General features: G+C 42.7%; 1 protein-coding gene across 1 annotated transcript; it reads left to right on the top strand.

The window, feature by feature from the left end:
• Positions 1 to 24,269: 24,269 nt before the first annotated feature.
• fam20ca (FAM20C golgi associated secretory pathway kinase a) lies at positions 24,270 to 58,920 on the top strand. The gene is made up of 10 exons (XM_079178184.1): positions 24,270 to 24,999; positions 25,656 to 25,843; positions 28,698 to 28,776; positions 52,609 to 52,701; positions 54,534 to 54,649; positions 55,713 to 55,893; positions 56,029 to 56,138; positions 56,280 to 56,361; positions 56,625 to 56,684; positions 57,770 to 58,920. The coding sequence occupies exons 1-10, from the start codon at positions 24,449 to 24,451 to the stop codon at positions 58,026 to 58,028; spliced, it is 1,719 nt and encodes a 572-aa protein (XP_079034310.1). The 5' UTR covers positions 24,270 to 24,448; the 3' UTR covers positions 58,029 to 58,920.
• Positions 58,921 to 72,089: the final 13,169 nt, after the last annotated feature.

Here is a 72,089-nt window from a genome sequence, read left to right as displayed (position 1 = left end):
TGGAGGGCAGTGGAGATGGCATCTTCTGTGGATCTAGTGGCTCTGTATGTGACATGGTGAGGGTCCGGGCTGGCTGGGATGTTCTTGGTATGCTGGAGAACCGGCTTCTCAAAGCACTTCATCAGAAATCGAGTAAGTGCCAAAGGGCCGTATTATTTTAGACTGGACACTGCAGAAGTTTTAAGGAACAGGATAGGATGGTGCTGTCTTGAAGCAGGTGGGAACTCTCTCCTGTGACAGTGATATGTTGAAAACGTCAGTGATGACATCAGTCAGCTGGTTGGCACACGACCACCAGGGATGTTATCAGGCCCAGCAGCTTTTCTCATATTCACTCTCAGTTTTTCCTCGAATCCGCTGTTGATACTGACAGTGGCCCGTCCTCTGGAGGCGGGGCAGGCTTGACAGCTGACTCTTTGTCGCTTTACCGCACATTGAGAATCTTCAACCCTTACAAGTAATCTAAAACGTTTTCACGAATCCTCCCTGGACTACATGGGAGAATTACCCCGACATCTCTGAATAGTTTTGAATTGGTTGGGATCACCTTGAATAACAAATACATTTTACATATATGGCATGTCTTTTCAATATCGCCGTCGTTTCTCTTTTAACTCGCTCTGCTCCACTCTTAATTAAAACACCAGCTCAACATATGTTGTCAGAGCAACACATCACCTGTCGACTTACGATGACGTTAGATTCAGGCGGATACGTTGGACTGTTGTACGACCAGGATGGAATCTGAGCGGCTTCTCCTGGTTCTGGGGTTTTGGAGTCCAGCCAGCGACTTGTGTCATCAGATGAGCAGACACACGTATTTTCAAGACAGGATTGCTTTATCTCATTTTCACCAACTGATCAATTCTTGTACTGTTGCATCCATCAGTCAGTTACATTTTCAGTAAGTCTTTTTCACTATATGACAAATTCCATAACTGCATTTACCCGAGCTTCCCCTGAGCCGGTGTTGTTGTTTTATAGTCTGAAGGGCTACATTCAAATATGAACGCCTCCCAGGGAGTGTTTAGGCTGTCAGAGAAACCACCATGCTGGGCTGCGGCGCCAACGGAGATGCTGAGGTGGCCAAATATAGCCCCCTCCACAGGAGGTCCATCCTTTCCAGCTTCTCATAATGCTCCTTCAAATGCACGGACGTGCATCCCATTTGAATTGTCTTCTGAAACCTTTCAGGGAAATGTTAATATTCCATGAGGTTATAAAATGAATATTCATGCAATATATTTGTCATCATGATTAACTGAAATAAGATACTTTTATGTGAAAGAAACCGAAGATGTTTTGCCTACGTGAATTTTAGCAGTTCTGTTTTCTTGTGTTTTTGGTTTTAAGGCACTTTTATGTTTAAATAAACAGCTATGCTGCCATGGTAAGATATCATCAACCTCATAACCTGTAACCTTTCCTCTCACCTTACTTCAATAGGCATCGAATTGCTTGTACGTGAGATAAATGTGTCTTTAAATAGGTTAATATCTGCATAACAAATTGCCAATATGCTCCTCTGTTTGTACTGAGATGGAGTAGAGGCCTCCTCTGTTCCCTCCCATGCCTGGTGACTTATCTCTCTCTTTACCTGCAAGAGAAGGAGAAGTGGCAAGTGCGGATAGTCTGACACATCTGATTTGTCAAGCCATTACCCTGGTTATGTGCTACGGTGGCTTCGCCAAGCAACGCTACTCAATGAAATAAATACGCATTAGCCCCCGTCTGCATCAGCCCACAACATTTCTCTCACCGTTCATGGCATTCTTGAAGCGTGTGCAAATTTCTCTCTGTCAAAAAGGCACGAAGGGGGGAAAGCTCAGCTCAAAAACTGGAGAAGGATGAAGTTGGTGTGGGTCGGTGGGGAGGACGCGCCAAACACTTGCGCTGTGATAAAGGCATTAGTGTCTTCAATAGGGTGGAAACAATATGTGCATGCGTGGAAGGTGTGAAGCCCGTGGATGAGAGAGCAGGAAACACAGGGCTGAATCAGTCACAGAGAAGCCGAGTGTCAGAGAGGCAACAAATGAACCGTGACTCAATCTTATTTTGGTGACTCATCTAAAGTCAATACAGCATGTATAAAACAATATAGCAATACTAGATTTGTGACATTCTCTACTGACGCCCCTCAAAGCGTTTCTTTTTTCTTTCTGATCGTGACGCGAGTTACTGTACCATGTAAACTTTGAGCTCCATGTTCAGCCAAACAAAAAAAATGGCACGAATAGAACTGTGGTGTCTGTCCTCCGTGTGGCCGACGACTGTGAAACCACAGCTTTGCTTTGGTCACAGGGTGGTGACACATGTTAAGGGGCTTCGTGCCGCTGTGTGCATGAGGGCGAAATTTGTCTCGTTGGTCATATTATATTTTTATTACGTTTTCTTTTATATACTTACGACACTAAACTAAAAAGTTCAGTTTGTACATAAATGAATTTTGTGCACAGTACAGTATGTCATGAATCAGTATATTTTGTGTGCATGTGACTTTAATTTGTGTCAGCCTGTATGCATGCATGTGTGCGGACATACCTCTTGCACGCGCGAGTGTATGTTTGGACTTTTACAGGGGCCTAATTAGAGCCTTGAGTATCCGGGGTTGTGTGGGTGGCAGGTTGGTGCTGTTTGTGTCGGCTTGTGTGACGTGCAGTCACAAGTCTGTGTTGACTTGATGTGTGTTTGAGGTCAAGCTGTGGAATTCAGACGTGTGGGTGTGTGTGGTAAAAAAGTGGATTTCCCCCTCTATGGTTATAGCCAAACTGGGTTGCTCAGAAACCACTGTGACTGTTGTTGGACGCTGGCCACTGTAGAGGGAAAGAAAAAGACAAGGCTCTTACAGTACATGAACAAGTCACTCTTTCCTTTATTTCCTGTGTAGGTTGCATGGAAGAAAAGATGCAATCTTCAGAACTTCATTACACTTAAAGGCAACATTGTTTCCACATTATATTTTTAGGAATAATTTGTCATGTGGAAGAAACTATTTTTGGTGCTGAGTGACAAGAAGCTTGTGTTTCAGCTTATGAATTCAAGAGCAAGACAAAGTTTTTTAAGTTTGGAGGTCAGGTTGTCGCTTCCACTCAATGACAATCAAACGGAGAGATTGTGATGAACCACCTGACTGATTGCTGGCATTTCAAACCCACACTCTGTAACTCTCCCTGGGCGGCTGTCACAGCTGGCCCTGAGCCTGCTGAACACGGAGGCCTAAATGTCACAGCGCCTTTTTCTCCACAGAGGTGAGACAGCAGGGCACCCTAAGTGCTGATGTACCCACTCAAAACATCCAACACATAACGCTCTCAAAGAAGAGAGCGGACGGTGAAATTATATGAATTAAAGCATTTAAAATGTGAAACTTTGAAAGTGGCATCCTCTATATAATCTGTATTTCTGCATTTGACATATTTCCATGTCGGTATGTGACGCCTAAAATGTAAAGCAATGTTGCTAATATAATTGCTTTCTTTAAAAAACTACAGAAAATGTATGAAAGAACAAAACCGACGAAACTCCTCATGCATAGTTTAGAACTTGCTTTATCTGTAGCTGACTCTGTCTCTGTCTCTATCTGTTGCTACCAGACAAGAACATGTTATCAGCAGAGAACCAAAGCAGCATTTTACACAGTATCACATATATTATTTACAGTCTTGCGTGAAGCTCTGCTGACACTGTGAACTCCAAAAGCCCTTTAGATGGACACAGTCATTTTCGTGTACTCTGTGAAAACAATGACAGAGAAATTGATTTGGATAGGATCACAGGTGTATTTGCGAGAGATACTCAAATGTGTTGAACAAGGGCTGGGCAATAATGGAAAACTCATAGTACAGACTGTGAAGACTACAGAATAGATCGAGGAAATTAGGGGGTTTAATGGAGACGAAGCTCAGTGTGGGGGTGTGGAAAAAGAGAGTGAGTGAGCACATGAGCCAGATAGAGTAAATAGAAAGCAGCCCAGAGAGAGGAGACAGAACGAGTGGTGGAAGAGAGCAGATGGTGGGGTAATAATGCTCTGCTCTCATTACTTCCCCTTCCGTGACATTATTGTTTGGGAAATGGATATTACAGCGGACATAATAGCCTTTATCGTCAATTTTCCCCTGTATAATTCCCTTGGTTCTGCTCCTTCAAAGGCAGATGAAATGCTTACTGGATGAGGAGAGAGTCAGCACTGAGGAGAAGAAAACCTACTCCACTGGCATGGACAGCATGTCGTTTATTTCAGCCAGCCTTAGTGCAATGCATACAAAATCAATAGAGCGGTCTGAAAATCCATGAGGGGTAAAACGCTTCCAATAAGATCCCATCTGGCCGTATTCTTTACCAGCCTGTTCGGTGCCATAAATATAAATCTTGCAGTGCTCCAGAAGCCATCAGTCACAGGAGTGTTTTTTTTTTTCATTTAAGAGCGAGAGAAGCCATGTCTTTACGCTGGATCACAGAACTTTGTCTTAGCTGAATCATGGATATCGACAAGCAATGTAATGTATCTTTGCACATGCACATGGATAATTGCTGGTTGAAGCGTAGCGACCACTTAAGGCGTTCCTCGTTGAAAATGGTCAAAACAATACATCTGACAATTGACAATCGGCTAAATTCTGTGCATGGCTCTGCAAAGACAACCAGAATTCCATCTCCCTAAACAGTCCAATGAATATCTATAATCCAACTGCAATGAGTATTTTGAAGGAGAATGATAGGCTTGGCAAATTCTTTCATCAGCAGATTGGTACAACCAGAACAGCGCTGCGGGCCTAATTGGAATAATTTAACTGCTGACTTTGAAGTGTAAAATACGTGTGCTAGAGAGGAGGTGCCTGAAAGGTCAGTGCTAAAGGCGGTACACGTCGCTGCTTTGAGCCGTAGAATGGCATGTAGAGATGGTGTCATTATCTGGATTTCTCTTTGATTACCAATGCAGGTTGTGGTAGTCCTGTGCATTTTGACTACACATATTCACATGAAACTATTTGTGCTGGCTTTGTTGAGATTGTTTTTATAAAAACAACCCACGTCAGGATTTAAACTGTTGCTATCAGATGTTCTGCTGTCCTGCCCACGGCCTTGGTCGGGTAATGTTACCTTTTATTGACTCGTAAATCTAATTGTATCCGTACTGTGTTATGGAAATCAAATGAACACTTTGTCTGACCTCTACAACTATGAACTGAGACCTGTGGATGCAAAACAAGATTTTGCAGGCGCACACTTAGATGTGCAAATGTGTTCTGAGAAATGTAAATGTATACCCAAGGCGCCAATCCATTTGTGATCTTCACCGTGCCCAGATATGGCTGCCGTGTTGTTGTGGGTGAGTCCTCTCGATGGATCTTCTTTGCGAAACATACAGTAACAGGACGGCATGGAGAGATCAAAGCATGTTGGTGCCGTCGCCTGCTAGTGGGTCGCATTTAAGCCGCCATATTTGCAGATCTTACATGCTAAAAGTGAACGGGGAAATTAAAGCTGAGCTGATTCTGGATATAGTTTCTGAATTATATCTCCCCGTTTACAATAAATGTTGCACAACACAGTCATAACATATACAAATCATAACATACACTCTATCCGATGTTTTGTATGGATTACAAGTAAGTAAAGATATTCTCTCCTTACTTCAGTATATGCATTATGAACAAAATGTCATTGAATATACTGTACATCAAAATGATATACTGCACCAGGACTATTACCGTTTCTATGACTACTGGTCAATCTAATAAATGAATTCCAACTGATGAATAGAAGTTGCAGCTACAGTTTCATTCAATAAATAAAAGCTGTACAGTGATGGATGACAACCTGTGCTTTGAGCTATTATAACCCTTCTTTATTGTTGCCAGCTTGGCAACTTTGTTCTACCAATTTTTTGAAGAGATTCGTGGTACAAGCTGAACTAAACTCTTCATTCCTGGGAGATGTAGCACTCTGTCCACTGATGCATCCAATCAATTCATGTGAACAACAAGGACAGTTGTTTTCAATCACAAACGTTCAGGTATTAGTTGTTATAGCGATCACAATACAAGCTAGTATGTGCAATAGCTGCTTTATTACCATACAGAAAGATTTCCCTTGCATGACACAAAAAGTTCAACTAAGATTATAAGTTCCAAGGTTTAAAAGAAATGTCACAGAACCGAAGCAAAAATACAAACAAACGACCCAAACAAATTCACAAACGCTGTAGATACTATATGTGTATGATTACTTGTACGAGTCTGAATGGAATTGCACTGTCAATAGCAATGGCCCAGAGTTGAGTAGATGCATATAACCTGATGCAGAAGGCTGTCACAAATCGCCATGTGTGCTTTCAAAAAGCCAATTCCACCCCGTCCTTCAGAAGGCATTGAAATGCTGGACACACTGCCTCGGAGATTCTCACAGCGTGCTGTTGCTGCTGCGAATCTGCAATGCCGTTGCACAAGAAGGCTGAATGCCGTTTGTCACAGACCCATTCTCACCAGTTCTGACTCATTAGACTTATTTGCCCCGAATATTTGTTCAGTTAGCTTTTGTACATCAGTAATCCATCTGTTGCCTGATGACACAGCTGGAGGAGAAATGAAAAGGGTTTCATGTTTCATAATGTTCGCAATAGTTACAAAGATTTGAAGGTCTTTGTTGTCCGCTATTTCACAAGCCGTACAGTCTGTGTTCCTGCAGGAGGCTGCCATGAACGGCTGTGTAGTCATGGAGAGTGTTGACATCACCGGCGATGTTTCAGCGGAGGTTATGTTTTTATTTGAGTTCGCTGATTAGGATGACGTATAGGGAAAGCTGTACTGGGGGAAATACAGCAGGGGTTCTGACTCACAGACTCAAAGTGTCTGGACTAAAAATGCATTTTATAGGTGATGATGTTCATGTTGTTTGTGAAACAAAATGTTCCCAAGAGTATGACTCGTGTGTTGCTAACCGTTGCAAAGCAGCAATGAGGTTTCTTGTGCAGACTAGAACAAGAAAGATTCTGAACTGTGACTACTGGTGGATATAAATTAAATTTAAAGTTATCAGTGCAGGTCTCAAACCCCCGAAGTTTACACTGTGACTGATTTAAGTAATACTTTGAGTCTCGTAATTTGAAAAAAGGAAACACTTCTCATTAATCGCATGACTAAAAATGAAGTCGGAATCTGACTTCCTGCCCTTCATCACCTGTTTATTGTCCTTGGTGGGAATAAATTAACATTACTTGGCATTACATTAGTCAGCTGATGATGAATACTCATTACAAACTCCCTCTGAATACATCTAGGTTTGGCTTACTCAAGGCTTTCCTGGTATATTGGGTCCCCTTTGCAACATTTAGTTTTTACTGAACAAATCTGATATTTTAAAGCTGATTAAGTTTGATTTTACACTGCCGACACCCCTCACATAATCTGGTTTTAAGGCAAAACTTGTGGTTTGTTGAAGTTGTTTATGATGCACTTCAACAACACTTTCCCTCGAGATGTTTATTTTTCATCGTGTTGGGATTCAAAAGTTTATCTTTTCATAAAGATTCTCCATTGCTCCAGAACTTTGAACCTTTGTAGTACCGTTGTTGTTTGCAGAAGAAAAATAATGCGTAAATATATCTGCTTTCTATTCATACAAAGTTCTCCACAGTAGCCTTGAGGTGTTGTGAGAACTTCACATGGGGATAATACAAAGCGATGATTGGAATCAGAATAGCTTTTCACCTCAACACTAAAATATATCAAGCGAACCTGCGTGAGAAGCAAACTCATCATAAAGACGAAATGTAGAACTCTTGGTCAATTCCGTATAAAATGCTTATGAGATGCAGAGGCAGTGAATCCAGTTGTCAATGTTTCACAGCAGCAGAGATAAAAAAAAAAAAAAATTAATATCTTCCATTTACAATGTGGTAAAAAATATTGGCTGCGCTGACATCTGATTTAAAATGGGTATAAAAGATAAAAGGTATGTCTCGGTCTTAGCTTCAGAAAACACACAGACAGACATACTGTAAAGCTAAGACAGAGCTAGACAGGCAGCACACACAAACACTCACAAAATCCCACCATCCAGCCCGATCACGCTGTCTGTCTGGCTCCTTGGATGGGAGCTGATTTATCTCTCTGACATTTGCAATGACTTTTAGCGGGAAATGTTTTCTGACGTTTAATAGCTGACAAATATTAGCGGATGCCACCGAAATTAGCTCATCTCAAAATATTTACCTTTCAGGGAATATGTCTGTATTCAATTGGCAGCCGGCTTTTATGCATTATCTGCTTTAAGACACAGTTTGTCTTCCCAGAGCGGCGACACAGAAGTGATGAGCTCCACTTTCAAATAATATCGTGAGTTTGTTTTGAAAGTTATGAAGGTAACGCTGGATTGCCTGGAATAACTTTTCGAGCTTTTGAAACTGGAAGAAAATAGAGAACTGAAGAGCAATTTCAGCAATTTTGTCCACTCCACCAACCCTTGAAGCCATATTTGTGTCAGTATTTTCACATGAGGTCACAAATCTCTGGCATCAATCGACATCGCTACACCAATTTTTGTTCTTTGTTCCTTTTCCGTTTCCCTTCCCTTCAGTTTCATCAGCCAACCCGTCAGTCATGTATCTGTTCAATAATTCAGAACTATACTTTTCTTTCTTCATCTGATAGAGAGACGTTTATTAATGCTGTGGAAACTGCAAAGAAGCGAGACTGGGCCGTGAAATTGGAGTGCCAGGCAGGCATTGACCTGGCTAGGTATGTACATATTAATATGCTCATTATCTGCAGTGTGGAGGGACACATAGTCTGTGGGACACCAGTGACATTCAAGAGGACACAATACAAAGGCACATGTGTTTGCACCGGGAAATATGTAGTGAGTGAATGCACAAGGGTCTTCGTCTTCAGCCAAACACACACACACACACACACACACACACACACAACCAAGTCCACTCTCATACACCCATGCTCATCTTCACAATTTGTTCCCGTTAATTCCCACAACAGAAGGTTCAGGACGGCATTATTAATCATGTGCAGCTTCCAACAAAAAAAAGACAGCCAAACAACCCCCAAGAAACAAACTGTAACTTGTTTACGCAGAAAATTAATTCTCCGTCATGCACATCTTGTTTAAGAATTAAAGAAATTAGCCTGAGGTAAAGACGTATCCATGGTGCGTGTTCGACCTTGTTCTCTGGCTGTACAGGGTCTATATTAGACTAAAGACAAAATGAATGTGCGGCAGCACCAAAGGATAGAAATTGTTTGGAGGACAGAGCGGAGGGTTTACGGGGTATACGGCAGAATAAAAACAAGCAAAACAATCGAACAAAATATCTGTTTTATTAATCATCTCGCATTTCTTAAAAACGCTTTTTTGGACTGCTTGTGTTGAGCCTTGAGGGTTATTAATATAGATTTGTTTTTTAGAGTAGCACATCAGACATATAATTGCAGCCTGTGGTAATGTATTAATCAATTCATTTCTTTTGGTTTCTGTAGTTCAACTTCTGTTATCAGCTGCTGCTTCATCAAAGTTAATGATTGACTTAAAGGGTAACTTTGGAATTTTTTTAACCTAGACTCTACCCTGCCATGGTTTTTTGTGTCTATGAGACTAAGGGGGACAACAATTTTTTTATTTGGTTCAGTATTGAGGGATAACGCTGCAGAAGGGAGCTGCTAAACGGTATGACCGTAGTTGGCAAATTCCTGTTAGTTTTTGCCATTGACAGGCGCAGATTGTTATTATAAGTGTCTGACTCGTTCATGGAAAGGACCCTGTACAGATAAATAATCCTACCTTTTGCTTGATCCAATCTGTTCGTAATTGTGTCATGTGACTCCACATGTGACTCCAACAAAACGTGACTGAGAGTTGGAGTGAGGAGTGCCGGGTGTCAGAGTTTGTTGTGTTGGAGTCAGTTGGAGTACAGGAAGCGTAGCTTTGTGTTGTCTAATAGATTTTCAGTGTCATGGCTGAATATAAAGCTGATATCGAAAATGTGGATTTGAAGATTTTAGAACGCGACAACTCTGAGCGAGACACAATAACAAACAGACTAGATCCAGCGAAAGGTAGAAAATATATATTTTTCTGAAGTAATGTTGTCAGATACTTATAATAACAGTCAGAGACTGTCAGTAGCAAAAACAAGCAGTTTTAATGGATTCTAGTGGCGGCCGTCTGCAACGTTGTCCCTCAATATTGGACCGTTATCAAAAATTGTAGTCCCTGTTAGTCACTTGGACTCTTTCTTTGAAAATGTGAGACAAAGTATCTCTTACTCCTCCCAACATGTTTCACCCCATTTCACACACACACATACACACACACACACACACACACACACGTGCGGTCTCACTACCGCACCTGTGCGAGAAAGATACTATTTTGGCGAGAACCTTTTTTTTTCGCGCGGGAAAACTCCGCCCACACTTAGCAGGAGAGGGGAGAAACATACGAAAGGGTTGCTTGGGAGTCCTACCAACATTACACTCTGCAGATACATGCAACACAGTAGCTTACTGGAGGACAACATGAGCAACAGAAACAAAAGGATGACAGCCCTGGAGGCTCTGGAGCACATCCTTGATCACAACAGTGAAATAGAGGAGGATGTGTCTGAACATGAAGACCATCTTGAGGTCAATTCAGATTACAATGTTACTGATTATGAACTATCAGATGAGGAAACTGATATATCTGTTCCTCCAAGCGAGACATTTGTGTCAAAAAATTGTGAAATACAGTGTTCATCCTCACCCAACACACGTATACCGAAAATATTATAAAGACAGTGGCAACATGTATCAGCACAAAGCACACCGTGACGACATGTCACTCGTGTGCTGTGTAGACACACACACACATACACACACACAGACACACACACACACCTCGTTCATTGTGTTCATATCTTGTTAATTTTTGTAAATGTCTGTTCCTTAACACTATAAGTAAACATGAGTACAGTTTAATTTCAATACAAATCCTCATGACTCATTTGGCTTGATTTTGAGTGAGCGGGTCAATATGACCCTGAACAGCAGAGGTGTCTCATCTCCATTTATCTACATCACCCCATGAAAAAAATAATGTTTCAAAATGTAAAAATAATTTAGAGAAAAATACATGTTATGATAGTATGATGATGGTTTTTCCAATGTACCTAAAAAATTGTTTTAACATGTATTTTTCATTAAAACGAGTGAGTTACCCTCATTGAACTATGATCTATGGAGGGGTGAATAACTTCATTCCACTAAATACTGATTGAATTGTTAGTAAGGGTGTTGGTGATGAGGTACAAACTATATTTATTAGGATTTTTTGGTTTCTGACAACTTTTGGATGATTAAACATGCACCGGGTCATATTGACACGCGAACATCATGGCTGTACCTAAGAAACGAACATGACAGAAGGGTTAAAAACATAGGGTCTAAGTTGAAAAAAGAAAATAGTTACCCTTTAAAGCTTGACCATACGTGAGCTTTGCCAGAGATGCCTGTTGTTTTTGAGTCCCACAGCAAAGAATTATGGGTGTTTTCTAGTCAAAGAGCACTTAGTTCACTCCTGCTTTATGAACCACCACTCATTGTGTGGCAGGGTTATATAAGTACACACTGAAGGCTCTTGGATTAGCATAATGACCAGCTGCAGACTTTAAAAAGCTGTAATCAAGTTCCTCAATGAATCAGTACATGCTAATTAGACTCATCGAAGACTTGGTCAAAAAAGAAAAACACAATCGAATGTGCCTTCCAGCAAAGTTTAAGTGCAGAGGGGAGCTGAGAAAATGAATCTGAGGAGGCCAAACACTTACTTACATTATATTTACTTCTTCATCAGGAAAGCATTACTCTGCAAAATGTTATGGAATACTCTCGTGATTATTGTCAGTCCATTTAAAGGTCTCTGCTTCTATTCTCAGAGCGGACATAAAGACATTTTCTTAGGGCCTGACTCATTGTCCAGTCTATCACATTCACTCCCAGTGGACGAGTGAAACATTAGTACAGCTCACTCAGCTTTGTGCCTGAGTCGGCGGGATAGCAGGAGCAGGACACAGAGCATAAGGACAGCCTACAGTGCTGCTGAATAAAGGCATTTAAGGCCATTCAAGTAGGACAAACATGGAGGATGGTTGTGCGTGGAGGGCATTTCCCATTCTGTCAGTAAGTTGCGTAAAGCTAGTTTGAGATGCATTAGTGAATGTTTTACATGAAATATATATGATGCGCAGCAATGTTTGAAATATTAACTACACACATTATGAATAGCCTATACATCATGTGAAAATAATATGGTGCAGCGGGTGATAACAGTTTGCTGCACTACTGGCTTGTAGCCAATGCTGCTCTCAGATTTTGACCTTTTATAGTTACACAAACAAAAGGCTGTGCATTTATGTGAAAAGATATGTGGACATATGATCTGTGCTTCAGTGGCCATAAGACTGAGCTAGTAGCTTCAATAGAATTTGCTCACAGGTTATATCATTATTTGTATTATTTACTGCACAATAAAGAAGAATGGGAGATCTCTTGTTCACTCAGATCTTTTGTAGAAAAAGAAGAATAAGAAGGAGAAGGAGAAATAAAATGTGCTCAGCACTACTGTAATTGCATGCTTAGCAGCTGTGTATGTTTTGGTGAATTGAAATGTAACAATGAACAATCACAACACCAATAATAACTGGAGACAACACATTTTTTAAAGATTTAGTCTACAGCTCTACTACTAACACAAATAAGTGGTCTGACACTGCTATATTATTATTTCAACTCACACGTTACAATTTTCCTATGCAATTTTCTTATCTCATTTAGGCTCCATCAATCCACACATGTCGACAAAACCGGGGAAATAATCTGTCTTAAATCCCTTTTTAAAAAGATAACTGATTCACAAGTTTAGGAAGAAATGACACAACAGCAACAGCTTTGGGCAGATGGTTAGATTATCTAAGGCAGAGATAACACATTTGCTTGACATGTTGCTGTGCCCTTATGATAATCTAATGTAGATGTGCAATACGCCAACTAAAAACTGGCATGGGATATTTTGTCAATTTGTGAAAGACAAACATGAGCCAGGCCTTGATATTTACCATTGAGAAGACCCAATGTCAAGAGAGCTGTGGGTGAGAGTGCTGAAAATAGAGCCCTTTCTCTGATAATAGACTTTTGGGGGGACAAAGCGACACAGACCAGAGCCATTAACCTCTCATAGGGAAAATAGTAGTTTTAGGCCACAGCATGGACTATCAGGAGATGCTAAAACATACAATCCAATCCACCTTATTGAAGCATAACATACAAAAGCTTGTTTCCTAAGAATCCCTTAACACTGTGGCTTCATTCTTTAAACGTGATGACTTTTTTCTCAAAATATCACAACGTTATTTTCAAATTCTCCGGGGGTTCTAACTACGTCGTAGTAAAGTGAGAGTTCAAAAATATTGACTCTTTTACATCTGGCATTTTCTCTTGATTTTTTTTATTTATTTCACGTACTTTTTGTAATGTTGTCATTGTCAATTTAGTTACAGAACATGTTTAGTCACTCCTGGCGACTTGAGATGGAAAGGGAATTTACCTCATCAGCTGACTTTCACATGAGCAAACAAAACACACCAGATAGATCGTTTGATAAATTAGCAACAGAAAACAAGACGAGATAATCCCATCTCCGCTGGGTTCAAGAATAAAAGCGTATGTAATATTAGAAGTTTATCTTTGGGTGGAATTTTCTTCTAAAATCAAGACCACACGTCAACACACGATTTCCATCATGTTGCAACAAACATCATACATAGTGACATATCTTGACATAATCTGTCGTGGTTACATTTGTTTGAGGACACACATTATGCAAATGCCGCATCATACAGTAATTCCTTAAATTGACAGTGTCATACTTAAGCTGATTATATCAAAATCATTCTGTCTGTTTGAGTTGCATGTTAATTTGGTGACGCCGAGCTAATTTTGTCGGTTGCTATTGTGATAAACAAGCATGAATATGCATGAGGGACAGTTTAATACAGTAATTTCTTCTGACGGTACACTAATGCCTGTCAGTGGCAATGCTGAGGAATGATATTGATGAGATGTGTTTAAACAGCCCACCCCCCCCCAGCACATATAGGCCTGATGATCTCCAATAATGAATATTTCATCCTAACATGCATCCCCAGCTGAGACATGAAGCAGTCAACATTTTCCAAAAAAAGCTCCAGGAGACAGCGAGCAATTGGCCCGTCCAAACTTTTAAGACTACTTGGCACATGCTCACACACAAACATACCAGACACACGCCCTTGTATTGGCTGCCCTGAGCCGCCCCCTGACTAAAAACCACTTGTTTACTTGGTGATTCCATGTTGACTTCCAGACCACAGTGACCTGGGAGCAGGGTGACTTTCCATGGCCTTGCCTGCCCTGTAGCCACTGTCTCTGGCTGAAGATCAAGGTTGTCTGGGTTCACAACCGGCGAGAGACGAGGACCCAAACACTGTCGGAGAAAGAGAGTGAAACAGGCAGGGACACAAGATGTTGGTGACAGCACAAATCACATATTTAACTGCAGTTCCAAAAAGTGCCCGCTCCATTATTTTTGATGATGTATACACTTGTGTTATTTACTGGTACACTATAGCATCATCTCTCAGGATATGTTGTGTGTTTTATTGTTTTTCTGCTATTGCTCTCCATTTTTTTCCTTTTTATCAAGCATGAGTTGAGGTGTTCAGGGTAAAACTGATTAGGCGTGGGATGATAAATATTGTGAACAACAGCGGCGTCAGCAGAACACATATTTTACGAGTTAGCATAAGGTTTTGTTTATATTTCTTGATAGGAAGGTGGAAGATTAATGGATTGGTGGTGCAAGGGGAATTGCAGTCAACAGTTGCCCGAGGTGACCCAAAGGTCACAAGGAAGTATACAGTATCGATCACACTCAACCTCAAGCCTAATTGGTTGGTATTGGAAAACCTGGAGGATTGATTGCATTCAATCTGATATGCATCAGGAAACATCAGCAAACAACATGATGCCAAAACAATGGTTTATAATTGACACAACCGCTGAAAAGAAGTCTCTAATGTATTGCAGCGTTACAGCGTGAAACAGCTTTCGGAGCATCGTGGCGTGAACAGGTTTCACATCTGACACACTGCTGCCTCGCCATCATCAGGGACAGGACTCACCTCAGCCATCAACAGGCAATTATTCTGATGCAATTAAACATGACTCTACTTACGATCAATACCAATCATTTCCTCTAATCACAGGAAACGTGTCACTTCTGTAATCAAGCCTCAAAAGCTCCTCATAGTGTTTGCGAAAACAGGCCACTACTCCCACTCCTTAACCTCATCCTTCCTCACCAGCATCCAGTGCTGTCTAATTATGGGCTTCCAGGATGAAAAGTCATGGCCAAACACAACATATCCCAGGAGCCATCGCACACACACACACACAGACACACACACACACACATACATACACACACTGGCACTGTAATGAGAAGAGAAATGTCTGCCTGTTGCTCACTTGACAAGCTCAGCTCAGTGTGTGCGTGTTTTCTTATATTTGTGTGTCTGCCATGTCTTTTTAAGTCTGAATGTTTGGAAGCATAGCCAACGCCCTGCAATGACCTATGTGTCAACAAGCGAGTGGGTGCAGAGCGGTAACAGGATGTGGCCCACGAGGGACACAGCAGCAGCACTAGAGCCATGCCAAAGTCTTTTGTAACAAACAGCCTGTTAAATCAGCCAGAGCCAAGAGGAGGAAGTGAGGGCCAGTGGCTGCCCTGTTGCAGACAGATCCCGCACGTACGATGAAATCAGTAGAGAGGATTGCCACATCATCATACTGACTTTCTCTTGGTTGCCTTTTCTGGTGATCCATAATATGTCAAGCTAACCGGGCACTGCAGTCAAATTAATCCCAGAGCACAGAGTAGAATTTAACTTTAAAAATGCAGTGTGCAACATATAGTAGTGATACACATGCTGTATCTATTGTTTTTACAATAGGTGATGTTTTGTGTTGTCACTCAGTTCGGTGGTCTATTCACCTTTAACACTTAAGTCAAGGACAAGATATATCAGAATTACTGGCCCAATGAAACCACTTCAATTTAACTACCTTATAACCTCATCGACCTTTGATTAGACCAATGCCCACAACATCTGGATCTGCACACGGTGCATTGAGTCATTGAGTACCCATATCCCAGATGGACATTGATTTGACATCGATTTGATGATTGGCCATAGGGAGCAATTCATAATTTTACTCTATGTGCTGCATTTTATTCCCATAACATCCAAAACAAAGGCGGAAATACTGTGACTCTATGGCAAGCTAAAGGCAATATCCAAAGCATGTATTATTGGAAGTGACACCTCACAAACAATATCATCATTATTCACTCATGCGCATTACTTTTGTTTGGTTGAGCAGTATTCCAGCTTCAGCCCTGCTGGAGGAGATACAGCCCATGATCTCCCTCTGAGGCGTCACACTCTGACATCCAGAGAGCTAATATGACAGCATATTACCACTGCAGCCCAGCTTACCAATAGCCTTGCTGAAATATAAGACTCTGTTCTGCTACAGTGAGTGGTTGCAGGCCTGTCCTCTCTCACTGTTAGTGTATTGTTGTCATAGCTTTGGACAAGGTGTTTATTTAACCTTCCGAGCCGCTGAACGTGATCTTCAGAAATTGTTATTTCCATGCTGACAATATGCATTGTGAATGAGGAGCTGGAGGTGTAACTATAATAAATCACTTTCTCCCATGTGCTCAAGTGCAAAGTCATTAAAGCAGGTTTCTGTGATAAGCATAATGACTAATAAGTCAAATGGAAATTGAAAACGTATTCTTTTCACCTCATGTTCATTGTTTGTTTGCAAGCTGCTTAATTGAGGGCATAGGTTGTTGGATCCAGCTAAACTCACCAACCCTTTGTTGTGCGAGACCACGTCCACACACATACCTGCATCACAAGCAAACAAACACATACTAAAACATACAAATGTGAAACACTAGAGAAGATCAAATCGGACCAGTGATACACAGCTGGATACATTGACGCAGGCTTATCTCTGTTGTACCGATCAGAAGATTCATGGACCATACAGTCATTATCTTGCTCCTCTTCCAAGTGTGTTAAGATGATGTCAATAGAGGAAAGATGATGTTTTGGTTCATAATTAGTCAGCTATTAGTTGTAACAATTAGAGTCCAAGATGTTTCGTCAAGAGACTCCACTATAAACAGACAATACGCTCTTGGGAGGCATAGTGGATGTTTGATTTCTAACAATCAGTAGGTGCAAGTTAACAATAAACAGTATTTTTATCTCTCTCTGATACAACTTCTCTTTGGTCAACATCCAATCTATTTTGGAGGCAGGGAAATGTTTTTGGTTAAATCATTCATAATTTTAGACTCACTTGCTCCAATGTCTTTGTGTTTGTGTTGAGCATGAAATCAGGAAGAGAAACCTTGATACCGAGAGGTCTCAGGTGCTACATGTGTTTGTCTCAGCCGTGTAGGCGTTTTAGAGAAAACGCCTTCAGGTATTTTGAAGGCATCGGCCTAACTCACAAACAGAGGTTACAACAGAGAAGTCTATTGCTTAGATTTATGGTGCATACCTAAAAAACATTATAGCGTTGAGTGGGTTATTCTTGTAGCAGGAAATGTTGAATCAAGAGCAAAAGAGAAACAAGGGATCTCGGCGAGGAAACTCTCCACAGAGTGAAAGGTGGATGTTTCCCTTTGTTGCACTTTCTTTTAGGATCTTTTGATTTAAAGAAATCTCTCAGCAGGGTTGGTAAACATGAGTGCTGCTCACCTTTGTCAAGTTGCATTATTTCTTTCCACCATTTGGTAAGATATTGGAGCATGTCCCAAACTGCCGTTGGTGCAGAAATCTGTGATTGTTATGTATTTTATTTGAATATGAAATGACAAAAATATATGGAAAATATGGAAGCTGAACTCAATTATTATGGATAGTCACCTCAGAGTAAAAGGAAAAGGCAGACATCTATCATCTGGCCTTTGATAGTGGTGTGAAGTGGGACCTTGGGTGACAACAAGGTGTCAACTCCTTTGTCAGCAGATGATGGACAGATAAGAATTCACTCACCTGAGCACTCTGATGATAGATGGGCCAGCAGCTGGAGTAACACTGCCATGTCTCTGTTAGGAATAGTGCATTCATACACACCATACACTCCCTTCTGTGCCTTAACTTCCAAGGTCACACCCTACCACCCTCTCATATCCCCAAGCTCAATTTTACTCTTTGATCTGAGATAAAGAGATCAACACAGCGGGACCACTGTACCACTGCGCATGACGCCAATAGTCTCATTATTCTAATTCTGTGTCGTGCTGCGATTGGCACAGGCTCCAAATGAAATACTAATAATGTGCCAGAGTGATGCTTTGTGCTGAAGATCATATTACACATTCAAAAGAGTATGGAAGAATGAAAAGTTCCACATGGAGAAAAACAAGTAATTTTTGTCAGAAAAGAGAAAAAAATGGAGTATAGTTTTTTTTTGCAAAAGGAAATTACACTGAGGTAGCAAATTTGGTGGAAATATTTCAACACTTACAGTCCGTGATGGGCTCTTTTCACACAATGTCCCCAAAGAGCCAATTGTCAGCTTGTTCTCAGTCAGGCGAATAAATGTCTCTTTACTCAACACTCTCCCTCACACTCGTTTCTTCTCTCTCCCTCACACTTTTTGACTCGCTCGGCCACACCCTCCTTGATTTTAGCATACCAATGCCCAATGACAAGCCATTTGTCAAAACAACATTTGTATTGTTATTATTCACTTGCATTATTCCCCAATAATAACTTCTATACATTTGCGCAGCCATTTATGCCTCACCTTGAAATTAGCTGTTAACAAATCATCACGCTCATAAATCTGGGCTTGATGTGACGGAGCTTATGGCCTTTTATGGGACGCAGCAATACAAATTAATTTTTGTATTATTATTATTGTTTCCAAAAAGAGATATTGTGGATGTTTGATTCATTCGATTTAGAAATAAGTGTTGCCTTAATCTGGTGCTAAAGCCGAGTTGTTTTATAACCTTGATTCCTGCCGAGTGGTTTGACATTGGTGAGGTCTAGAAGCTCAGACTTCACAAAGTCCGCTTCCAACCTGAAGAAGAGACGAGCCCTGGGGTCAAACATTCAGACTCAAACATATTCCTCAGTGGATACCAATGGGCCAGACCTGAATCCAAAGTTAATATTGATTTTTTTATCCTTACTGTAGCTCAGGTGTTTCTCCCTCGCCTCCCTTCCCATCTTATTTTAAAGACAAAATGAATCATCCTCTCATACCCAAGGCTAATCAAAATGGTATGAGACCAGCGTCGGCTATGAAATGCAGAAAGACTTTGGGTCCCCATGCTGAACTGCAAGACTTTGGGTCAAAAGTTCCCGAAAGAAAATACATTTCATGAAGATAAATTGCCGTGGGAATGAAGCTCTAACTTTGAGCTACTATTGCCATATCATGTACAAGAGTTGATTGACATTATGGGCTGAAAAATAGATCAATTTCATTATTATTAATGATCAATGTATCAATTGATTGCAAAGCTTATTACAAAATAAGTACATTCTCATATCCATTAGTGGATTATTGCTGTAGTGAAGGTGTGAATGTATTCTTAATCTTTTCTACATTATTACACATGTGAAGACAAACTGGCCCAGATGTGATGTGGGACTGGTATGTATGTATGTGCTTAACCTTTATGTTGATAGTTTCTTCATAATTTTTGTTTATGAATTTTTGTCAAAAAGGAATACATCAAAGACAAAAGCAACATGAATCTTTGAAAATATTGAAATTTATGAAATGTATTGTTTTGCAGCCGGTAGTGACTTAATAAAAGCGCATACGGAGTGGCCTCACTTAATCTTCCTCGATGTATAAAGACCATCCTGCTGTTTTTATTTCTCTCCTGATGTTTTGTAAAATGTAAAAATAGTTATGGCTCATTCTGGAGCACTTTTAACTTTTAAATTAATTTGACTCCATGGCCTGAATCCAAAGCAAAAGGGATGTCGTTGCCTTCTTTAGGCCCGTCAATTGGATGCATATAACCTTTTTTTTGTTACGTTTTGACATTATAATTTCACATTTATTAAAATGAAATTGCCGTGCAATCTGAGTCTCTCAATTTTCCTTTCCATAAGTGCTCTTAATTGCTTTGTTGCAAAGAGCATGAATGATACAATTTCTTCATAATCAACACAAATGGGTATTTAATCTCTCAGTCACTGTTTGCCAGAAATGGGGGAAAACAAAACCTCTTTTCAGTAAAAGTATTTTTAAACATTAGGTTCTGCACAGTGGGGAACAAATAACTCAAATGGTTCAGAGAGAAGACAACTGCAGTTGCTAGCAAACAATTACAAATCGGCTGAAATAGGTTAGCTCTGCTCACTGGCAATACCCGTTGACGTGTGCCAAAAAACAACTGTAGCATGCTCACAGGCTCAGACTGCTCCCACAGTAAAATGTACAAAATCCATCGTATGTGGTTTTTATAGTCTTTTGAGCCCAAGCTAATTAAATAATTTTTGGAATACCTTTTTTTTTTATCAGTGGATTCCGACGTGTCTGAACGTGCCAATTTGTTTTGTTTGGCGCACAAGATGAATTGGGACAGTAGAGCCGCCTTTGGGAGAACAATTTGTTTGCTTGTTATCTTTAAGATCCCGTTTTATTTAGATGCACAAATCTGGCAGTGGCACGAACTCCAACTCAGGGCCTCTGGGAGGAGTGGCGCAAGCCAAGTGAAGCTCTTCCAATCGGGCACACTTAGTGAGCCATGTGCAGCACACACACAACACAAGCCAAAAGAATATGTATCATTTGTTCATTTCATTACTCTGTGTTTCCACTGAGGTGACATTACTAGCTTCCCCATCTGACTTTGTATACCCCTTCTGCTTTGTGACAAAATGGTGAAATAGATTTTCTTAGTGTGTTTGTATATTTCTGTCGGGCAGCTTGAATGAACTCCATGGCACTTAAAATGTTACTCGTTTAATTCTGCAGAGTCTGAGAGAAATCTAGTCCAGCCCCAGCTATAAGTGCTGGCTTCAGTAATTGCTGCCAGTGTTGTTGTGTGTGTGTGTGTGTGTGTGTGTGTGTGTGTGTGTGTGTGTGTGTGTGTGTGTGTGTGTGTGGTGTGTGTCCCCGCAGTTAACAGTAAATGAAAGGTGTGTTTCACTTAATCAGCAAATCGAAAAAATAGCTTCTGAGAAGGCAGGCAGGTGTGTTTTTACAACAAAACTTCAATGAAAGAGGATTAATGTTTGTGGACAACAAATAACCTTATCATAAACCCGTGGATTAAAATTGTATTGATAATGTCTAAAATAAAGTTTGGGTGGACAGCGTACAATTAAAACATGAATAAACTCACAACATACCAAATATTCTTGATACTAACACAGAATCAAATGACCGTGAAATCCACTCACAATTAACAAGCTTCACATCTATCTCTCGCTCTCTTTACAAATAACACTGTAGACAGACATTTACAGCAAACAAGCACCAGCCAACTGCCTGGTAAAGGAAGTCAAGCTTCTATAGGAGGTAAAGACACACACACACACACACCCACACGTATCTACCTATTTATGCATTGTTGTGTTGTGACATACAGTTGGTGCAGAGTCTGTTACTCTGTTTCAAAGATCCACAGAAAAGCAGATGTATTGACTGATAATAATTGCCAGCTTGTGAGTCTGTATGTGAGTCATCATGGCAACATGAGGTGCTGGAGACACCTACTGTAGAGGGAACTACCACAGAAGTGGTTTTGAGTAAGTCGCCAGTCACAAAACCTTACAGGTGTAGTTGAGATCAAATGGGAGGACTTGGTGTTGCGGCTGCTGTGAACCCATTGTACGATGGTCTCTAGTTAGGTTTGTTATGAAGCAAAAATGTCAAACATATCTGATTTCAGTTCCTCAAATGTGTTAATTAGCTGCTTTTCTCTGTGTTATATAATATCGATACATATCGAGAGAATGCACAATGCGTACTGTGGTTCTCAATGAACACGGGAGACTACCGTCCACTACGAGCAGATGCCTTCTCCTCTGAACTTTGCCCCAGAGCTCTCCTTTTAAGCGTTGTTCCCTCCACTTCCTCTGATTCCTCACCTTTTAGACTGCATTCAGGAAGAGAATTCATTCTGCTGGCCCCATAACGGACAGGTATTTCATCGTTACCGAACATAACCCTACAGCGTGTTATGCGGGTAAACGTTCCGCTTTTCAGTGCTGGTGTGTGAAGAGAGACTCTCGTGTTACTCAATACCTTCAAACGTTTGTACCTGGTGTATCTGAGCCTTCCCTGGCTCATTTAGTGTTAAATGTACCAGACAGCATATGAAGTGTTGCAGGACTGGTGCTTTTACGCACTTGTCTAACAGTGTGCCTGTAATCTGACCATCACAGATAAGTGGGCTGCATTGGGACTATTATGATACATATTATTTTGTCCCACTCTTCTGCAGCAACAGTGCAGTGTGAAGAGAGTGTAACATATTATTTCTCCACACAGGACTGTTAACCGTGACACAGCCAATGCCTCTCTGCCTTATTGCCGGGTGTGTGCTGTCTGCCTGTGGACCTTAGTGTCACAGTGGGGCATAGACTACATCAGCTTCGACCCTCAACCCAATAGCGAAGCCAATAGTATTAGTTACATATTGTACCTTAGGTTATATTATCTGAGATGTGGGCCCCCATGGCTCCACCTACACCAGCTGAAGAAATGAAAGTTTAAATTGGGAGCAGAACTATGTTCGCACGGCTGTTGTATGTCGCAAGTGCGGCATCAGGGGGGGCCTATGCAGAACATGAGGGCGAGAAAAGAAATGGTCATGACTGCGCTTGCAAACAGGGATAAACCCTATAGCGACAGCTCTTGGAGGGCTACGCCTAGTCTGGAATCTGGAGTTACACGTGTGAGAAGGAGGCCACAAAAAACACACATCCGGCCCTTTTATCTGCGTTTTTATGCTAATTTGTGCGAGTTTATAAAAACAGCTGCCTTTTCACTTGGGAGCTTGATATAGATTCAAACAATGTATGTCCATCAAGGTGTGTCTGTGTTTTGGCCGGCATTTTTTATTTTGTCTCAAGATACAGACTTTTGTTTTGGTTACCAATATGTGTGTCAGCCTCTCATAAATGCTGAATGAATTCCAAATATTCCTGGTTTGCTGCAGAACCCTTGGCTCATCCTCAAGGGCCCATCATGCCCCCCCCCCCAGAGTGCACTTAAAACAACTGTAGCTTATTGAGCACTTTGAAGAAGTGCGTGTAGTATACATACTCATTGTTCTTCACATCATATATCTCGGTACAAAGCCAGCATAGTATTTCAGGTTGTGCCAACGCCCTCTGGCTGCGTGCAGGGGAGTTGCAGCCTCAAAGGCTTTCAGTCCACATATTTTTTTCCCCGAAGCTCGCCTTTCATGTCACTAGTGCTCCAGTACTTGTATGTGCAGACGCAGCCAACCTCTTTCTCGTGACGCAACCGAGGCTGGGCTCAGAGGGCTCCGATCATAATATTTAACACACCCACCGTGGATGATCACTTGGAAGGAAGACAAGGCGGTGTGAAGGGGGAGACAAATGACAACCGGGATCCTTACACCTGCCAGCCAGTCTCTGATTTGACTTCAACGAGGCTTTGCACACAGCAGGAGCAGGACAGCATCCAAGCGCCTCAGCGGATCAGCTGTTATTTTCTTTATGGAATTTTCACTTTCTTCTTTAATTATCAATTCATCCTAAATACCAGGGAGGCTGTGGACTATACCAATCTCTTTTTTTTACTTTTTTTTCAGTCATGACACAATTGACATCTCACTCCGTGCTGGCAGCAACACAAGGAAGCAGATTTGAGGAGGAATATCGGTGCTTTTAACAAGACACCCCCCCCCCCCCCCTCCTTCTTCTTCTTCCTGTTACCTATTCTTAACGATTTATTTAGTGGTCCGTCCTCCTGACACGATATCCTGTTCAACAAGGCAATGAATGAAGAGCACTTCTTGAGCCGCTGCCAGTGAAGTGTCCAGAGCTCACAATGTGTCGGTCGGTCCACCTGTCTGGGGACGAACAATTTGGACTATTGTAAAGAAAATAACAATAATAATAAAATAAGACCGAGCACATCATGGAGTTGTTAACATAGGCTGACACGCATTATGTGTGCAATGATCACAGTACATCTTCAACCTAACATTGCTGCTTTGTCATCGCACAACAGTGTTGGACATCAATGTCGGTGCTGTAAGGTGCGCTGCGCTTGAATCTTATTAGCCTGACTCTGCGTAAAGAAAAAAATATATATTTATAAAGATGATATTGTTTCGTAAATTCAGAGTGTTGATACTCATGGTGTTTTTGGTAGCGTGCACCATGCACATTATGATAGACTTGTTACCGAAACTAGAAAAGCGGGCGGCGGGAGCGGACGGCGGGGACGGCGGCTGTCAGTGCGCTCACCACCCCGGCGGGGAGTCGCAGGGCTGGGGGAAGCAACGCGCCATGTCCGCGGCTGAAGCTGGCTGGCCTAACAAGCACACGCTGAGAATCCTGCAGGATTTCAGCAACGAGCCGAGCTCCAATCTCACGTCGCATTCCCTAGAAAAGATCACAGCGGCCGGGGACAGAGCGGAGTCCTTCAGGCGGACGAGACCGTCAGCGGGGAAGACGGAAGACCACAAGCCGCTCATCGGAGACGCCAGCGCGGGTCAGACGGTCCTCGCGCACGGTGTATCCCGCCTGTCTGCTCTGTTTGAGCATCCTTTTTACAAGGTTGACCTTCCTCCCCTCACAAACGATGACACTTTGTTCAACGTCAACACTGACATCAGGTTCTATCCCAGAGCAACCGGGAACCAAGGATGGTAAGCTGATGGAAATGTTTAAAACTTAAAGGGTTACAAGTGGGACCTGAGACAGACTGCTTTAACCTTTTTGGCTGTTGATGATAATGGGATGGAAGAAGGGGACCAAAAGTAGGTGATATTACATGTTTGGTCCACAAAGAAATATAAGTAATCAGATATCTACATTGAAGTAGTTGAATTCAGTTAGCTCTTGTTCATGCAGGCCTGCAAATCACGAGACACCTGCCTGTGCTTATATCTGCCTGTCTGTCTGTTTGTCTGTCTGTTTGGATATCATCAAATCAACCAGCAGACAGGTTCATCCGCCCGTTTTCTCTGCCTCAACTATAATGTCCACAGATGCGTCTGCTGCCACCCACCTATTCTCATGGCATTTTACCTATATGGCACACAATTTATAAGTTACCATCATGCTGGAGTTTTTTATATAACTGTCATTAAGGCTATATTTTAACTTCATAACAGTAAGAAATCCATGTGTTACTAGAATAAAAAGCCTACCTTCAGCTTGAATTTGTCTGACACAGTTAGCCTGTATTGAGACTGCAACAAATTGTGTAACCATCAATAACAAAGACTAAAAATGATCGAAACAGGAATCTGCTTGCACCACAACGTCTTGTTAAACCTCCTCCACTCTCCCCGTTTTCCAGGCACAATGAGGAGGGCAACGAAGAGGAGGAGGAGGAGTTCTCTCCAACAGGAGAGGTGACCGCAGAATCTTACCCCAACTGGTTACGTTTCCACATCGGCATCAACCGCTACGAGTTGTACTCCAGACACAGTCTTGTGCTGGACGCCCTCCTGAAGGACCTGGTCACACAGAGGATCACCAGCGTGGGTGAGTCAGTCACAAAATCGTCAAATTTGAATGAGAACATGTGCTGCGCTACTAAATTGAAAGTAAGGCTGGATAACAGATGGGTAGAAAAGAAGGATCACACATCTGAAAAACGTCACTACGAAACATCTTCTGGCAAACTTATTGGCAGGAGAAATGGAGAGAACAGTGGAGAAGAATTTCCCTCTACCAAGTCTAAAAGTCTAAACATTGCTTTTCATTGCTAAATATCCATCTTTTCTATTTGTAGACACTTTGCTTTTGCACCAGATGATGAATATGTGCAAATAGGTGAACTCAAGGAAAGCTTTAAGAAATTCTGTTCTGTAAAAAGTAAAAAAATATGTCACGGTGCAAAGATTCCAAGAAGAATAAGTATTTTTCTGCAAAGTATTTGACAACTGTTCTTGTAAGAGACAGGTCTGCTATAAGACTGATTTGTATTTTTCTCCCATGCTGTACATTTTCTTTATTGTAGTTTTTTTTAACTTCTCATTATACTGATACCATCTTCAACAAATCTTTGTGAAAGAGATCTCAGTGTGAAAATACGTTATCATTTTTGCTATAATGGCTTGTGAACACCGAAATATCCTCACTGGGGCGTGTTGTTATCTCTATCTCTTTGTGCATCAGTGTCATTGTATTTCTTATTGAGGCTGTCTCCACTACCTCTTTGTTATGAGTCCCTCTGGCAGCTCACAATCATTCATCATTCATGCTACACATCTCCGCCTAAACTTAATAGTTTGTGTGTTTTTGGTCGCCTCTGTTTATAATATATAAACCATCAATCTGTGCCCAGACGCACCTATAAAAACACACGTCTGTCTGCTGAAATGAAAACCCAGCGCAGTGTGTGTGCCTGGAAGCACGCATTACAGCTTTTGTGCCCCGTAATTAAAGCACACGCGCACCTCAGATCTGTCTCACTGAAATTACAAAACAGAGAAGTTTCTCTGTTCAGCATTTTCTCTGCAATAGTGCCTCCCTCCTCTGTGTCTGTCCCTCTGCGGCCTTTTGTTCCGTCTCCAGCTGAACTCATGAATCATACGCACAGTGCCGTGAGGTGGCACAGGTGAGAGCAGGGTGGATTTATCATCATGGGGATGGGAGGGCAATGTGATGGTGGTGGGCGAGGCCTGGGGCTTTCTGAAAGACCAGAGAACATGAAGGTTTAGAAAAGACTACATCGATTAATTTGTGGATGCTTGGAGAAACAGAGCAAGAGATGGATGGTTAGATCAACAGGGGCCCATACATCCTCGCACAGATACAGAGACAGATGGCCTTTAGGAGAATCAAAAGAATCTTTTGTTGAAGTTTGCTGCTGTTCAAGCCATGTTTGATCACATGTCAGCGCAGATTCAATCCAGAGAAACAATCAGCAGCCGAGCTCTGCTAGGGTTTTTCACAGGGGATTAACTTTTGTAGTTTCCAATTAGAAACAAAATTTTATAAACGTCCAGCACAGAGCAGAGAATTGAGGTCAGCTCCTCAAGGATTGAGGCTTATGGGTTCAAAGTGACAGTATTAAAACATTGTCCAGTTGTTTGCAATCTCTCAAAGGTTTTAGGTTTGCTGTATAGCTGTAACAAGTTTAAAGATCACTCTGGGGCACCATCCACTTGACCTGGCTGCAGCGAATCTAGCACATGTGTAGGCATAATGCTCTTGGTGCGTTCTTTGGCTTTGATGCCAATCTACTTTCAATATCCATCCTCTGTCGTGAAGAAGAGGCGCTCACCTCAGGTTATGTGGGTTTAACTCTGTGCAAACAGAGCATAGCAGAGACAATATTAATAAAAGGATGACATGTGCAAACAAGGAAGGAGAAAAGGGAAAGAAATATTATGAAAGAAACACCAAGAGAGTCAATAAACACAAAAGACAGTTCTGTGTAGTGGGTGTAGAGTGCAGCCAGCTACTCAGCCAGCAAGCCATTCAGTAAGTGGGTCCACTACATGGAGCTTATGTTGATATTGGGGTTAGTCAGAAGCGCCGTGTTGTGTAATATGCTCAAGTTAATGCTCTGTAATAAATGGGCAAATCCCCCGAAAGCCTGTCCATTATGACAGAAACACGAGGCATTTAGATAGGCCGGGCGGTGCCTTTGTTTGAGTCGGAGGCGGGCAAGAAGTTAAGGCTCCATCAGCCTCTGGGAGACACTGTGGACATGACTGATAGTCAGAGACATGGGCCCTGGCTCGTGTTTTGCTCGTTGAGATCAGTTTGGTGGGAGTGAGAGGAGACACAAGCACATCTGTGTACAGAGAAACATCTGGTCAGAAACAGGTCTGTTATGTGCACATATACACACATGGACGGAAACACGCAGTTCATTTTTTATTTGATTCAGGAAATGAAGATTCAGCCAAGTTTTGAAACAAGAGGATGTTCAAAATGTAATTGCACAATAATAATACGCTTCTGAACTGTAGTGTCCGTGGACTTAATGTGCCAAAAATCACTGTGCGTTTTTTGGCTCTCTCTCAAAGCGACACATGTTGTTCTAAAGACAGAGTCACTGTTATATTTGTCCATCTCCAGTTTTGTCAAACTCAGAACTAGCTGTAGTTGTCAGCAGACGCTTTTCACGCCATTTCTGTCTCTCAGTCCCACCCACCTCCTAACTGCCACTTTGATTGTACAGTGTCTGGCAAATTGGTCAGCAGATGTGATAGCTCTATTATGCAGTCATGCAAAATTGCATCCTCCAAATTGGCAAATAATGAAACAGCTGTGCTTATGGGGAAGTGCATTTCAGTGTGTTTGGATTTGTGTGAGTGTATGTGTGTGTGTGTGGTTGTTTGCTTCAAATACTCATCTAACATCTCAATTGTTTTTCTCTCAGCCATGAAATCAGGAGGCACCCAGCTGAAGTTGATCATGACTTTCCAGAACTATGGACAAGCTCTGTTCAAGCCCATGAAGTAAGTAGCACAGATACTAAATTTACACATTACTGTCCCCCAAATCATCTGGTTATCGCAGATGTTATCAGAGTCAGAGTATACATCTAAAAGCAGTTTCTCTGCTTTAAATTTGAGCAAATCTGCATTTTCCACCTAAAATAACTAACATCGAAAATCTGTTCGATGCACTCGGTTTGATGCGCCCACTTGTAATGCATATGTTTCAAGAAGGCTACATGAAATCTCCTCTGAATAGGTGCCAAGCGCTGCCGCTGCATGTTTCCGTGCGTTCGGATATACAGCTCTCCCCTCTGTGTGATCTTTTTTTTGTCTGCTTTTTAATTAACATCAACAGGCTTATGTGTTAATTAAAATGAGCATCGAGCCGTCGTCAAGACGTCTTTGGGGAAGCATATATGCTAGCAAATGCGCTTGGCACATGAAAAAGAAATACCCTCCCTCTCAGCTGTCTGAGTTTTGCCCGATGAATTCCCATGCCGACGCAAATAAACAGCGTCCAGGCCAACTGGAAGTAATTGCTCAGGAGCCTGGTTTGATTGCTATGAAATGCATAATGGGTTTCTGCATGAGAGCCTCAGTGGAGAGTATAAGATCCTGGGAGAGGGACAAGGAGACAGACAGAGGGGGTGGCTGGGTGAGTTTTTCTTGCAGAACTGGTGATTAATATTTGTGAAAGCTCAAAGTGTCACATCTTGACATTCTGCACAGTTATACTTTTTGGTGATTCTATATTTCAAGTGAACCAATTCCATTACCTTACCAGCCAAAGCCACACTTGTGGGAGGATAAACAGTTCAGGCCTGTTAGGTCAACATCGGCTTGGAAATGAATGATGAAACATGATATCTTTTCCCTGTCAGGGCGTGATTTATGGAGAGCTGCAACATTTATTCTCAGTTTATTCACTTAATATTTGCTGTTTGTATCTCTTATTCAGCTCCTCTTTACCTGAATGTAGTGCAACTTTATATCTCTCGTTATATATACACAGAGACAGCAGCAGTGACAGTTCAGAGTCACTTTTCTGTGTCCTAACTTGGCATTTTATTTCAAGGTCGATAAGCGGCTGAATTTCTTTAACATGTCGCATCGTTTGCAAACTTGGCCGCAGAGAATATGTGATCCAAACAATGACAAGCCGAGCATCTATTGAAGGTTCCATACATACAAACCTTTCAAGTCAACAACAGCATCCAGCAGGAACAGAGATTACCCGTTATGGTTGTGAGTGTGTGTGTGTCTGTGTGTGTGTGTGTGTGTGTGTGTGTGTGTGTGTGTGTGTGTGTGTGTGTGTGTGTGTGTGTGTGTGTGTGTTTGTGTTTTGATTGGACTAGGCCTTCACAGGCTCCTTCTAGGCAACAGACAGCATGTGCCCATGCATGAGTACTGTGATGTCAAGATGGGTTAATGAAGGAGAGTGTTGTGTGGTGTGGTCAGCAGGTGGGCTGTTGCTCTGACTATCATCCGGTCTTAATAGTATCAGGGGAAAGTCGTACATTATCAGCAGTCATGCAATGTCTTGTTATACAGATGTTGTCGGTTTCAGAACACAGGTAATGAGTTCCTTAGGAGTAAAGGTTGCCAAGGTGTGAAATGTCTGCATGACAAAATATACACAGTGTTTATCTTTATGTATTGATACGTATGTCTTCAGACATAAATTAGTAGAAGAGGAATTTTACTTTTGTGCCTGAGAATAAGAATAGTATATCATTTGCCCCACTTTTCAATAAACCTTTAGCTGATTGAAAGATTGAAGCCTCAGGTTCAGAGTTATGAGAATCTAGTGTTGGAAATTGTTTAATTGATCTGATTTACTTTGATTGTGATTGTATTGAAACAGGAAGTGCTTTTACTTTGAAGCCAGGAAGTTGCTTGATACGTGCTTCTTGATGCTAATGACGAGAATGATAGTGGTGGGAACATGTAAATGTAGAGTTCTGTTCACATGAACAGTTGTTATACTGCAGGACAGAACTAAAGTGTTCCGTTCAAATCCCAGACGTGCTCCAGTCCTCTTTAGAAGCTCCACTTCACTACATCTAGAAAGTAAATGATTTAATTGTTCGTGTTCAAGTTTCATTTTAACATGTAAACGATGTTGCTTAGCAGGGATTGGATACATAACCCTCCAATAAAATGTAAAAGATAAGTGCTCATTTCTTACAGTAGTCTTTCTCAGTTGCTGTCAGAAATTCTTTTGACGGTAATTACGTGTCAGTTTCTGAATTATATGCTACAGATTTCCACAGCTCTTTATTTAGCCTGTCATATCTTATTCAAACTCCTTGCTTTGACTGTCACCATCATCCGTCTCCAGTGTTTACAGATATTATATTATACAAAAGTCTTAAGAGCGGAAATACAAAAATATCAGTTTTCTGAGAGAAATAATGTAGAAAGACAACCTTTGTTCTTCTTTTGTTTTGTTTTATCTATCATGGCATTTATGTGTCCCACTTTTATTTTAGGATCTGTGGTGCATTATGGGTACAGTAGTTCAGAGCCTTTCTGCGTTGTATTGTTTTTTCTTCACCTGTCCTGTTGTGCAGCATCAAGTGGTGCTTCAAAGAGGCTTTGATGTTTCAGACCTCCTTTGAGCTGAATGCAAATCTGTACACTGGCATGGACCAGTAGACTGCACAAGCTGACAGCTTGCCAGACACCTCCACACGATGTTTTCTCTGTGCAGCTCTGGGAAAAAAGTTTGTAGCTCGGTTTTATTTGTCTGACAAGCTCTATGATCGTGTTTGGTGATTTAAAGTGTGAGCCAACAATGGGGTAGAAGATGCTTCTTAAGTTTTTCAAACTGCAGTTTGGTTAAGTCATTTAGGTCACGACAGCCTGTTTTTCCCCAATAAAAAAATATCTCCTCTAAAAGTGGTGTCAGCCAAATGTTTCTGATCCTCCCAAAAATGTTAATCTGACAATCACACAAGTACAAATATAGTTCCTTAGATGCGGATATTGTAAATCATTTTTAGAGGTCAATTCATGCAAAACTGCAGGTCTCTGCGCTAATGCCTTGATGACCTACGAGTAAAAAGTGGATGAATTATAGCGGTGTCGCCAACAAATATGAATGCAAATTCTATTTGAACGAAAGATGGGGATATAAGATGGCTGTGAATTAGGATGGGGAGGAATGAAGTGGCATGTGAAAAGCGAGAGGGCTGGTGTTGGAAGACAGATGACAGGCCGAGATAGACCAGAGGGTAGGGGAGCAGTTAGCACTGCCAACCTGTCAAGGAACTGGGTCTTCCAGCTGGAGGCAGGTTACAGGCTGAGCGTAGACCCTCTATTGCCAGGCCTCTGTGTCTGTCTGGCTCAGGTCCCTGGTGCCCCATCCTATCCATCCCCTGCCAAGATCCTGGTTGTGGTGGTGTGTATACAGAACAGCAATGTTCATGTCATGCTAATTGGATTTGTCAGACAGAGGGTTGAGGGATTGAAGGAGGAAGTGTAAGCCTCAGATATGCAAAGAAATAATTAATTTCTCCATCACACGCTGTTTGACAAGCCTGTTTCCACCCCCCTCGCTTTGATTTTGTTGATAGTCTTACAGTTCCAAATGGTGTATATAAGAATAGCAAAAATAACTTTGATCATCCCTATTTGTTGTGTGCATGTCCCAGTCGTGCCAAGAGCTATTCTATCAACGCACAGGGTTCACTGCATGTAAACACATGTGCTAGAACATATACAGTATATAGGGCACACATGGCTGTTCTTTAGCACTGTGGGAAATCAAGAGACGTGCTCATCTGCATGAACCAGAACAGTTATGACAAGCTCTAGCGCTGGTAAAGCCAGTGGGGATGGATTCTTAGCTGCAACACCCAAGAGGCTGTTAGGTTTTTATCATCTGCAGGCTGTTTCATAACCAAAAGTTCATTTGAGGGCCTCTTCATATCTGCTGTGCCCCAGTTGGGTTATGAATGACATTGCTCCATGGATCTTCTCTGTAGATGGGGAATTGTATTAGGTCTGAAGTCATCTAATGTTCTCTGGAGGTAGCCTCTCCCTGCTCTGGTTATTGATCTTATCATGAAAGATTGATGATTTTATTAATGATTTGCATGCATTTGTGTAAAGTGCAAGAGGAAACAGAGCTGTTCATAACGTGTTTTTGATGGTTTGTGATCTTTATGGTAAGCTTGATGCTGGACAGTTCACCTGTCGCTTACAATTATTTCCTGTATACGGGAACTGCCAGTTAATCCATCCATCCATCCATTTACTCTCCGCTTGTCCGGGGCTGGGTCGCGGGGGCAGCAGGCTTTGCAGGGTATTCCAGACATCCCTCTCCCCAACACTTTAACAGCTTTTCCTGTGAATTGAGATAGACAAGATATATAAGTTGGATGTGCACCGAAAACCTCTAAAAGGAGACGTTGTGGAGGCATACTGATCAGATGCCCGAACCACCTCAGCTCGCCCCTTTCAACACAAAGAAGGACGGCTCTACTCTGAGTTCCCTCTGGATGTCTGAGCTCCTCCCTCTATCTCTAAGGCTGGGCCAAGCAACCCTACAAAGGAAGCTCATTTCAGGGGTTTGCGTCTGTCATGACCCAAAGCTCATGACCATAGGTGAGGAACAGAACATAGATGGACTGGTACATTTAGAGCTTTGCCTCGTGGCTCCACCACAATGGTCTGGCACAGCCGATGCCAGTGCTGATGCCGAACAGTCTGTCCATCTCACACTCCAGTTTTCCTTCACTTGATACATGAACTCCCTTGCTTGGGGTATTGCCTCACCCCTAACCCAGTGGGTACAATCCACCGTTTCTGTCAGACAACCAACCACGGACTTCACACTCAGCTGAAAACCGCCCAGTGCATGCTGAAGGACACGTCCAATAGAACCACATCATCTGCAAAGACCTGAGATGCAACTCTGAGGTCCCCAAACTGGACAGCTGAGCTTTGAAATTCTGTCAATAAAAACCACAAACAAGAGCGGTGACAAGGGACAACCCTGGCGGAGGCCAACAGCCACTGGGAACGTGTTTGATTTGTGCTGAGTAAACGGACACAGCTCTCACTTTAGTCATACAAGGACCGTAGGGCTTGTAGCAATTACCCCAGTACACTGTATTCCTACAGTACCCCCCATAGAACTCTCCGGGGGACACAGTTGTAAGCCTTCTCCAAGTCCACAAAAGACATGTAGACTGGATGGGCAAACTCCCATGACCCCTCCAACAGATCTACAAGTGTAAAGAGCTGGTCCACTGTTTCACGGCCAGGACGAAATCCGCATTGCTTCTCCTGGATCTGAGGTTCAACACTTGGTTGGAGCCTCCTTTCCAGCAATCTGGGATAAACCTTCCTGGGGAGTCTGAGCAGTGTGATCCCCAGATTATTGGAGCACATTCCCTGATCCCCTTTTGTAAAAATGGGAACCACCACCCAGGTCTTCCACTCCACAGGCACTGAACCCAACTTCCATGCAAAACTGAAGAGATGTGTCAGCCAAGACAGCCCAACAACGTCCAGAGCCTTCATCATCTCAGTGAAAATATCCATCTCTTTAGCTTTTTGACTAGCTATGCAACCTCTGCCAAGGATATGGATGTATTCTACCTCCTCCACAGAGGACTTGGTGGTCAGGTTCAGGAATTCCTAAAAAGGGCTCTTTCCACCATTCGACAATATCCGGGCCATGTCTTGCTTTCCCTTTCTGAGTCATCTGACGGTTTCCAGAACTAAAAGTCTTTCTCCTTTGCCTCCCCAAATTCCTCCCACACCAGTGTTTTTACTCTGTCAACCACTGCAGCAGCAACCTGACATACGGCCACAGAACTGATGATAGTGACCACAAAGTAAATCATGAGCTTTGGCCTCGTGTGTCTGGTACCTAATACACTTATAAACCGCCCTGTGCTCAAACGGGATGTTCAGCCGGCTGCTCATGAGTATCCCCACAGCCGCCTTGCGCCTCTCTCCCTGGGCAACATTACTGAAAAGAGTCCGGCCCCTCTCCGGGAGATTGATTCCAGAACCAATGCTATGCATGGAGGTAAGCCCAACTATATCTAGTTGGTACCGCTCCTCCTCCTTCCCCACCAGAGAGGTGACATTCCACTTTCCTAGAGCCAGTCTGCTATGCCAGGGTTGGCACTCCTAGGCCTTTGCCTGCCGCCCAGCTCACAATCCACCCTACCCCACTGCCTATTCATGCTAGTTGTGGGTGCACAAGGTTTCGCATACAGAATCGCGCCCTTGTTTCCCTTTTCTGGGCGAGGTGCAACTCTTTTCTGGCCAATTCATTGGGTCAGTTATTTTAGATCTCTCTTGACTAGATAACAAGCATCTGTGGTCTAAATTGAAATAAAAACTGACACAGATGTCACAAAAAAAAAGCCATCACATGGAGCTTCATAAGATCCATTCTGAACCAAAGACATCCAATTGTTTGGAACCTGAACATCTAATTTCAAGGATGAATATGGCATGATTACATACATCTACATGCACTTAAGCACACTGTATGTTTACATATTTATGTAAATCTATGTATACATGGCATGCACTGCACGAACACACAAAATCCCCCTCTGAATTCATCATCATGTCTTAAAATATGTTTTCCTTTTAAGATGAAAATATTCCTCTTCTTTGGTAGTCACTTGTATAACACTGTTACCATAAAGAGCCCCCACAAGGGCCATAAGAATGCCGTTGGCTCTCATAAGTTAGACACACTTTTGAGAGGTGTAGTCTGAGCTCATCTTTGGGAGTGTGCACCAATGAACCATGTTACTATAGACAGCTGTTCGCACAGCTGCGGCTCACACACACACACACACACACACACACAGAGAGACATACACTTATATGTGCACACATGCTGTAAAGAGAAGGATGCTGTGGGGGTTAAGGAGTTCATGCACCCTCCATCACCCGAGGCTGGTACTGGAAAATCCGCGAGCAGCAAGCCAAGTCGCAGCTGTAGCCGCTCACTCAGAGCTGTGGGTATATTACAGAGAAGGTGATGACTGCAAGCCCACACTTTGCCTGCACACACAATAGAAAACTAGCTCATTCAGTCCCAACCGCTCACCATTTAACACTTCGCTAATGATTTTCACCCTGACGAGTCAAAGAGCCTAGAAGCACATAAAGAGACTTCAAATGTGATGAAACGTCAAATCTTTTCACTTTAACGTCCTCGTCTTGTAGACCATGATGAAGTTTTCTGACCTCAATCTTGCATATTATATAAAGCTGAGTTGTCATAACTCTCTTTTCACGTGCTGATAGGTTATGTAAACTGTAGCTATACCCTTTATGGTTGAACGGACCGTAGCAACGAGGGACTCCTCAGGTTTTCAATAGCTCTGGCATCAGATTGTCCTCACAGCGTGACAATTGAGTCACACAAGACCGTACAGCTATCACCAAGGATATTTCAGAAAGCATTTATTTTTAACTTGTCATGCTGTTGTCTATATGTATACATAGATATATATTTAAATCTAGCTATTTTCTCACCATATTTTTATGTCAGTACCATTATCATCTACTTTTATTGTATATATATATATTTTTATATCTACTACGGTCTTACTTGTAAATAAGATCTTGATCTCAATGTCACTTCCTGATTAAATTCAGTATAGCTGGCAGGGGACAGAGCAGTTCACGGTGCCAAGCAAGTTGTCTGACCTGGCTGAAATGAATGATGAAGAGCTGTAGCGAGGTGTGGTGTGTTGGCAGAGAAGTGTGTACGTCAAGTATCCATATTATGTCCGTTCATCTAGAGTGTTTTTTTGATTCTCTTTTCAGTCACTTCAGTGTTCGTACCTCAAGTGTTTGTATTTGTGCGTGTGCAAGTGTGTGAGAGACTATTGTTTGACTTGTTTCCATATTTGCAGATGAGTGTCGGGAGAAAGAGAAAAAAGAAGTAAAAGAGAATAAAAGAAGAGAAAAAACAGGATAATGTAAGATATATAAGGAAAACGTGTCTGCACTGTCTGACAGATGTAGACAGAGAAACAATTGCTTAAGTGTGTTGTACAACACTTCCCGACAAAACCCTAACGAAACAGTTTGAGTATGTTGTCATCACTGTTGGTGTTAGTCTTTACTTTTTCATGGTGATGTTATGAAACTGCTGTAGTTATTTTTATTTTGTAGTTAATTTATTCATTTTACAATGTTAGATCTTGAATGCAATTCGTAGTTAGAGCAAAACCCTCATTATTTTGGTTGACAGTGTAGACTAGGACTACGCATTTTTTAATTTGATTTCTTTTAAAAACATTTCAGAACTTGCTGTGCTTAATGAAGAAAGGGGTGACTGTTTATTTTTTATCGGACATGATTCAATTAAGGCAGAATCTTGTTAGTTTGTGGTATAGCATTTTGGAAATTACATCCGTATTGTTCCATTTATCTTCTCAAAAAGAATGTGCAGTACAGGAAGGCAGAACATAAGGGTGTGGTGGATGGGAATGAATGGAGTTTGCATCCCATCACAGACCTGCATTAACATTTGCCTTTTCTATTAGCCCTAAACAAAACATGTCCCTAACTTTAACCAAATGTCTTGCCTCACCTGAAACATACCTTGACCAGAGTTCATGCATAGCCACAATCTTTCCCTAAGCTTATCCATAGTTACACTCAGATGTTTTGAATTAACAGACTGGTATTTACTTTGAGTAACAGTTCTTTGCAGCTGTAAAAGTAGTTGTAAATTAGCTTTTGTTTTCTGGGAAATAATGTCTGCTGTCAGATATTTTCTGCTCCGACCCTCCTCTACATTTTATTGCCTATATTTCTCAAACAAACACAAACACACACACACACACACACACACACACACATACACACACAGAGAGAGTGAGAGTTTTGCGGTGTCAGGCGTTCACAACATCTGTTTCTCATGCAGCTTTGTACTCTCAGCCAGGCAGCCGCAGAGGGCCAGACCCAGCGGCTCTTCTTCTCCCTCTGCAGGTCTTTAAGATTAATTTGGTTCTTAAGCTGCTCTAATGTGGCTGAGGACTGCTCATCTTATACAGCCTCGTTTCTCTTTCTCCCCTTCCGTGCTCCCCTTTCATCCCCATCCTGACCTCTCGCCACCTTTATTCACTCTTGCAGAGAGTTTTGTTGTCGTCGCCTTATACTGTTGCAACGTCAGTAGTCTCAGCATGGCTTTCCACAATGTGTGTACGTTCTCACTGGTTTTCATTTGTCCTCATTTACACTCTGATTTATACTTTTTCTGCTTCAGACATACATGTAAACAACCCCAACTAATGAAATTCTCGATCTCTCAGCTCCACACTGTGTGTTGCTTAGCAAATGATGTGGGTTGTTTGCATGTGTTTGAACTTGAAGTGTTTATATCTGGTTAACCATGCATGTTCGTGACTGTGTGTGTGTGTGTGTGTGTGTGTGTGTGTGTGTGTGTGCGTGCCCAGTGTTGTAAGTGCGTAGGCGCTGTGATGTGTTGAACTCTTGTAGGCTGTGAGATGAGCCAGTTAATTAGTCTGATGCTTTAACAGTCGTGTAACCAGCTGGTTTGTCACATCTGTTTCGTCACCAGCGCACACACACTTATCTCAGTTGAGAATTTGCATTAGTGAAGACGTTTTAATATAGCTTGGGGAAGTCTTCAAAAAGTCTACTGCAAATTTTCAATGTGTAATGTTTTAATTGAAGTGTCAATCATTTACGTGTGTACTGCTCATTATCTTTAATGTCTCGTCATTAACGTGTGCGTTTGGATCTTCTGCCTTCAATTCATATCATTCACATCTGTCACACAGTAATTACCACTGACTCATTTCTATTCCATTGGCTGTATGTTCTCAAAAGAAGTTACATCTTTTCATGTTCCTCTTTCTGTCTGTGTCTCACTCTTGTCTGTGTCTCAGCTCGTCGTCTATTCTTGATTCAAGAGGTCGGCAGCGCGGCATCTGGCACTGAATGTGCCTGTATACCAACTCAAATCTCAAATCTTTTATTTTTTTTTGTCTTATTTTAGACTCCTGAGCCTTACTCTCCCCTCACACCCTCCCCACTCTCACACACTTCACATAAAGACATCTCTCATGAATGTTTTACTAGGTCAGCTCCTGAGGAAGGAGCGTTTTTTTCTTCACCATCCCTCCCTTCCTCCCCTTCTCTCCGTCCATCGCTCTCTCTGTCTCCACCTCCCGTTCACGCTCCTTTCTGGACTTTGTTTGTTTGATTCGCTGAGGCGGTACTAATCCTCGGCTTGTCCCTCGCCTCGCTGCTCTGTATTTTTAGATTCTCCCCGTTTTCTCTCTCCGTCTAACAAGTGTTTATGCACTCACAGTGTAATGTGGCCAAGCTGTGAGTACCCAAATCATAATGTGATTACAGGCCAGTTGAGTTGCTCGTGATGATACTAATTGTGTGTGTGTGTGTGTGTGTGTGTGTGTGTGTGTGTGTGTGTGTGTGTGTGTGTGTGTGTGTGTGTGTGTGTGTGTGTGTGTGTGTGTGTGTGTGTGTGTGTGTGTAGTTCTGAGTTAATGGCAATGACCCCAATCATCAGCAGTCGTACCTCAGTGTCCCATCTTATTACAAAAGAATGTGCCACATCATGTCAGTTTCCATTCTTTCTTACAACCTGGGTTATTTTTCTGTAGTTCTGGTCATCACTGCTATGATTTGTAACAATCTAGTTCTGGACATGGAGTTCAATAGATGAGATGAGAAACTTATTGAAATTGGAGGTCTTTAGTGTAGATCTTGCAAACAGATTTACTGGTTACATTTTTACCATCATTGTGTTTGTACAGTTTGTATGAGAAATATTAAAGGAATAGTTCGCAGTAGCGAGAATAATCTGCTCAATGACTTTCTGCGGTCCTGTTTTTACAGTTTCTAGGCAACCCGCAGATACTCCAGGAAGTAACTGATCCTGTCCAGGAACTAGCCTGGGCCAGAACAAAACCACAACATCTCATTTGTACACGTCGTTTTTTTTGTCCATATTAAACAAAAGATATATAACATTTTCATCTGTGAGCTTCAGAGGTGCTGGTAGGTAGTTTGTGTTAACTTTGAACAGAGCCAGGCTAGCTCTTTCATTCTGTTTCCAGTCTTTATGCTAAGCTAACCAATCTTTTAAATGTACAGTAAGTATGTCTATTTTTTATTTATTTTTAAAACAATCAGCTACAATCAGCTGAAAGGATGGATATTTGATGACTAGATCAAGAAGTGAGTTAATTCTTCAAGCCACAAGTGTTGCTTCTGATATGTCAAAACGCAGACCGGTGTATGTGTGTGTTGTTGTGCATTTGTGTCCATGCCTGTGGCTGTGTGGTTGGGACCAGTGCATGTCTGCTCCTCTGTGTTACTCCACATCCAAGTGAATCACATTCTTGCAGTTGTGCATGCTTGTTGTGGTTCCTGGATCTGTTTTTCTCACTGCTTTGTGTGGTTATGTTGCTCAGCCATCCTAACATATAATTATAGCCTAAAATACTGTATGGGGGGAAAGCTTCCCGCTGGAATGTTGCTGCCGCATTTGTCTGGAATGCTAAAAATTAATTTCCCTCCAGGAGCTGAATTCTAGACATCTCAAACGACAATCTCTTTTTATGAGGCGAGGAAAGCGGGCCAAACCTTGACTTGTGATATATTATTGTACCTTCAGCAGGAGTTTCTGCTGAAATTACACAAAATGTCCCAGATCGTAAACGAGTACTCAGGAACGCTGCATTAGCTTGAAGGGAATTTTCAAAGGATAATTGTCATTTAAGTGCTTTGGTGAATCCACCATCTGCAATTAAGACCTTGCATTTTATCAATTTACCCTGACAAGTTAGACAACAACTTGCTGTGTGACATAAAATCTTGCTAATGGCCCTGATGTTTTTTAAATTTGTGTCTCTCTCAGTGGCTATAATGAGGATAATTGTTTGGGCTTCGACAGATCAGAAGGGGAGGATTCTTCTTGTTTTCCTTACAGCAGTCTGAAAATGACAGAGCACACATGCCTCATTGTTAGTCTGTCACTAAATCAACTGTTGCCCGTTAACAATGGGACCACACGCACTGCACCAGCCTTTACAACTGAGCTCAGTCATTAGATAACGACTTTTCCCAGGTAGATCCATCACAGTCCGCCTGAATGTCTCCTCAGGTCGAATGAATGAAACAGCAGTTCTTTAACAGAGAGACAAAGGGAGAGCATTGTGGCTCTGAAACTTTGGCCTATTGTGATAACATGCACAGAGGTTAATATATCTATTGTGGGCCAGGCTCTTACATGTCTAAGCCTGTCCAATGCAAGGTGGCAATTAGGCTATGTGCGACTCCCTTATCCCCCCGACAGAGGCCAGTGGAAGGGGTAGGAGAATGCAATCATTGTCTACCAATTAAACCAGTGGAGGGTTCTGCCTTGCTTTGCCCATTGTCAGGGCAGGATGTGGGAGGGGCTGCTGTCGCCAGGTCTGGTATCACCGGGCCACCCGATCCAGGGGCTTGCCTGGGTCACCCCTCCCCTCCCACTCTACTTTTTACAGCTCTGGGCAGCAGGGATGCAAACAGAAGAGCCTCTGTGTTGGAGGTGCAGGGAGACTCCCATTCAGTGTTGCTGCTGATTGGAAGATTGTTTGCAAAAAGGAGTGCTATTGGAACCTCTGGGTTTCACGAATGTGTCTGGCTGGTGGCGCTGTAGGAAAAGTCAGGGGATCACCAAAATCAGCAGTCCTTACGCTTTGGGATCCACAAATGTCTTTACAAATTGTCTCGAAGTTCTATCTTGCCCCTCTTTGTGAGGTATATGCACCAACCACACATCATCATTACAAGATGATGAATTGGGACACGGTCTGCAGTGACATTAAAGGTCACATTACACACACACGATGATGCATGGACCTCATGATACGCTGTATGACCAGTAATAGTGAAGAGAATATATATCTGCTCTCAGATTCGTGCCTTTTTACATTTGAGCCACTGTTTCATTTGGCCTCTTCTCATTATGAGCATCACTTAGTGAACTGGAATAAGTGCTGTGGTGTATCTTTAGACTGATGTCTTTGATAGATACTGAATGTACATCAATTTGTCAGAAAGGTATACTTGGTTGTAGTGAGAAGTCTCCTCCTTATTCCTTTCACATATAAATTAACTCTATATACCCTGAAGTGCGCTGGACTCGTTCCATCCCATTTAGCAGTTACACAAGGATAAATGCAACCCGTGGAACTGTTTTTCCAGCGGTTTCACCACTTCCTCCTTCACCGCCATCACCCACTCGTGACCACAATGACATCTCTCAGCCACCACTTAGCCTCTGATAGATGGTTTCTATTTAGGAAACGGCATCTGACCGCAAACCACTGAGCACAACAAGACTGTTGACAGGCCTAAATAGAAAAGTTCAGCTGTGGGAGAAGCGAAGCACAAACATCCATCCCTCGATTTGGGGGCCTCGCCCGCAAAATATCTTTCTGGAAAGACTCTTTTTGATTGCTTTCTTTGGTTCGAGGTATCAAAGTTTTTGAGTTTTATGCAGTTAGGTTTCACTCGGTGGTGTGGAATGCATTTTGGGACGGTGAGGAGAAGCGGCGTTGGAAATAACTGACAGCTTGCTAAAATGTGGCTGTTCCCTCTCTGAGCTGAACGTGGTGATGGACAAACTTCAAGAGCTTTCAGCGCTGAGCAGAACAGGTTGTCACGACTACCCCAAAGCCTCTCAGGTAATTATTAAACACATTCATTAGGGAGCTAAAAACAAAAGACAGCACTACTAAATCAAATGGAATTCTGTCATCAGTCATGCGCTGTTGGAACATGGCATTTTAACAAGACTCACATCGGACTAATTAGGGTAAAAGTCTTCAGAGATAATCAAAAATAAACGACAGCCTCTGTGGATCTGCCGCTGTGTGCTAACGCTACGTGTGTGGCCATGTGTGTGTGTGTGTGTGTTCATGTTTGTATCTGACAGTTTTCATCTGCGTTTGTGGTTTGTCCACGTTCTGTTTAATAAGTATACACAGATGGGGAAGGGAGCGATTGGCCCGCAGCCACGTTGCCCTTGAAGGAAAAGGAAATCAGAAGGAGGGAGGTGAGAGGAGGCAAAAGAAAAAGGGGGAAAGTGATGGAGATGTGTTTGTGGAGACATGGCTGACTGATTTATACCCAGGGAACCTTAAGGATGCACACACTGCCTGAGGAAGGGCAGAGAGAGATCATTATGGGAGCAGTAAAGATATCTGACATGCAGCAGGTGATATTAACCATGGTTTTCAACATTTGGGAGAGAGAGTGTGTATGAGTCAGTTTGTGTGTGTGTGTGTGTGTTTTTCTTATCTTTGGGTCAACATAATAGGATTGTCTTTTCCCCCCCGAACAGATGGGTAGAGATAAAGGATGTCCACAATGCTCACTCACAATCCAATTAACTTTTCTTGGCTCAAACCGTACAGAAACCCTCCGTGTCCTGGCTGAGAGTGGTGCGTGTGTGCGTTGGGGCGGTGGGTCTGGGAAATTAATGCTTCCCAGGATTTAACATAATTTGCTGTAATTGCTGTTTGCTGTTCAGCAACTACTTAGCAATAATCAAATAAATCGTAATGGCCTGTACCACAGGCTAGCTTGGAGGATGGACCTGCGTGCAAAGCCTCTCAGTAAAGATTCTCAGTTTATGGATGATTTATATGGTTTGGCAGGTATTCCAGTCTCCTCTTCCTCAGCACTCATTCTGGCGCACTCATCTGCCAATTTCCACTCGGGGAATCTGCTTTGAATTTTATCTGAAGAGGAGAACATGATTGTATTTATGCCCTGGTCAGAGATTTATTTGTGTCCTTTTTTAACCTCAAATTTATTTTACGACTAAAGAGAAAACATGCAGCTGTCCTAGAAGCAGAGCATTGCTCCAGCTTTGGCAGCATCCACCCTTTAATTTACCCTTGTTGTTTTTCAGACGACGGGCAAATGCCGAGAACAATCAGAGGGAACTGAGACTGAGGAGGGAAAGTGTAGCTGCTTTCAGTATCTTTTCCCAAATCCTCCTCAGTCTGAGTGGAGAGACTACGTTGTGCTAGACCTGCAGTTTCTGCAGTTTACTGACACGCTCAGACTGGGACTTTCTTTCCCCCTCCTCATCAGCTTCAGCTTACATGTCATGCTGAATACCAGCGCTTGTTACTCAGTCCCTGTGAGATGAAGACTCATGGTAATGCCCATTGATTTTGTGTGCGTGCTGAAACAGAAAACTTGCACGCACACACACATACATACAGGGAAAGCTCTTAAAATCCCCATTGATCCCTACAGGCGGAGAGCTATCGAGTTTGTTTTCATTATGAAAGTGATGTCGGCTTTTGCGGACTTTTGTTGATCTTATGTTGCCTCTGTAAGAACAGAAATGTCAAGGTGGGAGCCGTCTTTGACTTTTTCCCACATTATGTAGTTTGACACCCCCCTCCCTTATCTCCTCCTCCCTCCTTCTCTCCCTCCTTCTGGAGCTGTGAGGGATAGAGACAACTGGCAGAGGCTTTCTGGAGGCATTTCCTGCTGGAATAGGTCGTACAGGGACTGTGCTCCTCTGTGTAGTAGGGCCTTCTTCTACATCATGAATGCTCTTTGTGACACTCTTGGGTGTGAAATTTGTTAACAACAATCCACTGCATTCTTGCATTCCCAGTGAATCTTTACATGCATCATTTATATGGTGGATAACCTGGTTAGGATGTTCAGTTTGGTATTGCTGTCAAATTTTGGAGACTTTTTTTGGAAACAGGTGGTTGGCCTTTAAAAAAAAAAAAAATCCTGTTTCTGGTATTTATGTAGAAAAATAAACTGAGGAAAAGCTTCAGGATAGAATCACATTCTGTCAGCATGCAGCGCCAACGCACACATTTTTAAGCTTATTGTTCTAAGCATCCCCAAGCTTGCACATTTTGACATCTAACCGCTGTTGACCCAAGAATACCCTTGATGTTTGTGTATGTTCTGCATAATTCATAGTTCGTATTCAGTGCAAAGCCTGTCATGAATTGCGCACCCTGTGAAGGATTGCCTCAGACTTGTGCTATTGAAAGCGGTTAATCCTCTGCGGATGGATATGTAAATATAAATGGCTCTGTGTTGCTTTTGATTGTTGAGGATAAACTGTTTGTTGTGTGTGATGGTGTGGGAGAGAAGGGAGACAAACCATAAGCATAAAGACCTGTCCCATTCTTCAAGTATATATAATCCCCTTAGTGAACACACACTCCGCACACATTGCATACATGAAAACAGCCGTATTATTCCAGCATATGAACCTACAGTATACATGCACATAACTGCCATGCTGCACCATCAACACTGTTTTAATCATTCATTTCTGTGGATTTGCGTCACTCTTTTTCACCTCACGCTGCTACGCATATGAGTGATAGATTTGTCAGAAAATGTTAGATGCTGGTTGGCACGTCAGAGTATTTGTGAGATGTGGGGAGTGTTTGATTCTGCCAAAGCAAAGTCAGCTCTAGTTCCAGCTTGCCGAAGGAATTCGTTTTTTTAAGTCATTTGGGGTTATTTTATGGCTTCTCTGTCTCTCTCCCACCCTCCTTGATTTTACTTGACAAGACATAACCACTAATGCAAATGCTGCACGGCTTCAGTTTATCATACGAGCCCAACAGGCAGATGAATTTCAGCCCAGTTGAGAAGTGACCTCGGTCTGCTGAAACGTCTTGCTGGCCTTGTGTCACCCCCTTGGGATCCAACTCCTTCAAACCGCCGCCAACCCTCTTTCCTTGCACAAAGTGTTCATGTTCTCTGCATTTCGCTTACATCCATCGGTACCAAAGCTCAAAGCTTCAGCTATAGTCTGATGAAAGTCCGTCAGGTTGGAGTAATGTTACGTTCTGCAATGCAAATGTCCCCTTGTGCCAAGTATTCTCTTCAGATGCCTCTCACGTACATGAAGCTGTAGTTACTGACTTTATATTTGAGGCCAAGCTCAAAATATTACAACAAGCATGAAACGTCATTTCCATGGTGAGCATGGAATACATTCAGTACATGCATCCATTCAATATATTTACATTTAATTCACCAGACACAAACAAAATCTATAGGCTGCTGCTGTTATATATATATGTAAAAAGTGTGAAATATTCATGGCACAAAATGATACATGTCTTTTTTTGTTTTTTTTAATGAAATTTTTTAACAATGCTGCCTAAAATAATGTTTTCTATTTGTTTTGTTGCTGTGAAAAAGTCCTTCTACTGTTAAGCTCTTGTCATGTCACAACAACTGTGTGACTTTGAGTGAATGAAATGCAATTGAATCAAACATTTAGTCTATTGATATCAGAGAGCTGCTGTTCGCTCGCACTTCTCACCGAAAGCCCCCAGTGAATACGCTTATCTAGTAACAAGCCAAACACTTATTTTTGACATGGAAAAGCATTAATGCATTTACTCAAATGTGGCTTTGTGAAAATGAAAATAAGCAGTGATACTAATAAGATTTCCAGGTTTTCTTTTTCTCACACAAATTCCAAGTGCATTCAGGACTCAGGGGAGCCCGTTAAGATGATTGTAGGGAAGGGATCCCAAAAGCCCACATATAATTCTGCAGCTTTGCATTAGGTCTTTACAGTGATTTCAGGTCTTTAAACACTGAGCTCTGTGGAGTGATATGCCCAGGGGAACACGACTGAATATGTCACACTTGTCAATTAACGCCAGCAGAGAAGGGGGGAAAAAAAAGAAAGTTTGTAGCCATTTCAGAAATAGCTCTAAGAGCAATGTAGAGCAGAGTAGAAGGAAGTGAGATTCAGCCTCACAGCTGCAACTTGGGGAATTATTTGATACGTACACAATCCTACATGTTGACCAGGCATTAGGGATTTTCTGAAAATCCTGACAACATTACTGAACTCTAATCAGCCAAATGGACTTCACACTGACTCTCCAGCTGCACCAACATCCCAGACACTTTAATAATATCCTCGCAAAGCCAGACAAAATGAAGGTCAGCAAACACAATCATTTGTAAATTGAGATTTAGCATTTACTCAACAGTTGACCCGAGTCGCACTGGACCAATCTGGGTGTGTAGACGACGGCATGACTTGCAAAACCTGGACTTCATTAACAACTATTTAAAGCCTCCTCTCCACAGAAAAAAAAAAGTGTTTTGCTGATTGTCAATTCACTCGGATGTTTGAGCTTCACTGTACAGAATGACGTACGAGCAGAGTTTGACACTAGAAGTTTCCACATTCAGCTGCTGAAGGGGGAAAGTTTATCTGTGTTCATTTTGAATCTGCGGACGTATACGAGCAGGATTTTGTGTCATTACGAGTTTAGAGCCAATCGATCAAAGTCCAGTATGTAACTTACACAAATGTGATTTTTAAACATGAAACCAGCAGGAGACTTCTTGTTTTTGTCTGTTAAAATTCTAAAATGATCGAAATTTGCATATATATTCTGGATAACGTTCTGTGGAATAAATATATTAGAAATAAATCATTATTCAAGAAGGGGATCTGTAAAATGAGGTGTAAGTTGTAAACTGAGTGCAATTGCTTATCTTATTTATTTATTGTCACAATGTTTGTTTTTTATTTCTCACTGTGAAAGAGAGAACTGTCAGTCATCTATTTTACTCTCCCGAGCAAAGTGCTTGATAAACATTTCCAGACAAAAATAAATGGAGAGAAATTGTGGGCAGGGATTGTGAAATTATTAGTCTATTTATGTAGTACTGTACTCTGTCGTTTTATTGTATTTACACTAATCCCCCTCCCGGCATTAAAGGGTTTTCAGTCACTGACAATCATATTTTGATCAGAGCTTTCAATGTTCATATTTTGAAGTTGAGCTCCTGTTGTAGTGCCTGATCCCCAACCTATAGTCACACAGTATCTTTGGTGTTTTATCTCCAGCGCTCTGTGCAGTCTGCATACACAGAGGGTAGTTGGAGAGCAGCAGGGATTTGCAGAGCCATAAGCCATGGTCTGATCCCTGACATATACAGACAGGGACTCCCAGCCATCTGGCCAGATGAGACAGTTGGAGAGGCACACTCTCTCTCTTTGACTCTCGATCGTGACTCAACATGACTCCACACGCACACCGAGACAATTTACACTAGCTCTGAGGGTTTCTGTAATCTCAAGGGTTTGCCGCAGAGCTCTGGTGGTCACAGATAGTGACCTAGCCCACAGCCACGCAGCTTCCCTCAAAGCCGTACATTTAGATTTCAAATTCAAGTTTTCCGTTTCGTGTCTGCAGGTTATATTATGGACAGAAGGTCAGACAGCCAAGAAAGACTAAAGGAACTGGAGATAATTGGGAGGAAAGGAATAAGAGAGATTAAACTGTTAGAGAAGATATAGAGAACAGAACACTCTGGGTGACTTTTTAAGAGAAGGTCGGGTTACAGTGGCTTTCTTTGTAATTTACAGCTTTGTGGCATATACAGTAACACGTTTGTACGCAAGTAAAGATTTACTTTTGAATGCGTCTCAATGTAAAGCCTTAAACTACGTTAATCTGGAGATGTAATTGTCACATTGAATTTGATTGATAGCCCCGGTGTGCACAGGTATGGTGAAAGGATATTGTAATTGTAGAACTGCACCAACACACCAAACGTTTCCTGCATCTGGAGGGTTTTTAAAAAAAAAGAATAGACATCAAGTAGACAGTTGTTTGCACCTTGTTTGACTGCAGGTGGATTACATTTCTCCATCCTGGGAGTATTTGACCATAAGACCACCACTAATGTTTTTTATGAACAGGCCCCTGTAGTGTTGCATGTTAGCACACATGCTGCGATGCATACCCTCGAGAACAATGGTGACGGGGTGCACGTTTCTGCCGACTATAAAGGGTTGAAATGTATATTTACAGTTGGTGGCAATGCAGGGCCATGAAATGTAGCAGTAGTGAAGAAGAATACAAACTAATGTGGTGTTCAATGCAGCTGTAAAAACGTTTAAAATAAATGTAACGCCTTTAGATTGAACACATGTATTTGGTGAGGAACACTGAATATGAAAAACATGTTTGTTTACAATGAGAAGCTGGAGATATTAAAACATTTATACGATTATTTATATAAGATATTAAATGCATTCAAATAATCAGTAACTCGTAAATCTTGCTAATCAAAACTCGGTGTCGCTGCAAGCAAACATGAGCGTTATCGGTGTCCTGTTATTAAATGTTAGTCCACACCGTCCAGTCAATCAGAACTGAGGATTCTCAGTGGCTATCTACCCCTACCAACATGTCATTTATGATGCATTTCCTTCAAAATGGTGCTGAATGTATAAATCATATACTCTTATTTTAATGACTCATATCTTGAATGCACATAATTCATGTAACTACATCCCTCCCCAGTGCACCCTTCTCTGATAAAAGATCAATCAACAGATAATTGCTCCTCTACACCTACACATACTAAATACTTTATGCAGCAGAAAGGTGATAATCTTGGTCTGCCTTCATATCAATGCCACGCTCACTCTCCCAGCTCATGAGTATCTAATAACTTTGAAACTGAAGCACTGACTGAGGCCATCATCCATCTTTTTCTCATGCGTTCGTATGATAATATCGTCCATACTGCTTCCCACACATGCAGATATCTTGCCTTTCCCTCCTGGCGGCGCCTCACCCTGCGTGTTGAAAAGAGCCGAGGCTAGAACACAACTTGTGTAACACTGATTTGAAATTCAATCGAGACAGCTACCTCGGGTCCCTGGGACATTTCTTAGATCCCGCTCCGATACAGTTGCTGGAGGAAGCTAAGACGCGTGGAGGAAAATAAAGAGGAATCAGCAAACACAGAGTCAGGAATACACACAAAATGTATAAATACACTCACAGCATGTTGCTGCTTGCAGGTGTAAACACAAGCACGTACACACACACAGCTCTCTCTGATACTTCTGCATGTATTGCTGCTGACAGACAAGCACCCTCTGACACAAATCACCAGGCTGAAGAGGTTTTATCTTGCAATCTTTTATCTGGTCGGCCATCCCTCCACCTGTCTGTCACCTTGAGATGTGATGTGAGCACTCTACAAGGTGCCATTTACCTAAGAGTGTCCTGGATGTATTGCACTAATCACTCGTTTTTCTACAAAACACTCACACGCAAAAAAAAAACCCACTCTCAGCAGACTATTCCTCAGGAGAGAAGGAATACCACTTTCCTAGTGTCAAGAGGAAGGGAACATGTATATATATTTATACTTTGGTGAAATTTGTTTTGTAAACAATAATGTTGGGGAAAATTGGTTATGAGAGAGAAGAGCAAGAGAAGGAATGACAGACACACGGACATGAGTACAGTAAAGGAATAAGTGAAAGAAAAAAGAAGCTGCTGGATGCTATACAGTATAATTGGTGTTAAATAGGGTCGGGCTGGCAAGAGGCAATTTGCAGAAAAGTACTCCCCAAGTCTTCTTAGCCCCACACACACACACACACACACAGAGGACTGAGGGTCAGACATAGACAAAGACGCCTGTCAGTGGGGGGGCTGAAATCTGCTGTGGATTACAAATAGATGACAGATCTGCCATGTACCCTTTCTGTCTCACTCTCTCGTTCTCTACGTTGGATCAGTAGCAAGATGCCATTACAGCGGTAGGGAATATATATTTTGTATGATTTGTTTATATATGTGCTGTCACAACTTTAGGCCAGAGATCCAATCGTTTTAATTAAAAGATCGTGTGCGCATGATGGCTGCGTCCATTTGGAGCGTCGGTTGTTCAAGTCCTCGGAAATGACGGCCCTCGTGTCCGCAAGATGCAACACACACACGATGGGTAGAGTGTAGGAGCAGGATGGCGATGTGACCGGGTCAGGGGTCAGTACGCACGAGCACACGCATGAGTACGCACATTCAGGGCTTTCTGCCAGAATGCTGTGTGTGCCCCCCCCCCTCCCTCTCCTATCCCTCTAATACAACCCTCCACTGTGCAGGTCTCAGCTCATGAAAGAGCATTAAAACTGCCGATTCAACACAAATTGAGTTCACATAGGCAAGCAGTTCAGCTTCCTCACCTCACACACGCACACTGCTGAAGATTCTGCTGAACTACAGGACGTTTTCTGTACCCTAATCACACTCTACTTCAGTTAAAGCACCTTTTATTGTCAAGGACACTCATTCATAAAGGCTGTGTGTGTGCGTGTGTGTCCGTATTTGAGTGTGTGTGTGTGTGTGTGTGTTCTTGTGCAATGGCTTTTCACATCACAAACCTGCAATTGCCGTACATTTGAAATTCTAAGCTTCTTCCCTGACAGGAAATTGCGTTTTACATCTTGGTGACCATGGCAACCAAAGCCTGAAGTGACTGTGAGTCAGGTTTATGTTACACATTCTCCAAAGCGTAAAGTGCAATCAGGGAAGAAGAAAAAAAAAAAATCATACACGGTGGAATAGTTTGGAAGAAACGGCATCATTATATAGCAACCGTCTGAAGGCAGACAAGCTTCAACTTCAGTCTCTCACGTTCCTTTTCACTGACTTTCTGTGGAGAGTTACTTTGTATGAGTTTTTGTTATTGTGAAGAAAGCCTCCATTTCACGTCTCAGTGTTCAAACTTCAATGTCTTTGTGCCACTGAGCCTTTTTTTAGCAACACTGATTACCAACCCACGATAAGGTGCTCTGATAAAAAGGCATATTTGAGTGATAACGAGGTGCGTCACAGGTGCTCTGAGTGCTCTGGCTCATAAGGTCACCTTTTAAAAGCAAGGGCTCTCGCTTCCTTTTATTCCAACCCTCTTCATCGACACAGTATCTTCCATCGCCTGCCCCTGGAACCTGAAAAAAAAAAAAAAACACCATTAGTCCCCTCCTTTGCTCTGGGTGAGAAAGAAGAGATCACAATAGCAGCAGTTGATTTATGGGTAAATGGCTGCTTCCTTGACGTGCGAAAGAATAGGACATGTTGGCTTCTGTTGTCAGAGAAAATTGAGGGAGAAGGAAATAGTGCACCCTGAGGTCCAATGCACACTAATGTAGGGGCGGAGGGGCGGAGCAGGAGGGGGTACATTAAGTGGCATCTTGGAGTAAATGTGCCCGTGTGTGAGGTTTAGCTGAATCTGTGCGAGCAGAGCAGGCTGATGTCAGGTGTGTAGGCATGTGTGTGCGAAAGAAAGAGAAAGCCAGTGTGCGAATGTGGAGAGATGATTTCCTCCTGCCAGACGAGCGAGCAGATAGACGGGCAGACACAAAGAGGCTTCCAGCAGTTCCTGACTCAGATCCATGGCTTGGTTGGCAGGGATTCACATCTCCTGGTTGTCTGTGTGTGTGTGTGTGTGTGTTTGTGTTTGCTCGGAGGAACTGCAGGATGTGAGCAAGACTCTCATCCAGCTTGTCCACATAGACTTTGGTCTGTCCTAGAAAGGGATGCAGACGCTGAGATGAGTTTCACCTCGCAGGAGACACAAATCCAATGAAAGCTGAGGAGATCGGTGTGGAGAGGAGCAGAAATGACTCAATTCAAATGACGGCATACTTAACATTGAAACACACACAATCATATAGAGATATTATTTTGAATCACCTTACTGATGCCTTTGTTTATAACATCATCCCATTTCTGATAAGTCAGTTCTCAAGCGGCAAAGCACACATTGTATGAATTCACATCTTTCTCATCTTTCAGCCCCCGATTTGAACAGATCTTCTTCAGTTTAGGGCGGATGTAAATGTAGAAATGTTCATTCTTATCCTGTCTCCTCTAGTTACTCTTATCTACAGTTTAGAAACGAAAGGCCTTGATTGAAAATGATCCTGCTGATGTTATGTTTAACGTTCTCTTAACCGCTGTGTTTCAGGCAAACTCGGGAGCAGGAAACCCCTCCGGACTTCTTCTACTTCTCCGACTTTGAGAGGCACAACGCTGAGATCGCCGCTTTTCACTTGGACAGGTGAGGTTTTAACCCTGTTGTGTTGAGATCTCTTTGTGACTCGTCTTGTTTCCTGTCCAAGCGCGTTTTTCAAATCATCCTTCACGGGTCCGTTCCAGGAAGAATGACCGGTCGCACATGTCCGTCCGCACAAACAGCACCACCGTTCATACACTAGAGGTGCGCCTCAATGGACTTAAGCTGTGAAAATCTGAATGGGATCCGATTTGGTACATGAGGGATTTGATAACACACCGAGCACTGGGATCATCTCCTTTACTTGCTGCTGAGTATATTGATTTCCACATGATCCTTTAATTCTACAGACTTCAGCTGACAAGGTAATAAAAAAAAAAAAAAACTCAACAGAGAGAAGACTCAAACGCGATAGTTTGGGATTGTGGGGGAGGAGGATTAATGGTGCGCAGATCGTCTTGAGGTCTGCTGAGGCCGTTATAATTACCTCGCACACTATCACAAATACACACTCTGTTTGATGAGGTCAGCGACATTTGTTTGCGTGGGCGGGAGGATGGAGCCAAACAGGAAATGGCAGGCGCACCATTACCACCAGGACATGGTTTTAGAGCTGGGGGGCTGTTTTTAGATTGCATGCACCATGCGGGGTTGCCTATGAATTTAAGACTGTATATATCCTGAAGATTTAAGGTAAATCGGGGGTGTTTTACCGTCTGTTCTTCGCCATCTGTATTTATCATCTTCAAGAACTCATTGTGACTCAGGGGTGTGTAATAGGTAGAGTGCACACAAATAGAAGCTTGAGTGTGCTCTTACAGGCAAATACACACACACACACACACACACACACACACACACAGGTGCTCCTTTGTCACCAGGGCCCCGACATGACGGTGCAGTTTGCAGCTCCTGAATGCGCTCCTCTGTAGGCTAAAGTTTCGCCAACTCTGTTCCATTTGGCCGGTCTGTCTGTGTGTGCGCCTGCTCCCAGGAGGCTTAGCTTCAGTCTCAAACGGGTCAGGGTCATTTGGACAGCAAACATACAGTGAGGTGGGCTAAAGAGGGGCTGAATAGGTATAGTGTTCAGACATAAGAGCGAAAGAAAAGAATGAGAGAGAGAGAGAGAGAGAGAGAGAGAGAGAGAGATGGAGACAGACAGGAAGCACAAGAGTTTGAGACCATAAAGTGTAGAATTAACTCAAGCATCTAAATATAGATTAGAGGGTTCGGGTGTATTTGTCTGTGTATGAGTGTGTGTTGGTGGGACAGATGGGAGGTAGACAAACACACCTTTTTTTCCCCTTGTTTTGACGCGGATGTTGGTAGTCAATAAATGCTGCTGTAAAGATAATTATTATTAAACATCTTGTGTGCTGCGATGATCCAGATCAGGTCTGGATTGTGAACCACTAAAAATGATTCTTCTGTCAAGAAAAAGTATCCTGATGTCTCGCTTTCTCTTTGAGAGGTCTTCATTTCGAGAATAATGGACGTATGCGGAGCACACGAATATCCTGTTGTTGTGAGCATTAATAGAGAGACAATGCAGGCAGGAAAGGTGCAGAAATCTAGAGCACTGGGTCAGAGCAGCTCACAAAGACAGCGTCGGTGCTCGGTGTTCATGGCTCTGCTGGTTGGCTGGGGACGCTCTAAAAATCTGCACCGCCTGACCTGGAGGCTGAAGATCTTTTGTTGCTGAATCTGTTCAGTTTAAAGTTTAAAACATTGTGTAAAACGGTACAAATGGAGATCTGACTTTCCAGTCTGCAATTGTGGCAATCCTGATATCATAGGTATCCATCAAATGCACTTTATTTTAGATGTTAAATGCATTTAATCGCGACCTTTCTTTACACGTTTCTCTCTTTCTTTAGGATCCTTGACTTCCGGCGAGTGCCCCCAGTGGCAGGGCGACTTGTCAACATGACAATGGAGATCAGGGATGTGACGCGTGACAAGAAGCTGTGGAGGACCTTCTTCATCTCACCAGGTAGGAACTCTGCCAGCGTCTGTGCTGCTTGGCACAACGACGCTGGCTAGTTGGCTGCATGAGCCATACTTAAGGGGCCGAGCACCGAACAACTCTGGCTTCACTTGTAAGACGCTGCAGCTTTAAGTGAACTGGATTATTTATAATCAGTGGGGTATGTTTCTGTAGTTGAGGGTATTCTGGGTTTGTTTGTCCTGGTCTGCTCCTCAAGGCAGTGCAAATGGTAAGAATGTGGGGTTGCTTGTGTGGGGATGGAGAAAGCCATAGCCAAAAGTTAACACCGGGTGGCACTGTAAACCAGCGTATTCTCAAAAGTTCTACACAGTTCAGCCTTATATATACATACGCATCCATAAATACACATCCGTATAAAACCACTCAATAAAACAAACAAAAAATTGAAAAAACGACTCATTCCAGACACAAATCATCTGTCATTCTCTTTTTGTTGCTGGATTACATCATGTTTTACAGTGATTGACTCATTCAGAGTACAGGCCAAGTCAAATTGTGTGTCAAATGAAGGCATATTACGCTAAGCCGGTCATTTGTCACATATATGTCAGGATGCTGCAAAGAACATCACAAACAAATCATTGGTCAACATTAAAGTCACAACTTAAGCAGCTGTTTTGCTGAGTTTGGCTGACAAGTTTCTGAATGAGAGGATAGATATATAAATGAAGACATTTGTTTGAACATTTTACATGTCTTTGATCATTATTACACAATTAACACAAATAAAATATAATATGCGAATTAAATGCTTTCCGTATTTTGAGCAGCCAGTTTGATCTGTAGTCACATCCTCTCAGTAGGAGGACATGGTATAGGATGGCCAGGTTCTCTTGGATTGTAATGTACCCTCTTTGCTGGGTCAGCACTCTGTGACCTGTGTTAAACCCTGCACCTGAGATAACAAAACCTCCACCACCCTGATAGTTCACTGCTCTTTTCTCCTCAATGTCTCCATGTTTGCTTCCTCATTCATATTCAGCCACGGCGCTTCCTCTTCGACACCATTTCTAAATCAGTGTGTTTTTGTTTCTTTTTTCCTCCTCAGCCAACAACATCTGCTTCTACGGCGAGTGCTCGTACTACTGCTCCACCGAGCACGCTCTGTGCGGTAAACCGGACCAGATCGAAGGCTCGCTGGCAGCCTTCCTGCCGGACCTGAACCTGGCCAAACGCAAGACATGGAGAAACCCCTGGAGACGCTCCTACCACAAACGCAAGAAAGCAGAGTAAAGAAACGACACATTCATGCATCTGCCAGCACACGGCTTGCCCTCCGAGTCAGGGTTTCCACTCTGCTGATTACTATGACTAAACATGGATGCGATGTTTTTTTAAACATGTCTTTTTTAATGCGTTCTCAGGTGGGAGGTGGACCAAGATTACTGTGACGAGGTTAAGCAGACTCCTCCGTATGACCGGGGCACTCGACTGCTGGACGTCATGGATATGACCATCTTTGACTTCTTAATGGGTAAGAGGAGAATTGGGTATGACATCACATATAAATATGTCGTATTTACATATTAACCAATGGCATGTGTATGTCTCTTTTTATGTTAATTAACTACAGTGTCCTCACATTTTCTCACCACGTTGCTCTCTCCTTGTTCAGGTAACATGGACCGACATCATTATGAAACTTTCGAGAAATTTGGAAATGACACCTTCATCATTCACCTGGACAACGGAAGAGGGTAAAGACACTCTGCCTTAACATCCGTAAAACATTTGATCCACTGATCCACTGAATTAAATCAGTTAATTAAACATTGCCATTGCAAATTCTGAGGTATTAATAGATTGATTCATTAAAATGTACTGTATCGACACACTTTAAATATTTCTCATGAAGCTCAAGAAGCGGCATCAGAATGAATGAAGCGACAGGATGAATAGCAACGTCTGACATGTTTGTGATGATTTCTTCCATTTTTGATCTTTATTCTCTCCCTTGTAGTTTTGGAAAACACTCACATGATGAGCTGTCCATTCTGGTTCCTCTCAGCCAGTGCTGCAGGTCAGACTTTTGGTTGTTTTGTGAAATTGGTGTATTGGCTCTGAAAACAATGCTCCTACAGGATGTAACACTTTAGTTTTTTAACAACTCGTGGCAGTTGCTTTAGCACCACCCCAAAGACAAAGTGTTTAGCACCTCTACTACACCTCGTGCATCTGCAGCTAAAATGAGATTCCAGATTAATGTTGTAATGCATTCACCCTTGTGTTGCCTTAAGGGTAAAAAAAAATAACCCGACCTTGTGCTTAACAGCAGAGAAAACCTCCTTATGAGCCTTTCACAAAAAAAATCGCAGTTAAAAATTCAACCAGATTGAACTTTGGGCACAGCGCTTGGCGAGGGTGTGTGAAAATGGGTTTTAGAGTGCAGCGGCGCCGTTGCTGCTTCCTGTGTTAAAGGTCCATAAATCATATTTTTCAACTTGCTGACTTTTGCTAAAGTGACCATAACATTAGAAAAAATGAAACATTGTGTTTTATATTTCCGTGAAAGCTGTACACCACCAGCGTACAAAGATTAGTTTAGGGTCATTTTTAACCCAGCAGTTATAAAATCATTTATACACCACAAAAAAACAAAGTTTTCTTGAGCTTGGCCCCTCCATACATCTGTTAAGCACACAGACTTGTATACTGTCCTATATGTGCTAATTATAGTTAATTGTCCAATATATAAGAATATATAACTATGTTGTCAAGTAACTACAAGACTGTTATTGTTTCCCTTCAGTTTTTCTGAACTGTGAAGAGGGAAAACCCAGATATTCACAAAGTTGATGAAATGAAAAAATAGATCTGGGGTTTAAATGCCAATTTAGCTGCTTTATTTTAGGGGTTTAGCAGGGGTTTAATTAAGACCACACGGGGGTTAATATGAGGCATCCTGGAGGCCTAGTGGTTAAGATTCCTTAAACCTAATGTTCCCAGTTCCTGTCTGTATCTCTACTTGCATCTATCGATTACGGCAAAAAGGGCAAGAAAGATACACTATTGTATGTCTTGTAATGTCATCATAGTAGGAAGAAATACAGCAATATTAGATAGTAGAGTTTAATTTAAAATAACCTCTTTAATTACCCTTTCCAGGCTGAGGAAATCGACTTACCTGCGTCTCCAGCTGCTGGCCAAAGAGGAGTACCAGCTGAGCTCCCTGATGGAGGAGTCCCTGCTCCGTGACCGACTGTCCCCGATCCTCATCCAGCGTCACCTCCAGGCCTTGGACCGCAGGCTCCGGCTGGTGCTGCAGGTCCTGGCCGGCTGCATAGAGAAAGAAGGTTACGTTAATGTTGTTGAGGAAGATCTCGTCGGGGACACAGCCACCCACAGGAGCCCAGGCCACAGGTAGTGAGGGCGAGACTCTTAAGGTGACAGGAACCACCATTGACACATGAACAATGGACCAGGTCTGTGGCTGTTCGACCAATGGGATCGCACCAAAAGTCCCACTTCTGACATCAAGCTGAATTCAGTGAATTCCAAGACTTGCCATCATTGCCTCTCTAAAAACTGCTGTTGAGTGTGTTTATAAAGAAGGAACTGACCACAGATGCCATGAAAGACTGTGCTCACACAGAGGCTTTGTATTAATTAGATACAGATGTATTTTTGTTGTATGGGACAGACAGGAACTACTGCTGTGTTCTGATTGTGTCTGTTTGTTTTGAATATGGAGGGTATCAGTTTGTTTTCTGTGTTTTATTACATCAAGTACATAACCAAATGAGAACGCACTCTGACTGGGGCAGCATATGGCCAGACAAAAAGCTTTATCAGTTATTTACGATGTATGAAAAGGTTGAGAAAAAGTGTGAAAGGTTTTTATTTTCTCTTTGTAAAACATGTTAGGCCTGGGACAAACCACCTACAACCAGGAGAATAAGAGTTACAAAACAGTGTGTTCTCTTTGCTAACTTCCTAAGCTCTTTTGTCTTGGCACAGACCGATTGAAAATGTTATCACATACTTCTGAACAGCATAAATCTGAGTGCAAGTATATTTGTAGTTCAAACAGTACATTCACTTTGCCTTATTCTGATTTGTATCTCTTTTTTAAAGCCCTTCCCCCCCCCCCCCATCTCCCTTGCAAGTCTAGCTTGCGCAACATGCAGTACAACAGCACAACACGAAAATGGTATTTTCCAAACCAAAAATAATGCAAAGAGACCAGTGTGCTGGTTCATTGATATGGTCATTTCATTCAAATTCAGCACTATTATTAAATGAAGACCTGAAACATCCAGAGTTGTCTGTTATGGTATTGTTTTACAAATAATGCATTGCAAAATGTTACAGTTTGTATGTTGCAGTTGTTATGAGATTTCATGTCCAAATGACTATTTATTGTTGTGTCACAAAGAATCAGAGCGGTTTAATAAACTCTATGTTATGTTGCTTTATATTTTGGGATATATTTACAGACGTTACCTTAGCATTTTGGATGCTATTTAAATTCTAATTCCTTTAAATACTATTTTTATGTTCACATGAAAGGATAACAGCAAAGCTATTTGATTTCTGACAGTAAGTGGTGCCATTCAGTTTCCACCTAAGAGTCCTGTGCACTGGCTGACCAGGTACCTGTGCAATGACAGAATTACAGTACTTGAATGTTTTTGGGGGTTGGCAGTATGGACAGGATTCATAGAGCTACAAATGGTGTAAAGCCTGAGTGGATAGACTCAAGTCAAAGAGGTGCTTTGAGGGTGATAACGAGGCTAAAGATGCCTCATCCCACTACAGGGTGAACTTGGGGCACAGTTCTTTGTTTTTCACATTCTCAGTGTACATACCCATAATTACTTTGAAGACCTAAAAAGCTGCACAGTGATTTGCTTCTGTTTTCTGCTATTGCATTGTTACTGTGAAGATCTGTTTACTAAATGATTAAAGTGTGCAATAAAAACAAAAGTGAGGACACATTTCTGATTGTGTAGGTGGCTGCGGACATGATAGTATGTGTGTATGGAGGTGGAGGTCCTGTTTTTAGGGGTAAATAACGAGTGAGGATCAACAATATTCTACAACACACACACATTCTTTTTCAGCAGGCAGTATTGGACCCCTCTCCTTTTTACAGTTTGAAAACTAACCCTATATTTAAAAAAAATACAAAACAGGAGAACCTGCCCGCACTAGGAGACCAGGCGGAAACATCAGCCGCTCAAGCTCCTTTACTTCCAACGCCGCCTCCCCTCTCCTCTTGTGCTCCAAGCCTCCAGCTCAGCAGAAACGTTACAATGTCCAACTCTAAACCCCCCAAACTACAGATGTGAGTGATGTTGTCAGAAATAATCTATATCGAGTTAGCTAACATAACGTTACCAATATTCAATCATAATAAATCACTTTGTAACATTAAAAATCTTCATGTTAGCTATAGCCCTACAAAAGGGCTTTGTTATTTTATACATGTTATTACAAGCGGGCAGTCGGTCCAAGACTGAAAGTTTCTTTTTACATTTTTGGAAATTGTTTATTGTGTTTTTTTTTGCTCAGCAGGAACCGTTGCCCTTGTCCTTTCTGAACCTGCTTCATAAAGATGTATGGAGGGCGAGAGGGGAGTGGCTGGCAGAAAACAACAGAGGGTTTCTTGTGAAATCAATGCCACCTATGAGCACTTAGTGAGAAGCGACATACAATACTGTCACCTTTCACGTGACTTTTTTTGTCATACTATACTATGATTTTTTTCATAGTAAAAAATCTGAATACTGTGTCAAAATAAATATGAAAAAGTCATGGTATATATAGTATGTTGAAAAAAGTGATAGTATAGCATGTCAAAAAATTCATTCAACATTAAAAGTTTTGTTTATCATAAAAAAAATAAAAAGTCAAAGTCATAGTATAGTATGCCGAAAAGAGTCGTAGTATTGCAAGTCAGAAAGAGTCATGAAAACGTCATAGTGTAGCGTGTTGTAATGACTTGTTTTATTTGAAGCAATTACTACCACCTAGTGTTAAGTTAAGGTGTTACGGTTTTTCGCCAGTTTTCACCCACACTGTTCAAATACTGCTCCCTAGTGTTAAGTGTAGATGATGCAGTGTTCACCTACTATATGTGTGGCACATGTGACAGGAAGTATAGCGTTTTATTCCTTTTCTTGGTTTGTTAGCACTAGATTGACTGTGCATTATATTCTTCATCCATCCTGCATTTCCTGGCCCTCTGAGTGGCGATGCCAGTGAGTATAATTTACTTTTATAGCTTTAAGTAGTTCTGAGGGTTTATTTTGTTAGTTTGTTGTAAGTAGAACGAGTTTGATGACATGTGCAACATGTAACTGAGTGAATATAGGTAGATGGCACAGCAATGTATGTTTCCATTATTTTATATCACATAATGTAATTTAGTGATGATCTGTTTAGATGTGCTTGTGAAAAGTGAAAGTATTTAAGTTTGATGAAAACTAATATGTGCTTGTATAATTTGTGCCTGTTTTGTAGTTTCATATTAAACCTGTTGAAATACAACACGCTGGTCTGTGATGAAGAGTTTCGTTGACTGCAAAGCCCGATACAGGACACAGAGTCGACATTAGGTCTGACCAGAACACGTGTTGGAAAGATTCATAAAAACAGTCATAGGGTAGCATGTCGAAAAAAGTAACAAAATAGCATGTTGAAAAAAGTCATAAAAAATGATAGTATAGCATGTTGAAAAAAGTGACCAAAGTCCTGAGATAAGGAGCTTACATTTAAACTGCAGGAAGAAGTTGAAGAACATACAATGACTTTCACTAACATCTCAGTATATCTAAGTATGGCAACAACATAATATAAACAAGAATTATATGACTATGGGCATTATTTTTAAGCTTAAAGATTCGGTTCACAAGAAAATTTTGGAAGAAAAAATACATAAATTGCTATCCTGTATGACTTTTAACTGATGTACAACTATTAAGTCACAGTAAGAGTAGGATTTGTTTTACCACAGACCAATGGGTAAAGATTTTGTTCTGTTCAAACTACAAATCGTATACAAACGGCCATGACTCTTAAAAAACTGGACTTGGAGGTCCCTTGACCAGAATGAGGTCATTCTTGAACACGACGCCTATTATCTCAACACACATTATTGTGGAGTCTGACTGACTTTGAGCAAATCATAGAAATTCATATTTATGTGGGACTGCTACCAGTTGGTAGTACAGATTAAACTGTTTGTTGTAATGACTGCTCTCCTCTGCCAGCCATTGCACACATGACAACATCTCCTTCTTATGCTCAATGCAACTTTCGGGCATTTTATTTGAGCAATGCATTCATAATTTCTGATTTGCTTACAGTAAAAGAAGGTAACCCATTTATTCCCCAGGAGAGGGCGCAAGTGTACCGCAGCTCTGAGCAGAGCGCTCAGGCACAAGAGGCTGTTAATTCACTCAGCACTCAAAATCTTGTGGTCATGTTTGAGAGGCTTGCAGCTCTATAGAGATGTGTTGATCTACATTAAGGTCATGAGGTGACTTTTTCAAGCAACGTCTAGAGTATTTTGACAGTTAACCTTCACTTAATACTAAAGGAGGCACAGAGGCTACGGACACAGGGCTTCAGTGTAATAATAGGCTATAACGTCATAAGCAAACGTTTAATGCACTTCAAAGCAATGACCACTGGGTTGTGCACGAGGATTAGGCAACACTAAATAGGTGTTATTGATTGATTTGAACAAAATTGACCATAACACAAGCCAAATCCATCAAAGATTTATGTTATAATAAGTCAGATTTGATTGTTTTGATTTAAGTTTTTTAGTTTTTTTCAACATAGCACACTCTTTTCTTAACTCTCATTTTTTGACCAAATGTGAAATATTTTTTTCAGAGAAAATAATCCAAGCGGGAATATTGACACGACTCCCTCGCCCTCAGCCCTAATGTTGTTTACCCTCCACGGCAGCAGACCACCCCACATTCTCTCTGCCTAGTAACAGTATCCAACACCACTGTCCTCCCGTCTCTATGGCAACAGAGAGCAACCCCCTTCATGCCCAGCCTCCCATTGATCTAAGGTGTGTGGTTGAATCCTCGATGACCCTGAACCTGACACCTCCCCCACTCCCCGATCACTGAACTTGGCACACACGCATTTCTTGAAAACAAAAATAGCTGCAGTAAATCCCAAAAAGAAAGGAAACGAATGAATTCACAGCAAAAAGATCATAAAATCGAATATCATAAAGCCACAAATAAGTAGCCTACTTCCCATGGACCACTTAATCGTTGCAACACTTTAACGATACTACACTGAGATCAAATGATCGTTATTGTGGAAAGAAAGAAACTGTTGGAACACCTGTTAGTCTTTATAAGGTCTCCCCGCACAGAGGAAAGCTCTCCTGCTGATATATCTGAGTGGAAAACACACCTGAGAACATGCAATATGCACACACACACACACACACACACACACACCCACAAACTGTACACACACACAGGCCTGTGCGTCAGAGCGTATGGCGAGCTGAGATGAGAGGAGCTTTCAAACGCTTCTTCAGAGGCAGTCGGTTTTAACCCCTGTCCGTCTCGATTGATGTCAGCGCTGTAGGCAAAATCACGCTTCACTCAGATCCGCAGTGATCAAAACAAATGCATCCCGGGGAGGACAGCTCACCGAAAGGGTTTGAGCATGTAAATGCACGGTTTGGCTTCATGCATGTGGTGGTGCTTATCTCAAAACTGTCAAATACTAATCAACAAATCTTTTTTTTCTTTTTATATACGTGACTGATGTTGTTTCCAGCTTTTAGGCATCAAGGTGGAGGCCAATATCTGTCAGAGTCGTCTCCTCAAAGCATCAGGTGAGTGTGGTTATTTTCATTTTTACTGAGAACTTTACAAGCTTAACCCACTCTCCTGTATAATGAAACAATGCACTCTGCCTTTACTAAAAGCCCAGGCCTAGACCCCCCCCCCCCCCCACCATGGCGCTAAGCGTGCCAGTAAGGAGCAGGCTCTGTGTCTGAACTCATGAATTATTGAAAGGCGACTATTTTGCGGCTGCAGCTAAAATTAGGAATAGCCTTATGTTGGCTATAATTAGAAAGCAGATGGAAAGCGTTCATTTATAATAGTACATAGGATTTGACGTTTCCAGGTGAAGATGCTGTGTGTGTGTGTGTGTGTGTGTGTGTGTGTGTGTGTGTGTGTGTGTGCTTCAGAGCGGCTTCAGAGTGAGCCTGGCGACAGAGACAAAACTCTCCCTGTCTGTCGTCAAGGTCAGACGGAGGCGCATCCTTTTTGCGTCAAGAGCACCGGGAGGGAAATTAAACTCCAAATCAATTGCCCTTGAACCACCGTGTGCGTGTGCTCGTGAGACTGTCTGACTGACTGACTGCCAATGCGCGCCGGCACAATTTTGTTTGTGGAAAGTGAGAAAAAAGCAGCCAAGGTTGTGTGTGTGTGTCCTCCGCTTTTCAACGCATCTGTCCTCCCTGGCATGCGTGTGTGTGCGTGCCGGGAGCGATCACGGGCCATTGCATGTACGGCATTGGAGGAAGAGAAGGGGGCGCCGCTTGCAAAGCCCATGAACCACCCTGGGCTACACAAGAGAAATTCAGAGTGACCGAGATGGGCTTCGCTCGGGCGGCTTGGTGCGTTGCGACAAAAGCACTTCTTTTGCAAAGACGCAGCAAATGAAAACAGGGAGAGGATGCTAATTATTGACGCGCGCCTGAGCAAGCTGCTCGTAGTCCCTCATCTGTCACTCAAGAGGAGGAGGAGGAGAGGAAGAGAGAGGAGGAGACGGCTGAATGGGAGGAGAATCACAGTCCCACTCCCCCTCCCCTCGCTTGCTCCTTATTTTCATTCATGACACAATCAGTGACACGCGCATAGGCCTGCACGTATCTCCCCCACGCAGTGGCTGGCTCAGTCCCTCTCCATCAAAAGACCGCCCTCTCCCTATCTCCCTCATACATACATGCATACACACACACACACATGCAGACACGCTTTCACAAACACAGTCTGTGCTTCTTCCTTTTGTTATCTAATTTTCTCATAAACACAAAAACACACTGCGCCCCCCTCCTCATCTTTTCCTATCGCTGTCTTTCACACAGGGATTTTTGGTCATCTCTTTTCATCCATGAGTAAACACACTCAGAGTATGACTCACAAACACACACACACACACACACACACACCGTTGTGTTTCCAGACACACACATGCCGCGTCCTCGCCGCCCACTCAGAGAGAGACCGAGTCGGAGAGAAAGTGAGGGAGAGAGGGAGGGGAGGAGGAGGGAGAGCAAACCTGAGACAGAAAAGGGATTTGAAGCTGCCGCTCGCCCTTTTCTCTCTCCTGCCTGGTGCTTCTGAGAGCATGAGGAAGTGAGAGAGAGAGGGAGAGAGAGAGAGAGAGAGAGAGAGAGAGAGAGAGATTGCTGATGTACTGATGGGAGGGAGGTAAGGAGTGGTTGAGCTGTGGGACCACCTGCTCCTTGCTTCCCTCTCTAACTCTCTCTAACTCTCTCTCTCTCTCTCTCTCTCGCCCTGACAAACACCCCCACACACACATACACAAACGCTCAGTGCGACGACGGCAATCCCTCCGCACCACCACCACCCCCCATCTGCGCTTCCTCTCTCCCACACACATACGCACACACACACACACACGCACACACACACACATATGCGTGCGGTGGCTGTCGGACAGGCTGCTTGACTCCGCAGCAGAGGCTGCAGGACCAAGCACCCCAACACCCCCCTCACCTCCCCTTCAACACCCACCACCATCGTCCCCCTAGCTAATTCCATTATACATTCCCGACTGGAAGGAAGAGGGGCTGTCTTCTAATTGCTTTCTTATCCCCCTGAGTCCCCCTCACTCCCTCCTCCTCCTCCTCCTCCTCCTCCTCCTCCTCCTCCTCCTCCTCTAGCACCATCAACCCCCCCCCCCCCCTCTTCCTCGTTTCAGCCCGCCCCTCGCCCTGCGTGCACTCAACATGGCAGCAGACAAGCAGGGGAGGGAGGCGAGCTAGAGAGCAGGAGAGAGAGAGAGAGAGAGAGAGTGTGTGAGAGAGAGAGAGAGAGAGAGAGAGGGGGAGAGAGGCAAGCAGGCAGGCAGGCTGCCGCTATCAGGGAATACTGGTGCCATTTTCAGCATCGCAGGGTAAAAGGATTGAGCCTCGCCGCTGTACGCTCGGCTCGGCTCAGCTCAGCTCAGCTCGCCTCGGCGCAGAACAGCTGAACAAGAGGTGGATTGGAGGGACAACAAAAGGAGGAGAGAACGGCTGACCCCTAACACAGGTACCATGCTTTTCCCTGCATTTGTTTCTCCTCTCGCAGGTATACAAGACGTACAGCAGTGCTGTGCAGATGAAAGTGAGAGCGGGGAGGGGGGGCAGAGGGGGCGTGTGTGTGTGTGTGTGTGTGAGTGTTTTAGTCTATGCGTACGTCTGTGTGTCCATGCTAAATGGAGGACAGCAGGGACCCTCCTGGGATTGTGTTCTATTTTCACTCACTGGTTGCTTTTCATAGGGGGGGGGGGGGGGGGGGGGGCATTCGCCTCGCACACACACAAACACGCACTCTCAATATCAGACACCTGCCTCAACCCTGATTTCCACCAGCATCTGTCCAAACAACAGACACAAAAAGTGACACAAATTACTCCATCTGCCTGAAAAACACATTGGCGGTCGGACATGCAGGGAAAGTTGAGCTGCGACCTCTCTTGTTTGTCTGTGGTTTGTTTGTTTTTTAATTCTGAAGCTGCATTCAGCATCCTGAGCCCAAGGATGTGTTACGTAGTGCTAGAACAGGACGCTATGTCAGAGCAACGATGTGTCATGGCATGCTGTTTACTCTGCTCATTGCAAAAGGAGAAATCTGAAAGACACACACACACACACACACACACTAATCTTATGAAACCAGTGACGATTCTCCTCCTTCTAATCTGTGTTAACTTGCGGTATATGGATCCATTCCTCTATATGTATGACTGTATTTTGTATGTTGTGCTGTATGAGGAGTAGAAGGTGGTGCATTTAAAAAAATCTGTGATCAACATCAGGATACTGAGCATCGTTAAAGCTGTTAAAGCTTATATAAGCTATTTTGAGTTACTTCTTGTGTGCGTGTGTGTGTGTGTGTGTGTGTGTGTGTGTGTGTGTGTGTGTGTGTGTGTGTTTGAATACGAGAGAGAGACAGAGAGAGAGTGTGTGTGCGTGTGTGTGTGTGCGCGTGTGTGTGTGTGTGTGTGTGTGTGTGTGTTTGTGCGTCTAATATGCTGCATAGGCTCACTTCAGAGGCCGCTTTACTACAGTGTGCCATTAAAAGATGCACTGAGACTGCAGTGTCACTGCTGACTGAAACTGATGCTACCTACAGCCTTGCTCGCCCCGAGAGGAGAGAGAGAGAGAGGATGAAAGAGATGGATAGAGATTGAGACAGAGGGAAGGAGGTGGGGAGGAGGGCTGACAGAGAGACAGAGAGAGAGAGAGAGAGAGAGAGAGAGAAAAGGGTAAAAAGAGTAAAAAAAACAAAAGGGAGGTGGAGACAGACACAGCAATATGTGTTCATGTGCGTGTCTGTGTGTGTGTGTGTGTGTGTGTGTGTGTGTGTAAGTACGCTGGTCTATTTGTGAGTATGAGAGAGGGAGGGAGTAAAAGAGGGAAAGGGAGGGAGAGAGAGAGAAGAGGGTTACGACAGAGATAACGCAGAGGGAGTAGAGAGGTGTCAGGGAGAGAAAACAGAGGTGAGCTAGAGAACAGTGGTGGGTGTGTGTGCGTGTATGTGTGTGTGTGAGTTTACCTAGAAAGATCTGTGTGTGTGTGTGTGACAATGTGCACAAAAGAGAAAGAACGATAGAGCAGAGAGAGAGAGATAAGAGGTGAAGGAAGAATATATGAATGGAAGATGAGAGTCTGATCCCCTATTGCAATGCAGCGACATGGCCGCCATCAACACGTAAACATCTGCACTGGGATAAACAGTGTGTGTATGTGTGTATGTATCTATCTTTGCATATACTTAAAGCAAACAATATATTTTGAATTTCAAGTACAATAGTACAAAAATAGCCACAAAATGTATATAAGTCTCTTTTCCAGAAGATGTGATGCTTTTAGCTGACAGTAGAGTTCTTTGTATACTTCACTGCGTCTATGATTTTTGTTGTGTGTGTTGGTGTGTGTGTGTTAGTGTGTGTGTGTGTGTGTTTGTATGTCTCTGACTTTGTGTGTAAAAGCAATATTTCTGTAGTCAAAAGAAATAGATAAGACAAGAGCCAGCCCACTGGCTTGGCACAGCATGGCCTGGCAAGGCAACGTACCTCGAATACGCAATTGCTGCTACAGAGACAAGGTGCTGGCACACGCACACACACAGACACACACACACACACACACACACGCACACATAACACACAAACTAAAGCACACTCTCCTTTTCCTCTGACTTTTCGCCTTCACACACACACATTATTCAGACTAGCAGCGGGTTTCCTGCATGATGCAACACAATGAAAGGAAGCTGATTATCATGGAGATTGGGAGGCGTGTGGAGAACAGTTTTCAGTGTGTGTGTGTGTGTGTGTGTGTGCGTGTGTGTGTGTGTAGGTGTGTGTGATGGTCAGTAAAGGGCATACTGAAATTGGCAACTCATTGCCGTGGTGAAATGAAAGGTGAAAGCTCCCTTCTGTGTCTCTCCCTCTCTCGCTTCCCCTGTCTTCCTTCCTCTTTCTGTCTCTCGGTCTCAGACCAAAACAAATATATGAGGTCAGGGAGAGAATGGGAGGAAAAACTGCCAAAACAGGCAAAATCATAGAGAGATTGAGAAACAACAGCACAAATTAAAAGCAGATAAGGAAGAGGAAGAAAAGGCAGGATTATCATCACAGACTTAAAACATCACATGGTCGTCTTTCTTTCTATGTTTCTCTCTCTTACTTTTAATCTTGCTGTCTCTACATTGATCTGTCCCTTTGTTTATATCCACTTTCTCAATTACTCTAGCGTCATTTTTAACTAGATTGTCGTATTCTGTGTGTGTGCTTATGAGCACCAGACTATAAGCCTCAAGTGCCCACCTAATTGCCCCGGAGGCTCATGGTTATTTACTGTGTGGGGTTATTAGGCATATAGAGGGAGAGGGACGGAGAGAGAGACTGTTTGTCCCTCATTAAAGAGAACTGCCACAAACACAAGCGGGGCTGTATAGGGAGCAACCGGACCTCAGCACCGTCATTAAAAGCATACACACACACACACACACACGCACATAAACCAAGTTAGCTGATAATGAATGTGGACACCCCACCTATGAGTCATAGGCTATGACTCATAGTATGCCGTTCATATTCATATTGGATGACAGTCCCTGTTTTCTTTTATAAACAGTAGCAAGCGTTCCCTGAAATCATTGATGTCATGGTTTTTGTTAACTATCTAAACTGCTGCTGAGGACCATTATAACTGTATGATTCAACAGAAGCATGGTAGCTTAGCACAAACACATACATATCGTGTGCACAGTGCCGGATTAACCTGCTAGGGGCCCCAGAGCTTTTTTGCCCCCTTGGGAAAATGTGTAGGGGGCCTCTTAGGGCCCTTAGCATTGTGCTTCACTGGTGCATATTCCCACACACATTTCTAAATAATCAAATGTTCAATAAGTAATTGCCACACTGGAAAAAAAAAAAACTGTGGCTTTCAAGGCCCTTGAGAATCTGGGGCCCCTAGTCAAATGCCTAAATTGTAATTCAGACGTGCTTTAACAAAGTTCTCCAAAATATGGAGGGCACAATACCGTTTTCCCCCAAAAACAGGAAAGTAGTTGTGGTATAATTTCGATAATCCCAAAGTGACCACTGTGTTTATGAAAAATAACGCACCCTCTATTTTTGTCGGAAAGTTCTAAGATTCTGCCTTTTTGTCATTTCCAGTACCTGCCTGGATTGTTGTGGATTATCTGTGGCAAACAGCACACAAACACACACACAGAAACCCACACATGCTCACAAAGGTGTCAACACATGGTCTGCAACATGATGTCACACCCAATCCCGAATACAAAAACAAACAGACAACACAGAATACAAATACTGATTTTTCTCTCTATCATCTTTCTCCCACATTCCTGCATGTACACGCACACAAACACAAGTGTTAACACTCAGGCTCCGTCTGCATCATACAACCTAACAAACACACACACACACACACGCGTTGTGTATTTCCAGGAGCTTGAGTGCACCGTGAGAGAGCGGGTACACACTGTTCCAGTGAACAGTGTACCACGGCTGCTAACCTAGATCTGATTACACACAGTAGCTCCTTGCATGCACAACTGTGTGTGTGTGTGTGTGTGTGTGTGTGTGTGTGTGTGTGTGTGTGTGTGTGTGTGTGTGTGTGTGTGTGTGTGTGTGTGTCCATACATGTATGCATGTGTATGCGTCCACTTGGGCCTAATGCAGTTTGCAGGTAATATGTTTTTATTGGACTAGCCAGGACAGTGTCAGTGCAGTTTGTGTTTGTCTACGGAGGGCTGACGTATTTCCCTCCGTGAGGGTGAGGAACATCAGAGAGATGGAGGGGACAGGGGGGGACGGGGGGACGGGGGGACGGGAGAGGAGGAGCAAGGGGTTACTGCAGGGAGAAGACAGAGGTTGTGATGAGAGAGGGAGAGAGAAAGCAAGGAGGGGGTAGAGAGGATGAAGAGGAGAGGCTCATCTGTATGCTGGTTACTGTGTGCCGCTTGTTTGATCTGGAGGGAGTACTTAGTGCTGGATGGTGGGATGCTGCAGAGTAGGGAAGGCAAAAATAAGGTTCCTGCAAGACTGTGTTTGTGTGAGGGAGAAAGAGAGTGTGTGTGTGTGTGTGTGTGTGTTTGCGTGTGTGTGTGTGTGTGTGCGTGTGTATGTATGTGTGTGTGTAATTAGGTGTGAGGTGTTGGGTGCAGCACTTTGCTCATTAAAAGGATCTGGCTGCGGTCCAGCTCGGTGCAGTTCATCAACTGTCCTTCATGTCTCTCATCCTCTTCCTCCTCTCATCATCTGTCCTCTCCCCCCTTCTTCACTCGCTCTCTGTCCCTCTTCCTTCTCTGCACTCTACCCTCCCGTCCCAGCATTACTGCAACAAAAAAACTGCTTTGCACTGGTGGTCCTGATAGATGGAAAAGGGGGGAAACTTCGGGTGGCAAGGGGCATCTTTCATCACTGATGAGTATTTGATCAAATGAGCCTCATTAGAGTCGAATATATCATGCTTGTAAAAGATCAGTAATGAACACATTTGCACGCATCCATACTAACACGTGTATGTGTGAGTGTGAGGTCTCAATTCAACGGTGGACAAGAGCTTTTTGCAAAATAATGTTTATGAGACTGTTGGGCAGCTATTTTATATTCAGACCAAAAAAACAATCACACATCTGCCACAGTGGGAAATAACACACATACCTGTATGCGTTTGTTGACCGCACAGACGCGCAATGCAGTGTATATGTGTGCACCATTGACGCTGAAGAAATGCATAATCAGGGCTTTCATGAATACAGTGACTTCACTCTTATGCAAGCATATGGAGAATGATATGTGCTTATTATTATTAAAGTTTTCGGGGTGAGTGTGCAATTGCAGAGCAATTTTTATTTATTTGCATGCACAGCTGCTCAGCTCTATAAACGGCGAGCAAGGCCGTAATTTTAGTCGAGGCATACTTTAAGAGACTTGAGTGTGTGTGTGTGTGTATGTGTGTGTGTGTGTGTGTGGGTGCGTGTGTGTGTGTGCGTGTTTGCATTCAGCTAAGTGAGCGCCTTGCTAAGTAAAGCCTGTCCCGCTGCTGTTTAGCTGTCTGCCAGAAAGACAGGGAATGAAAGAGAGGGAGAGAAGAAACAAATTAGGCAATGGAAGAAGAGAGATTTCAGGGGAGAGAGATGAAAGTCATACTGGAAGGAGTGAAGAAGAAGGGCAGAGAAGCAGATGGAGGAAGCAAGAAGAGATAAGGTTAGGGGAACAAATACAGATTGATGCCCAAGCTGAGATCAGGGAGCTGTAGAGGGAGAGAAAGATGGATCGGGGGAACAAAAAACAGTGGGAACAGAATTTGAACAGAATGCAGGAACAGCTAAATGTCAAAGATGCAGATTGTTTTGTGTATGTTTGAGTGAGAGAGAGAGAGAGAGAGAGAGAGAGAGGAGAAACTGAGGAGTGAAAATAACAACCATTAGAGTGCGCAGGAAGCGTGCGAGGGGACGAGGCAATTGTCACGAATCGTACTGGAACCAGAAACTGTCACCAGCTCTGTCTCTCCTGTGTTCTGATCACGCAGCAACAACAGTCCTTTGAAAAGTTTTCTACCCACCTACCCCCAACCCCCCCCTCCTGTGCCTTCAAACAGCTGCTGGAGTTACATAATCCAGACAGAAACGTTGAGAAAGAGCGACATCAGAGA

This window comes from Pholis gunnellus, assembly GCF_910591455.1.
Source record: "Pholis gunnellus genome assembly, chromosome: 17".
Lineage (NCBI taxonomy): Eukaryota > Metazoa > Chordata > Actinopteri > Perciformes > Pholidae > Pholis > Pholis gunnellus.
Note: the sequence above shows the minus strand (reverse complement) of the source record. Positions and strands in the feature narration are given on the sequence as shown.

What these genes read in the sequence shown, in the direction of transcription:
- fam20ca (XM_079178184.1), top strand. Translation starts at nt 24,449, where the DNA reads ATGATATTGTTTCGTAAATTCAGAGTGTTGATACTCATGGTGTTTTTG. An exon ending in GCAACCGGGAACCAAGGATG is followed by an intron (nt 25,000 to 25,655) that starts GTAAGCTGATGG and finishes CCCGTTTTCCAG; the next exon opens with GCACAATGAGGAGGGCAACG. An exon ending in ACAGAGGATCACCAGCGTGG is followed by an intron (nt 25,844 to 28,697) that starts GTGAGTCAGTCA and finishes TTTTTCTCTCAG; the next exon opens with CCATGAAATCAGGAGGCACC.